The sequence below is a fragment of the Dromiciops gliroides genome, chromosome 3 (assembly GCF_019393635.1).
Source record: "Dromiciops gliroides isolate mDroGli1 chromosome 3, mDroGli1.pri, whole genome shotgun sequence".
NCBI classification, from domain to species: Eukaryota; Metazoa; Chordata; class Mammalia; order Microbiotheria; family Microbiotheriidae; genus Dromiciops; species Dromiciops gliroides.
This window is the reverse complement of record NC_057863.1, coordinates 659,876,280-659,948,368: the sequence shown is the minus strand read 5'-3', so window position 1 is coordinate 659,948,368 and position 72,089 is coordinate 659,876,280. Positions and strand designations below refer to the sequence as shown.

Sequence of the window (72,089 nt, the reverse complement as noted above, 5' to 3'; positions counted from 1 at the left end):
ATGTGGAGTAATTGGTTACACTGCTTTCTTAAGCATATATGTCATCAGTAGATGGAATTCACAGGTACAGAAAGTTACTTTACCTGTTCAAATCTTCATTTCCTATAAAAATCTCAGAGAGATTTCTAAATATGTAAATTGACTTGCCTAGGGTCTCATAGCCAGTATATGACAAGGCCTATGCTGCCTATCAAGGTCTTTTGCAGTGGTGATAAAAACAGAATCGTGTTTTCTAGGCTTTACAGATATTATGTTTTTAATATTTGCTTATTGATACACCGATTGATTTCTCTGTGGCTCCCTAGGTCACTCACTGGATGAAAGAGACTGAAAATGTCTAACTTGACTACTTCTGTGACTGAATTTCTCCTCATGGGATTTTCTGACACCCGAGAGCTACAGATCTTGTACTCTTTGCTTTTCTTTCTCATTTACTCAGCAGGCTTGATGGGGAATCTCCTCATTGTCATCATCACCACCTTTGACAAGAGACTCCACACTCCTATGTATTTTTTCCTTAGGAATCTGTCCATTGTGGATGCCTGCTACATATCAACTACCGTGCCCCAGGCATGTATTGACTCCCTGGTGAACAACAGAGCTGTCTCAGTCACTGGATGTGCAGCTCAGGTATTTCTGGTGATGTTCTTTTCATATTTTGAGTATTCTTTGCTCACTGTCATGGCCCGTGATCGCTATGTTGCCATATGTCACCCACTGCACTATCCAGTGATTATGAGTCCCCTGGTCTGTATGCAGATGACCCTAACCTGCTTGTTCACTGGCCTTCTGTATGCAGGTTTCCATACCGGTTACACATTTCAATTGTCTTTCTGCCAATCCAATGTGATTCACCAGTTCTTCTGTGATATCCCCTCTCTTCTCAAGATTTCTTGCTCAGAGACATTTGGCAATACATTATCCTTGCTTGCCTCTGCCCTGGTAGTTGGGGTTGGCTGCTTTGCCTTCATCACTGCATCTTACATTAGGATATTGTCTACTGTGCTCAAATGTCCTATGAAAGAAGACCAAAGAAAAGCCTTCTCTACTTGTGTCCCCCACATCATTGTGGTTTCTTTGTTCCTTATTTCAGGATCTTATGTGTACCTACAACCACCTTCAAATTCTGGATCCATTAAAGACATAATATTTTCAGTATTCTATTCTGTAATACCTCCTTTTCTGAACCCTATTATATATAGTCTACGAAATAAACAGATAAAAGAGGCTTTAAGAACAGTAATGAAGGGAAAGCTTTTGTTAAAGAGTAAAGGATAAACTCTAGTTTTTTTTTTCCCAATGTTGCTCAATCTAATTCATCCATAAGTAAAAATTCCATTAATATATCGATTTTTATGATTTTGTGAGCTTATTGTTTTCTATTTGTGTTTTAATGAGTACAGATGAATCTTTGGCCTAAATTGGTAAAAATCTTCTAGAATTGACTGTGATATTGTCAATATTAACTGCAACATTATCATTTTGAGACAAATTCAAGAATTCAAAATCATGTAATTGCCTGAGATCTTAGGTATTCTTTGGCAGCACTGCTTATGACATATATATATATATATCCAAGTATGATTGATAGAGTTACTTTTCCAACTCTAATTTGAACAGAAAATTCTGGTTGTTAGAGTATTGCTGAATTTATCTCAACCTAAGGATTCTAGGGGTACCCCCTGAAGGTCACTGGAGTGTCTTTTAAAAAATAATATGTAGGGGCAGCTAGGTGGTGCAGTGGATAAAGCACTAGACTTGGATTCAGGAGAACTTGAGTTCAAATCCGGCCTCAGACACTTGACACCTACTAGCTGTGTGACTCTGGGCAAGTCACTTAACCCTCATTGCCCTGCAAAAAAAATTAAATAAATAATATGCTTGGGGGCAACTAGGTGGTACAGTGGATAAAGTACCAGACCTCTAAGTTCAAATCCGGTCTCAGACACTTTACACTTATTAGCAGTGTGACCCTTGGCAGGTCACTTAATGCACATTGCACTACAAAAAAAAATATTCTGGATTTATCATTCTTTTTTAAAGCATGCTATATGGAATAGACCTTCACAGTTCATTCACCCTCTATGCTTTTCTTGTATATGAAAATGTTCTTTCTTTTAACATTCTCTCCATTCATTTGCCCAAATATTTATTTCACATTCTACTGAACACTCATGAATTATTCAATGTTATCCTACTTGTTTTTCAAGACTCAGGGATTACTTCCTCTAGAATCAATCCTCCAATTTTCACATGGTTGTCATACTGCTACATGTTAGGAACAGGCCTAAATATGTCACTGTCCTACTGAGAAAGCTCTAATAGCTCCCTGTTGTCTCTGTGATTAAATGCAAAGAATAATATGTAGACATTATTGTCATTCACTCTGTCTCCAACCTACCATTCTGGACTAGAGGTGAAATAACAAGTCAAAAATGAAAATTGTCAGAAGAGTAATAAAATAATTACAGAAATATGAACATATCTTAGAGTAAAAAATATCAGAATCAGAGAAAATAATATGGCAAACATTAGCATATTTAGCAAGTCCTTTAAAAAAAAGAATGATTTGGAACAAAAAAAGCAAAAGAGAAGAAATTATAACTAAATTAAAAGGAAAAAGATGTAAGAAAGAATGAGTGAAGGAAAAAAATATTTCCTGAGCACTTATAACAAACCAAACACTGAACCAAATCCTGTTGATAAAAATAGAAAAAAAGGAAATAGTTCGTTGTCTTGAAGAACTTATACTCTAGGTAGAAGTTATAAAGACAGTTCAGCTATTGGGTAGATGGTCGGGTCAGAATTCTTAAGTTTTCAGAGGGTTAGAGGGCAAAGCCATCCTTAGATGGCATCATTTGGTCAGATGACAGTGTCAGCAGTCTATAGGCTTCAATGGCAGCATAATAGAAAGGCCCGGTGGTCACATGTGTAACTTAAGGATGTAGAGCTAATGAGTTCAATGTCATCTAACCTATGTGAACATGTTGTTGTTGTTAGCCATTTTTCACACATACCCAACTTCTTGTGATCCCCTTTGGGGTTTCTAGGCGAGGATACTGTCATGATTTGACATTTCATTTTCCATGTCATTTTACAGATGAGGAAACTGAGGCAAACAGGGTTAAATTGTTGGAGAACCCAGGGGGCTCTCTGTTGCCCCTCTGACTGAGTTACCCTCCCCAGGCTTGGGCTACAGTCACCAAAGCAGCAAGTCTCCTAGGAGACTTTGTGGTCAAGGCCTGGATTCCAGAGACAATGCCTGGCCAATCTCCCAGGGTCCGAAGAATCAGCTGTGCCAACCCCGCTCTGTTAACGCCTAGAATAGGTTCTGACATATCAAGGCTGAAAGGTTAAAAAAATTACTCTTATTCTCTTAGAATTATTCTTGCATTGACTTTATTTGATTTTTTTGTGGTTTTTTGCTTTAAATACTGGGCTATCCCAAATAATAAAGTGCACACAGTAAATCACACATAATGTAGTGCTGATTATTGTCTCCGATCCTCAACCCCCATCAAGGGCATTGGTTGGCAACCCCAACATTAAGTGACTTGCCCAAGGTCACATCATTAGTGTGTGAGACCAGATTTTAATTCAGGAAGAGGAGTCTTCCTGATTCCAAGCCCCAAACTCTATTTACTACACCACCTAGCTCTCTCCATGTGAACACTAACCCAGCCCAAATGGAATTTAGGGTTCTTAGGCTGAGGAATGGGAGAAATATGAAGGCAAGCAGTAAAAGTCCTCCGGGTGGTCATAAGTTTTCTTTCTAAGACATAGCTATCCAAGATAGGTGCTGAAAAATTGTAGACCATGGTTGATTAAAGGTTGGAAGTAAGAGAGATGTGAATCCATTCAGGGGTGAACCTTCTCAGTTCATTTTGGCCATCCTGGACAGATGCTCAGTGTCTGGGATACTAAAGGTATCAAAAAAGAGGATAATGAAAGGAAAGTGTCCCCACTTACTAGAAGTTAAGGAAACTGAAATTAACTAGAGAATATAGAGAGGATGTCTACGGAGTATTTATCTTCCAGGGGGTAAATAATGAAATGAAAGTCTTTAATAAGATTTTTCAGAAAACACACAGTACATAAAAATATCATAATTATTGGAAAGATAGTGAAAACAAGAAAATATATGTGCTATATTGGGCACTACATGAAAGAAATTCCAAGTAAAAGAGAATAAAATATACTGGTCAAACTTTAGAACAATAATATAAAATGACAAATGTTTTGGGGCAATTCAGTGAAAGTCAATATTATATCAATATAAAGAAATCATCATACAAATCTTAGGACTGTTTGCTGCTGTTGGTTAGTGGTTTCAATCAGACCTGACCCTTCATGCCCACCCCTCCCCTTTTTTTTTTGGTAAAGATACTGGAGTGGTTTGTCATTTCCTTCTGTAGCTCATTTCCTTCTGTAGCTCATTTTACAGAAGAAACTGTGTTGTTCCAGTTGAAAGGAAAGAGGGAAAGAGACCTAGGCCATGTCCAAAACCAAGTAATTCATTGCTTACCACCCCCAACACTTAATTCTCCCTAATGGCTTTAGTAAAATGCCACACAATGCAAATTTGGGAACAAATCTTACAGTAAAGTTTGACATTCTGAAGTTTAATATTTTTTTACATAATCCTAAAGATGTGACCAAATTTTCTAATTATATCTGACCACTATTCTTTTTTTTTGAACATTAAAGCAAAATTATAAAATAAAATATCAGCAAAGAGATTACAGAAATATATCACAAGGATCACACACTATAACCAAGTAGGATTTATATCAGGAATGCATGGCTGTTTCAATTTTAGGAAAATGATTAGCATAATTGATCATATATATAAATACTGACCACTCTTCTTGTTCAATGTCATTCAAGTTCCAAGGACTTTTCACCTGTAGTTTAATGACCAGGCTTAATTGAATGACTTAAACTTAAACTTAGTATTGATATTACTTTATTGAAACAGTAATTTCATTAAAGTAGCAAAGGATCTTAACATTAACATTAGGTGTGGTGAGATCACAAATTATTTACAAATTCTTCTCTTAAACATAAATAAAGTCAATGTGGCTAGACTAAGATTAGTAACACATTACACCACAGGTAACATTGAACATTAAAAATCTACAGGGAGGGGCAGCTAGGTGGTGCAGCGGATAGAGCACTGGCCCTGGAGTCAGGAGTACCTGAGTTCAAATCTGGCCTCAGACATGTAACATTTACTAGCTGTGTGACCCTGGGCAAGTCACTTAACCCCAATTGCCTCACTAAAAAAACCAAAAAACCAAAAACCTACAGGGAATCAATGCAAATAGAAAGCAAAAGGTAAAATGTGTAGGCTACAAGCCACAATATGGGCAACGAAACTCTTGAGTGTCAGCCGAATCAAATTAAAATGCAATAAGGAAATATTTAACAGGAGAAATAAAAATTGAGATGAACATAGCTAATTTTGATATGGGGTCCTCTAATTAAATATGCAGCCAGCAGGAATCTTTATTCATAGTTTAGTGGTACCTATTTCAATTTTAGTTGGACACAGCTGATTTAAAAAGCCACCCCTACAATATATTAGTCAAATAAGCACCAAATTTGAGTGAGCAAAGGAATATTTAAAACCACATATTTTAGAAACCCAGCTTTCTCTATGGTGTCCCTACTAGCTTAGGTGTTATTAAAATTCCTAAAAAAGAGTATTAATCACTCTTCTAAATGAAAGCCTTTAAACACTTGAAGACAGTTATCATGTTCACTCTGAGTTTTCTTGTTACTAGGCTAAACAACTCATCTTCCTATAGTTTGGGATTAGCAATTCTTGTCATTTACTTTAGTATCTTCTTGATTTATTCCAACTTGTCCATATCCTTAGTATGTGGTGTTAAGGTAGTACTACTGATATAAACAATGGCCATGAAGACAGCTAAATCCAGCACAATGAAAGACTTAGGTCTGGGTCAGACACCAAAGAAGATGGCAAGGTTATCCACTGTATACTGGGCCATCTCCAGTCACCTTGACTTTTGTCTTGCCACTGGATTTCTATGACTCTGGAAAAGAGAATGAAGCTGATGACCTTGTGCAACTCTGCCTCCCTTAAATTTGATATACGTGCAAGTCAAGACAATACCCCATGATGAAGGACAAATGAAAGCTCAGAACATCATATGATTGATATATTCAATAACTAACTGGTTATTTGAAATCAGAAAACATGAGATGTATGTCATACCATTCATCAATAGTATGTCAAAAATTGTATAAAACACATTATATTAGGTACCCTATTATACTCTAAAAATTGGCAGAGTTATTTATGACAAGTATAGGCATTGGAATGGACCTGTTATTTTCCTGGCTAAAAAAATTACTGCATAAGTAAATTCCTAAGACTAATTCTCACCATTTCCTTCTCTACCAACTAAACCCTTTTTCAATCTTAAAAGTATTTTTTGGGGGGCAGAGCCAAGATGGCAAATGAAAGGCAGTAACTTCTCAGAGCTCCCTACACAATCACACCCAAAACCTTCAAATAATGACCTAAGACAATTCCTGGAGCAGAAGAACCCACAAAAGGACAGGGTGAGATTATTTTCCATCCAAAGACAGCTTAGAATGTATGAAGGAAAGATCTGTTGTACCAGGATGGGAGTGGAGGTCACCCCAGCAGCCTTAGCAATACAGATCTAGCCCCAGGCTAGCTGTGCCAGAGAAAGAGACATCTGGAGCCTCTGAATATGCTGCAAGTCTTCTGGAATTAAGCTCAAGGTCTGGTGAGAGGGATGAGTGACTGGTTGAAGGGTGATTACTGGGGTCACTGCTGGTGCTGAAGCAGAAGTCAGTTGTTTATCTCATACTAGGAATCAGGAAGCAGTCATGGGTGGGCCCAGTTTGGGGAGGGGTGCAGACTCACCTGAAGCTTGTAACCACAGTGCAACAAATTTTTTGTGTGCAAGTTAAAGAGAAAGGAGTCCTGGTGTCATTTACAGAGCAGAGCACAGGTCAGCAGAGTGTATAATATGCCTCTCCTTAAATCATACCACGTGGGACCCTCTTAATCTTGGAATAGTGCATCCTTGAAGCACTGCCCCACTTTAAATAGGAGTTAAAAATCAAGAAATAGGCTAGCAAAATTAACAGACATAAAAAAGAAGTGGAATATGGAAAGTTTCTTTCACAACAAGGAAGTTCAGAATACACTTTCAAAAGTATCTTACAAAGTCAAATCTCCTACATCCAAAGCTTCCAAGAAAAATATGAATTGGTCTCATACCACAGAAGTGCTCAAAAAAGACTTCAAAGATAAAGTAAGAGAGGTGGAGTGAAAAGTAAGAGAGGTAGAGGAAAATATGGAAAGAGAAATCAGAGTGATACAGGAAAATCATGAAATAAAGTCAACACCTTGAAAAGACAAATGGAAAAGCTCTCTGAAGAAAATAATTTCTTAAGCATTAGGATTGAACAAATGGAAGCTTAATGCCTTTATGAGAAATAAAGACACAATAAAGTAGATCCAAATGAATAAAAAAATAGAGGGCAATGTGAAATATCTCCTTGGAAAAACAGCTGACCTGGGAAATTGATTCAGGGGAGATAATTTGAAAATTATTGGAATATATGAATACAATGATCGAAAAAGAGCTTAGACATTATCTTCCAAGAGATTGTCAGGGAAAATTCCCCTAATATTCTAGAAGCAGAAGGTAAAATAGAAATTGAAAGAATCCACCAATCATGTCCTAAAAGAAATCCCAAAAGGAAAACTTCCAGGAATATTATAGCCAAATTCCAGAGATCCCAGGTCAAGGAGAAAATATTGCAGGCAACAAGGAAGAAAAAAATCAAATACTGTGGAGCCATGGTCAGGATAACACAAGATCTGGCAGCTTCTACATTAAAGGATCATGGGGCATAGAATATGATATTTCAGAGGGCAAAGAATTGGGATTACAATAAAAAATCTCTTACCCAGCAAAACTGAGAATAATCTTTCAGGGGGAAAAATGGGGATTCAATGAAAAAGAGGACTTTCAGGCATTTGTGATGAAAAGACCTGAACTGAATAGAAAATTTGACTTTCAAATACAAGACCCTGGAGAAGCATAAAAAGGTAAACAGGGAAAAGAAATCATGAAAGTTAAAGTGTTTACATTCCTACATGGGAAGATGATACTTCTAACTCATAAGAACTTTCTCAGTATGAGGGCAGCTGAAAGAAATAAATTTAGACAGATGGCACAGGTGTAAATTGATTATGAAGGGATGATACCTATAAAGCATTTATTTTTTTAATCTTTTTTTTTTCCTTGTGGGGCAGTCAGGGTGGGGTGGCATGCCCAGTGTTGAGCAGCCTGTGAGCATCTTGTGTCTGAGACCAGATTTGGGCTTGGGTCTTCCTGGGACCAGGGTAGGTGTTTTGTCTACTATGTCACCTAACTGCCCCATGATGAAATCTTTAAAATAAAATTAAGGGGTGAGAGCATTGTACTGGGAGAAAGGGAATGGGAAAGGTAGAATGGAATAAAGTATCTCACACAAAAGAAGCAACAAATAGCTTATGGAGTAGAGGGGAAGATTGGGTGAGCAGGGTAGTGAATGAGCCTTACTCTCATCAGAATTAGCTCAAAGAGAGAATAACATACACACTCCATGGAGAAGTGGGAGGGGAAGGGGATAAAGGAGGAGGGGTGACAGAGAAACATAAGATGATGATGATGATGGTGGTGGTGGTGGTGATGGTGGTGATGGTGGTGAGGATGATGATAATGATCATACTTACTTTGCTGGGCAATTGTGAAGAAAATTCTTTGTCATGTATAAGGTACTATGTAAATTTTAGCTATTATTATTGTCACAATTATCAACCTCATGGGTGTTCTGTAAGAAAATCTCCCTTAAAAATACTACATAAATTTTCTTTTTCATTAAAAAAAATAGAGAAATAGAGAGAAAGAGATAAACAGCTATCAGAATAAGCTGGGAAGGGGCAGCTAGGTTGTGCAGTGGATAAAGCACTGGGCTTGGATTCAGGAGGACCTAAGTTCAAATCCAGTCTCAGACACTTGACACTTACTAGCTGTGTGACCCTGGGGAAGTCACTTAACCCTCATGTCCCCCCCCCCAAAGCATTTAAAAGCAAAAAAAGAATAAGCTTAGAAGACTTACATGAGCTGACCCAAAGTGAAATGTACTATATACAAAATAACAGCAATATTGCAAGATGATTTGTTGTGAATCACTTAGTTATTTTCAGAAATGCAAAAAAGAAAAGAAGGAAATGAAATGATCCAAGACAACTCTGAAGGACTTATGAAAAATGCAATCTATCTACAGAGAAAGAACTGATACTTTCTGAATACAGATCGAAATATATTTTGTTTTTGTTGTTCCTTTTTCTAAAGTTTTTTTGTCTGCTACATTTTGCATGTCAGTACATGTATAACTTATATTGAATTGCTTGAGTTCCTAAGGGGGGAATAGGGAGGAAGAAAGAAAAGTTGGAACACAAAGCTTTAAAAATTGATGTTGCAATTTGTTTTTACATGTAAGATGGGGAAAATTCCAAATAAATAATTTTTTTTAAAAAAGCAATAGGTAGAATTTGAAGGGAGATAAATTTAGACTTTATGTAAACAAAAACTTCCTAACAATTACATCATGAAAAACTGAAAAAAAAAGTATTGTATTTTTTTCCAGTTACATGTAAAGATAGTTTTAAACTTTTGTTTCCATAAGATTTTTGTTTGTTTGTTTGTTTTGTGGTGCAATGAGGGTTAAGTGACTTGCCCAGGGTCACACAGGTAGTAAGTGTCAGGTTTCTGAGGTCAGATCTGAACTCAGGTCCTCCTGAATCCGGGGCCAGTGCTTTATCCACTGCACCACCTAGGTGCCCCCTCCATAAGATTTTTAGTTCTAAATTTTCTCCCTCCCTCCTTTCTATTCCCCTCCACAAGACAGAAAGCAATATGATACAGATTATATATGTGCAATCACATTAAACATATTTCTGCATTAATCATGTTTGAAAGGAGAATCAGAAAAAAGGGAAAACCATATAAAACAAACAAAGAAAAAAGAAAAAAGAAAACCAATATAGTTCAATCTGCATTCAGATTCCACAGTTCTTTTTCTGGATGTGGAGAGAATTTTCCATCATGAGTCCTTTGGAATTGACCTTAATCATTATATTGCTGAGTAGAGCTAATTCTATCACACTTGATAACCTCATAACATTGCTCTTACTATGTAAAATTTTCTCCTTTTTCTGCTCACTTCACTCAGCTTGAATGCACTTAAATATTTCCAGGATTTTCTGAAATCTTCCCTGTTCATCATTTTGTATAGCACAATAGTATTTCATTTACTACAACTTGTTCTGCCATTTCCCAATTGATGGGCATTCCCTCAATTTCCAATTCTCTGCCACCACAAAGAAAGCTGTTATAAATATTTTTGTACATGTGTGTCCTTTTCCCTTTTTATGATCTCTTTTGGATGCAGAACTAGTAGTGGTATTCCTGGGCCAAAGGATATGCATAGCCCCATAGACAATTGGGCATTGTTCCAAATTTCTCTCCCTCCAGAATAGTTGGATTAGTTCATAGCTCCGCTAACAATGCATTAGTGTCCAGATTTTTCCACAGCTTCTCCAACATTTATGATTTCCTTTTTTGATATATTAGCCAATCTGATAGGTGTGAGGTGGTACCTCAGAATTCTTTTAATTTGCATGTCTCTAATCAGTAGTGATTTAGACCATTTTTTAATATGGCAATAGATAGCTTTGATTTCTTCATCTGAAAACTGCCTGTTCATATCCTTTGACCATTTCCCAATCGGAGTATGACTTGTATTCTTATAAATTTGATTTAGTTCCCTATATATTTTAGAAATGAGGCCTTTATCAGAATCACTGGATGTACCAATTGTTTCCCAGTTTTCTGCTTCCATTCTAATTTTTGCTGCATTGCTTTTGTTTATAAAAACAAACAAAACCCTTTTTAATTTAATGGAATCAAAACCATCCATTTTGCATTTCATAATATTTTCTCCCTACTTTGGTCATAAACTTTTCTCCTTTCCATAGATCTGAGAGGTAAACTACTCCTTCCTCTCCTAATTTGCCCATGGTATCACCCTTTATTTCTAAATCATGTGCCCATTTTGAACTTATTTTGGTATAAGGTGTAAGATGTTGGTCTATGCCTAATTTCTGCCATACTATCTTCCAGTTTTCCCAGAAGATTTTGTCAAATAGTGAGTTCTTATCCCACAAGCTGGAGTCTTTGGGTTTATCAAAAAGTAGATAACTATAGTCCTTTACTTCTCTGTCTCCTGTGCCTAACCTATTTGATTGATACTCCACTCTATTTCTTAGCAGTACCAAATAGCTTAAATGACTGCTACTTTATAGTATAGCTTTAGATTTGGTATGGTCAGCCCACCTACCTGTGCATTTTTTAATTGGTTTCTCTGATATTCTTGACTTTTTCTTCTCCCAGATGAATTGTTATTATTTTTTCTATCTCTATAAAATAATTTTTAGGTAGTCTGATTGGTATGAAACTAAATAAGTACATTAATTTAGATAGAAGTGTCATTTTTATTACATTAGCTCAGCCTATCCATGAGTAATTAATATTTTTCCAATTATTTAGATCTTATTTTATTTTGGTGAAAACTTCTTTGATTATGTTCATAGAGTTCCTGTGTTTGTCCTGGCATATGGACTCTCAAATAATGTAAATTGTCTCAGTTATTTTATACCAATTCTACTCTTAAAGGGCTCCCTAGGGCATTGAGGGTTAAATGACTTACTGAGGCTCACACATTCCATATGGCATGAAGTTACTTAAGGTTGATAAAAATTGAAGAAAGGCAATATTGGAAATTCTGGGCATAGATATGTCATGGGGCGCAGAGCACCCCAGAATTTCTCTGGGGCACACCGAGGAATCTTCTCCTTGAGAAACTAAACCAGAGGACAGATAAGGCCTAGAGGAACCAAATCGGACTGAGCTAGCTTGGGATTCCTACCCTTCATTCCGGTCTCCCTTATCCTGGGGAGATAAGTTTGGGTGTGGCTTCGGCCTTTGTGTTCTGAAGAGGGATCCGTAGCCACCCCTCACCCAATTCCTCTAGTCACTACTAGTGGGGGATGGTCCTCCACTCCTCACCCAATTCCCCCAGCTACCACCAGTGGGGGATGGTCCACCTTCATTAAAGGAACTTTTCACGGGCAGATGGTCCACCCCCATCAGTCCTCTATAAAAGTACCTTCCGGTCTCCTGTTCGAAGAGATTTGGTACCTCTGAGCCATGTGCTTTATGCCAAATCTCCCCATGAAAAGTCTAAGGATTTCTTTCATGGTTTCCCTCCCCCCACCCTTCCCTTCCCTTGCTCCTAAATAAACTATCACCTTGCTCTAACTAAGTTTTGTGTGCAAGAGGGTGTAATTCTTTAAAGAGGAATTCCCAAGAACCCCAACCCCAACCCTTACCTATTTTCCCACTATATCAGATAGATAATTTTATCAACTTTTGGTATTGTTACAAATCTAACCAACCTTTTGGAAATCAATCCAGGTTTTGGAAGAAAATTCATTGAATTGTATGTGATTAAAATCACTTTTAATGCTGAGAGACATTAATAGGCAAATACCCCAAAGACATCAGTTACAGAAGGGAAGATAACAATTATATTTAAATATTGATAGCAACTCTTTTTGGCATAAGAAAAACTAAATGGGAGAACTATTATGCTAATGTAGAAAAAGTTTTTACTCTAAGATCAAATGACATGAGTAAAAGTAAATAAAAGTAAAAAAACTAGAAAAAACAAAGTAAACAAGTTGCAATGCATGACTTTCCTTTTGGTAAAAGGATGGGGATCTGTGGGGTTCAAATGTTTTAATATCTATGAGATGCCATTACTTTATTAACAGGTTTCCTTAACTAGTTTCCCTCTTGTAAGAAAAGGATAAAATATGATGATGAATTTTTTCGAACAGAATATAATGTAAAAAGTAAAATTCGTAAAAACATTTTATAAAAATATTTGTGAAGCTTTCTTGCCTCTGTCAGTCAAATCTTTTCTATAGCCACAATATATCTGTATCAAATGAGGTGATAATATGAATATATGGATCATCTGGATTTGATGGAAGTACCTTATTATCCAAAAGTATTTTTTATGGGTCCCAGGATTAATAGGAGCAGAATGCCCTTTGTTCAGAGTGAACCAGACCATCCCTATTTACTTTCCCCAAGAGAATAAATCAACTCAAATGACCCTTTGAAATTCCCATTCACTATCTTCTTTCCCCAGAGAGATCTCCTTGTCTCAGATAATACTTGTTCCGGTTCCCACCAATCTATTCATTAGCGTCTGCTTTAAGTTGAGCTGTTAAACTGATTTGTATTGTTTGACTGATTTACATTTGTAATGGGTTGATCTATATCATGCCAATGAAGTGATTCTGTAACCTGTGAGCAAAGTAACTTTAAAAACCCTTAGAAAGAAGAGTCTCTGAGCTTCTCTCTCCTAGAAGGGAAGTCTCCACATGATCATGTTGTGTATTGTATTTCTTCTTTGGACAAACAAAATATTAAATTGATATTATGTTTTTTCTGTCTGTCTGATCTGCTTTTGTCTTGTAGGAGATATTAAATTCTATGATCTGGTCCTTAACCATGGTTTCTGATCTGTTAGATTTTGCAGGAGAACAGGTATGGGAACAAATTGTAGAAGATATTATATTATAATTTCTTGGATCTGTTTATTAGTTTTGTAGGAGAGATTAAAGATTATTGTTTGTTTGGTTTTTTTTAGTGAGGCAATTGGGGTTAAGTGACTTGCCCAGGGTCACACAGCTAGTAAGTGTTAAGTGTCTGAGGCCGGATTTGAACTCAGGTACTCCTGACTCCAGGACCAATGCTTTATCCACTGCGCCACCTAGCTGCCCCTGGAGAGATTAAAGATTATTTCTATGATCTGTTTGTATGAGATAGGCAGATACAAAAACTATATTTTAATATTCAACAGAAATAAGCAGCCTAACAAATCCTCAAGACTCTTGAATCACTCCTTATCTGCATTTTGAATAATGTTTGAAGGGGGTTTATTTGCTTATTTTAAAGTAACAAGAAAAATAATGAATCTTACAGCCATAGTAAATATTTACACACATACACATTAATTAGTATTCCTTGAACTGCAACCCAGTGCTCCTGAGAGGACTTTAGTTGGCATCTTATCTTTTTCTATCCAGGCAAAATTACCTCAGTGTAATGTTCTCTGGCTCTCTGTATTTGGCTGGAGAGCAGAGACACTGTCCCCAAGGAAATGTAAGGAAATGGTTCTATTACAAACATGTTGTCTAATGTCAGCTACATATATAATAGTGATAATTGAGGGAAACTATGATTCCAAACAAGAGAGAATAGAATTATGATGGCTAGACAAAAATGGAAACTGTAATTTCTGCCTATCGAAGAAGAATTCTGAAAATCTTTTTCATGGCATGCGGATTCAGTAATATCATCTCTGAGCAACTCAAATTGGATAAAGTGATAGAAAAGAGGCTTGTTAACTTATTCAGGTAAGAGACAGTAAATTTGCATGGAATGATTTCCCCCCATTTCCCCTTTTATTTGTTTCCTTCCCTACCTCTACTTCCCTCCCTCCCTCCTTCTTTCCTTCCTTTCTCCCTTCCTGTCTTTCATTCTGTTTTTCTTTCTGTCTTTCTCTATCCTTCCAAATATCTCCTTTTTAAACATTCCAGAAGTTTCATTCCTTTCCTGATTATGGGAGCTCACAGTTTAGGAAAATTAACAGTACATGAGTAGTTAGAATTAAAATGGAAGTCTATAGAACCACTAAAAACACTCAAACATCTCAGAGGAGCAGTTCATATATGCATGGCTATATGGGTGTGTATTTTTGTATCATAGACATAGAACCGAAATGAAAAGTAGAAGCCATCCAATCAATTTCATTTTAGGAATGAGGAAAATGCAGGAAAAGTGACTTGTTCAAGATGACACAGATGGAAGTGGCTTAATTTGAATGTGAATCCACATCAGGTGTTTTTAAAGCCTCTGTCATTATTCATTTACTCAAGTATCATTGAACTAAAAATGCATTTTCCAGTGGTCTTTGATAGGCAAGACAGATGTCAGCAATATTAAGGATAAGTAATGAAAGAGAGTACAATATGTTTCTGTATCTGCCAATATATTCAAAGTTTGTTGCTTTAAATGAATGGAAATGTTGAGTAGGAAGATAATGAAACTTTTAGAAAGAGCTGAATACAAAATTTGAAATGCAAACATATAAGTTTGTCACCTGAGAGTGATGCCTTATACCTTCAATCCAAGAGGGGTTTTCAAATTATATGCTATTTCTATCCCTCAAAATTCTCCCTCTTTCCTAACCTGTTTAACTGGTAGCCAGGCTGCTGATATTGGGCCACTCCCAGATGATAATCCAGCCACAGATTTTAGCACAACCACATATTTTAGCACAACAAAAGGTTAGTGCATGTAAATATATTACACAAAATTCAGACTTTAGTGTTCATTCTTGGCAACATGGTTATACAAGAAGCATGATTCTGCATGATTTTTTTCATGATAGCTTCTTAGTACATTATCAACAATGATAGCCTCAGATATAGTGATTAATACCTCTTTTGCTGAATCCAAGGACCAAGGGTGTAAGAAATTCAGGTTGCGGTTCTCACATATGACAGTATTGAGAAAGTAGTTTTATCTTAGCCTAGTATGGATTTTTGTCTCTATTATTGTGATGATGATAGGCTATATTACCCCAGAAAACTTGTAGCTGAGTTCTCTCATGTAGCATTTCATGTTTCTTTGGGACCTTTCTTCTTTTTATGTCACATTGATTGATTGAAATTTCCTTCAATATCAACCCCAAGAGTGGTTACCTGTAATAAGAATTTTTTTAAAAAAGTATAGTCTCACTGTGGGAAAATAGAGGGATCACTATTGGAAATGCTAAAGTAGTCCAACCATTATGGACAATTGGAACAATGTCCAACAATTGAATTGTGAATAATACCCTTTGACACAGTGATACCATTTATTCCAAAGAGATTAAAGAAAGAGGGAAAAGGCTCATACCTATAAATATATTTATAGTAACTCTTTTTGAGATGACAAGGAATTGTTAACTGAGGGGATCAGCTTCAATTGGGGAATAGAAAAACTCATTTTGGCCTGCAAATGTGATGGAATACTATTGTACTTTAAGAACTGAAGGAGATAATTTCAGAAAAACTTGGGAAGAAGATCTATTTAAAATAATGCAAAGTAAAGTAAGAAGAAATGAGAGATTCATATATAATAAAATCAATATTGAAAGATAATCAACTTTTAAAGACTTAATGATGCTTTTTTTTTTTGGTGAGGCAATTGGGGTTAAGTGATATGCCCAAGGTCACACAGCTAGTAAGTGTTAAGTGTCTGAGGCCCTATTTGAACTCAAGTCCTCCTGACTCCAGGGCCAGTGCTCTATCCACTCTGCTACCTAGCTGCCCCTAGACTTAGTGATTCTAATCAATACAATGTCAAACCACAACTCCAAAGGACACATTATAAAACATGCTATCCACCTTCAGACAGAGAGATAGATGATGGACTCATTTTGCTGACTGAAGCATATTTTCTTTTCTTTTATTATTCCTTCCTTCCTTCCTTTCTTTCCTTCTAGATACCTAATTTGTTTTAAGTGATTATACATATGTAAAATAGGCTTCCTTGTTGTCACTTTCTCCATGCCTGTGGGAGGAAGAGGAATGGGGAAAAAATTCAGAACTGAAAATGAAAAAAAAATCAATATATACACATATGTGGCTACATGGGCATATAGATGCACACATATCAGGCCCTTCTGTCCTCAACTTTATCCCGAATAATGTGTTGGACATTTTAGGACCTGAGGAACCCATTCAAGTATATTACTTAATGTTAAAGTATAATTAGGTGTTAGCCCTGTCTAATCTGTAGGACAGACTATCTTCTACCTCTCAAAATTTTTAAATTTCTCTCCTACGTTTATCATGGCTATTAATAAAGATGAGATGAACATGGGAAAGGAATACAAAGAGAAGCTAAGACCATATCTCAGAAAACATTAAAAAAATAAAATACTCATTTTCATTGGTGGCTTCTGGCCTATGTCAGATTATCTGTATTTTTGTATCCACTCACAGACAAGAAATATAGAAAAAAGTTTAAACGCCCATGTCTTCAATAGATGGACTTCCCAGGAATTCCCACAAAAATCTCAGAGAGTTTTATAAAGAGGTAACTTGAATTGCCCATGATCACACAGCCAGTATGTGATAGGGGCCATGGTGCCTGTCATAGTCTTATGCAATAAAGTTTAAAAAATGGAATAATGTCTTCTAGGCCTTACAGATATTATGGGGGGTTTTTTGTTGTTTTTTTGTTTTTGTTTTTTTTTAGTGAGGCAATTGGGGTTAAGTGACTTGCCCAGGGTCACACAGCTAGTAAGTGTTAAGTGTCTGAGGCCGGATTTGAACTCAGGTACTCCTGACTCCAGGGCCAGTGCTCTATCCACTGCGCCACCTAGCCGCCCCGATATTATGTTTTTTTATATTTGCTGATTGATGGACTGATTGATTTCTTCTTGGCTCCCTAGGTCACTCACTGGATGAAAGAAACTGAAAATGTCTAACTTGACCACTGCTGTGACTGAATTTGTCCTCTTAGGGTTTTCTGACACCCGAGAGCTACAGATCTTATATTCTTTGCTTTTCTTTCTCATTTACTCAGCAGGCTTGATGGGGAATCTCCTCATTGTCATCATCACCACCTTTGACAGGAGACTCCACACCCCCATGTACTTCTTCCTTAGGAATCTGTCCATTGTGGATGCCTGCTTCATTTCAACAACTGTGCCCCAGGCATCAGTTAACTCCCTGGTGAACAACAGAGCTATCTCAGTTACTGGATGTGCAGCTCAGGTATTTCTGGTGATGTTCCTTGCACATTTTGAGTTTACTTTGCTCACTGTCATGGCCCATGATCGCTATGTTGCCATATGCCACCCACTGCACTATCCAGTGATCATGAGTCCCCGGGTCTGTATGCAGATGACCTTATCTTGTTTGTTCACTGGCCTTCTCAATGCAGGTTTCCATACTGGTTATACATTTCAATTGTCTTTCTGCCAATCCAATGTAATTCACCAGTTCTTCTGTGATATCCCCTCTCTGCTCAAGATTTCTTGCTCAGAGACATTTGGAAATATGTTATCCTTGCTTGTCTCTGCCCTGGTAGTTGGGGTTGGCTGCTTTGCCTTCATCACTGCATCTTACATTAGGATATTGTCCACTGTGCTCAAATTTCCTATGAAAGAAGACCAAAGAAAAGCCTTCTCTACTTGTGTCCCCCACATCATTGTGGTTTCTTTGTTCCTTATTTCTGGATGTTATGTGTACTTACAACCACCTTCAAGTTCTGGCTCCATTAAAGATATCATCTTTTCAGTATTCTATTCTGTAATACCTCCCTTTCTGAATCCCATTATATATAGTCTACGTAATAAACAGATACAGGATGCTATAAGAATATTAATGAGGAGAAAGCTTTTGTTAGGGAATAAAGCCTAAACTATAGTTCTTTCCCAATGTTGTTGAATCTAATTTATCCATAAATGAAAAATCCCATTAAGATATGTATGTATATTTTTTGCCTGTTTGTGACTTTTCTTTTGTTTTATGAGTTTGTATTTGTATATTGAAAGCTATAGATGAATCATTGGCATAAATTAGTTTAAAAAACAACCAAAAAAACTAGAATTGACTGATACTATCAACATAAGAAGCATCATTGTCATTTTGATGTTTACTCAAGAATTCAAAATTATATATAATTCCATTAGTTCTTAGGCGGTCTTTGGCAGCACTTCCTACTGAATATAAATAAAGAATTTATACTACATATGATTCAGAGGGTCCTTTTTCCAACTTTAATTATACAGATAATTCTGTTCCCTTAGAGGAAGCCTATATTCATCTCCACATAAGGACTCTAGGGGTACCCCTGAAAGTCAGTGGAGTATACATTTTAGGTAACTTGCTCTTCTACAGGAGACACTCATGCATGTTGTTACCCTGAGAGGGTGGGCTCAGGTAGGGGGAATATCTGTTGTTACTGGAAGTTAGAGGGTCTGGCACCCTACCTGTTGCCGTCCTGAGACACATGAAAGGTCCCTGCACTGCTGTCTACTCATTCACCCTGAAATATTTAGAGCTACGTTGTGGATGAGGGCACTGGTGTATGCCTTGCCTGCCCCCAGAGCTATGTTGAGGCACATGGGGGATCCTGGTGTTGGTGTTTGACTGCTCACCCAGTGTTGTACTGGGGCACAGACCCTCCCACTGGCTTGCTGAGTCAGTGCCTGCTGCTGACTTCCCAAGACACTTTCTGTCCTGAACTGTGCTTTCCTTTTACACAACTGACAGACCTTTCTTGTCAAGAAGATTGTTTCATCCTATTTTTTTTCTGTTTCTTCTCTTCACTAATTCATTTTTGGGATGCTATTTTATAGTTTTTTGGAGGTGAATTTAACAGATTCAGGTTATTTTCTCGCTTTTTCCTAGAATTCCCTCTAGAATTTTCCTAGAATTCCCTCTACCACTAATAATCTTAAAAAGTTTCCTAGAGTACAAGAATTGAAGTGGAATACCTAGTATCACACATGCCACATGAATCAGAAAGGATATGAAATCATTGAAGGTTGTTAAAAGATGACAAAAGTCAATAATGAAAAACCTGGGAGTAAACAGACATTTTATTCACATTTGGTGGGGTTACAAACATAACCAACCCTTTGGAAATCAATTTAGAATTTGCTAGAAAAATCACCTGAATATGCATAACTTTTTTTCTTTATAGTTTTGAGTTTCAATTTTTGTCCCTCCATCCCTTCCAACCCACCCCCCTCCCTGAGTCAGTAAACAATCAGATATGGGTTATACATGTATCATTAGGTAAAGCATTATCATATTTGTCATTTTGTACAAGAAAATTTGATTAAAAGAGAAAATGAAAATGAAAAATAGCATGCTTCAGTCTGTTCCATCAATATCAGTTCTTTCTTTGGAGGTAGATAGTATGTTTCATCAATAGCCTTTTGGGATTTCATTGGATCATTGTATTGTTTAGAATAATCAGGTCATTCACAGTTCTTCCTCAAACAATATTGCTGTCTCTGTGCACAATGTTCTCTTGGTTCTGCTCACTTCACTACACATGATTTCATACATGTCTTTCCAGGCCTTTCTGAAGTTATCCTGCTTGTTATTTCTTATAGCACAATCATATTCCATCACCATCCTATAGCACAGTTTGTTTGGTCATTCCCCAATTGATGGGCATTTCTTTGATTTCCAATTCCAATTAGCTACCACAAAAAAAGAGCTGCTGCAAATATATTTGTACAAATAGGTCTTTACCTCTTTTTGTGGATATCTTTGGTATATAAAACTACCAATGCTATTGCTCGATCAAAGGCTATGTATAGTTCTATAGGCCTTTGGGCATAGTTTCCCAGAATGGCTAGATCTTTTCACAACTTCACCAATGGTAAATTAGTGTCCCTGCTTTCCTACATCCCCTCCAACATCCAATATTTTTCTTTTATGTTATATTTGCCACTCTGATAGGTGTGAGATGATACCTCAGAGTTGTTTTAATTTGCATTTCTCTGATCAATATTGTTCTAGAACATTTTTTCTATATGACTATAGATAACTGATTTCTTTGTCTGAAAACTGCCTTTTCTTATCCTTTGAAAATTAATTGGGGAATGACTTATATTTTCATAAATTTGAGTCAGTTCTCTATATAAGTGAGAAATAAGGCCTTTATCAGAGATATTCATTTCAAAAAATATTTCCCAGTTTTCTACTTCCCTTATAATCTTGGTTATATTAGTTTTGTTTGTGAAAAAGCTTTTTAATTTTATATGATTGAAATATCCATTTTACATTTTATTTTACTCTCTATATATTCTTTGGTCCTAAGTACTTCCTCTGTCCAAAAATCTGATAGGTCAATGATTCCATACTCTCTTAATTTGCTTATGGTATCATCCTTCATGTGTAAATCATGTACACATTTTGACCCTATTTTAGTATATGGTGTGAAATGTTGGTCTATACCTAGTCTCCGCCATACTGTTTTTCATTTTTCCCAGCAGTTTTTGTCAAATAATGAATTTTTGTGCCAAAAGCTTGGATATTTGGGTTTATCATATATTAGATTACTATAGTCATTTACTATAGTGTAATTTCTATCTATTCTATTCTACTGATCTACATCTCTTTTTCTTAGCCAATACCAGATTGTCTTGATAATTACTGCTTCATTATACAGTTTTATATCTGTTACTGATAGACCACCTTCTTTTATATATTTTTTTCATTGATTCCCATGATATCCTCGAACTTTTGTTTTTCCAGATGAAATTTGTTATTATTTTTTCAGTCTTCAGAGTTCCTTCGTTTGCAATATGAATAAATTACATATAAAATCAAACAGCAATAAGTAACATGGTCATATAGGAAGCAGGAGTCTCCATAGTTTCCCCCCCAATCTCTTGTTATTACAATATCACCCATGATAGCTTCACCTATGATGGTGAAAACCTCCTTTGCCCAATCCAGATACCAAGAGTTTAAGAGATTAAAAAATTGGTTCTCACTTACGATAGGTATTTGGAAAGTAGTTTTGACTTGGCCTTGCCAGGCCCTTTGTCTCTCTGTTGTGCTGATAATACTATAACCTTGGAAAACTTGTACCTGAAGTTTCCCATGTATCCCTTTATGTTTAATTGGTGCTTTTCTTCCTTGTGATATTATATTCATTGATGAATATTTCCCTCAACATCACGACAATCAACATTCACTTGTAAAATATATATATATATATATATATATATATGTGTGTGTGTGTGTGTGTGTGTGTGTGTATATATATATATATATATATAAATAATGAGAACTACAAATTTACTGAGAACTGACTGATTCCCCATCCATCTCCCTACCCAGGCAAATAAATTTCCTGGGGTTAACTGTCTTTGTCATTTCCAGACTCTTGATGGACTTATGGACCTTCCCCACCTTACTCCTGGGACTTTATGTTATTATGTAAAAAGGGTCCACCTACATTAAGTAGTTTCTATTTAGAGTTAGTAGCTCCTATACTTAATTTAGGAGCAGTTCTATTATTTCTTTTGTTAAAGGTTCATTTACATTAAGTAGCTATATGTCACTCCTGAGCAGTCTTTTGGTTCCCTTTTTTGTTCTGTTACCCCATAAAAACCCTGTCCTCAGTTCCCATCTTTGGGTATTCCTAGCTTCTGAGCTTTGTGATACCACAAGCTATGGTTCTTCTGCCCTGATTAAAGACCTTATTTCTCCTATATTGATTGTTTCCTTAATTTCCAGGTTATATATATATATGGCAGAAGACAGAGAGAGCTAGCATTCTGGAAGAGCCTCTGCCTCCTCTCAGGAAGTGTTCAATCTTCCTCCCCCAAAAGGAGAGGTCCTTCAAAAACTGCCTATGGAGAGTTCTCCTTCTGACCTCAGTAGCATACATAACTTCAGGGTGGGCCAGGTGTAGCCCTCCCAAATGAGTCAGCTAAAATTCCAATAATTTTTACCACAAATAATTTTTACCACAATAGTAATTGTGAAAAAAATTTTGAAGCAGAGATTAGGATGGAATACTATTGTGCTGTAAGAAATGAGGAGCAAGGAGGACAGCTAGGTGGTGAACTCGATAAAGCACTGCCCTAGGATTCAGGAGGACCTGAGTTCAAATCCGGCCTCAGACACTTGACACTTACTAGCTGTGTGACCCTGGGCAAGTCACTTAACCCTCATTGCCATGCAAAAAAAAAAAAAAAGAAAAAAAAAAGAAAAGAAAAGAAAGAGAAAAAAATTAGAAATGAGGAACAGGATGCTATTAGAAGGACTTATGAAAAATGCAGTCCATCTACAGAGAAAGAACTGATGGTGTCCGAATACAGATTGAAGTATAATTTTTTTGTTATTTCCTTTTTCTAAAGTATTTTTGTCTGTTATATTTTACATGACAGTACATGTATAACTTATATTGAATTGCTTAAGTTCTTAAGGGGGGGTGGAAGAGAGGAAGAGAATTTGGAACACAAAGTTTTAAAAATCAATGTGAAAATTTGTTTTTACATGTTACTTGTGAAAATAAAAAAATAAAATAAAATAAAAATAATAAAATGGACTATAAAATTGTTTTTACATGTAATGGGGGAAAATAAAATTCTTTATTTAAAAAATCTATAAGAAGTCATCTCAAATATATGATATAAAGCAGAAGTGGGCCATAGTTCACAATACTCCTGAATGCCAACATAATCAGATTATAATGTAATTAGGAAATATTTAATGAATAAAATATATATTCAGAAGAACATAGGTAATTTTAATGTATAATTTTCTAATTCAATATGCTACCCATAGGCATTCTTAACTATAATTTAGTGGTACCCATTTCAATTTGAGTTTGACACCACTGATGTAAAAAAAAAAAATTCTCTCTCTCTCTCTCTCTCTATATATATATATGTGTGTGTGTGTGTGTGTTTGTGTATTATATATTATTATAATAATTTAAATAATCACCAAATTTGAAGGATTGAAGGAATATCTAAAGTCCTATATTTCAACCCAGGTGTTTCAATACTGTCCCTAAGGTATCTTTGAAATTAAAAAATGGTCTACTTAGTCTTTTACATAAAAGTCTTCAAATATTTGAAGCCAGCTATCATGTCCCATCTGAGTTTTCCCTTTACTAGTGTGAGATTTAAAATTGGATATATGAGCAGTAAAGTCCCCCTTTAACTTTTCCCTTGTATATCTCCCAGACCACTAAGAAAAAGAAGCCTCTGAGCTTTAATCAGTGAGGGATCAGCTTTTATTGTTTGGGAATTAATTGGACAACAAAGAGATGATACTGATTAGGGAAATAGGTAAGTAGAAATACAAATGAATAATCTTAGATCTAAGCTTAGTCTATATTCCATTATAAAATTCACCGAATCCCAAAACTGCCAGCCAGGCCAAGAACCAGAGCTGACCACCACTAAACACATGTGCCTCCATAGCTAAGCTGCAAAGCCAGAGAGAGAGAGAGAGAGAGCCCACTTCCATTCTACCCTCAGTTTTTAAACTGCTGTCCCGGAAGTTTGGACATGGTGTGCTTGGCCAGCTCTCTGGGCAGCAGCAGGTGCACGGCTGTTCATCGCGGTCTCCTCCCCAAAAGGGCGGTCCTTCAAAAACTGCTTCAGTAGCATGCACTCAACTCTCAAATGATTCAGCTAAAACTTCTGTTTTTTACCACACTAGGTTAAATAATTTATCTTAATATATCTTAGGATTAACACTTTTTAACATTCTCCACATTTATTCCAACTTGTCCGTGTCCTTAATATGAGGTACATGAAGTGTTAAGAAAGTACAAGGACTACTGGCATGATAGTTTGCTGAGCCCTTTTCAGGGCTGCTCCTCGACTTTTGGTGTTTACATGTTACCCAACTCTTGCCTGTGGCTCCAAAAGGTTGGAGCATGCATGGTGACCACACCCTGGTAAAACCATACCAACATATGGGCCAAACTAGGTTCATGATACCCAACAGGCCCTAAACCTGTTGGTTAGTTAGCAGAATGTCTACCCTAATCATGTGAAGACCTCCCTCAGCAGAACGGGTGAATAACAACCATTCATTCCAATGGTCATGAAGGTGGTTGAAACACGGACTATGAAACACTTAGAATTTGGTCAGACACTAAAGCTAGATGGCAAGGTCATTCACTGCATCCTGGGTCATCTCCAATCATCTTGACTTTTGTTTTGCCACTGTATTTCTATGACTCTAGATGAGAGAGTGAGGCTGATGACCTTGTGTAACTCTGCTGCACTTCAATTTAATACACATGCAAGTCAAGGCATCACTATGTCATAAAATGAAAACTCAGACGAGAACATCATAGTCCTGATCTGTTTCATTACTAACTTATTATTTTAAATCAGAATACATGAGATGTATTCCATACCACCAATTAATAACTGTCAAAAATGACACATGATCTAAGGTGTCATATGACACTCTAAAACTTGGCAGAGTTGTTTATGACAAGTCTAGGGATTGCAATTGACTTATCAGTTCATTGGTTAAAAAAACTCCAGCATGAAGAATCCCACCCATTACTGATATTCAGTTCCTTCTCCATTTTATTCTTTTTTGTAGGAGATGCATTTTTCCTTTCCTTTCCTTTTTCTTTTTTTTCTTTTTTTTTTTTTGCAGGGGGGCAATGAGGGTTAAGTGACTTGCTCAGGTTCACACAACTAGTACTTGTCAAAGGCTGGATTTAAATTCAAGTCCTTCTGAATCCAGGGCCAATGCTTTATCCACTGCACCATCTAGCTGATGCTATTTTTTTTTCTTAATATTTTGGTTTTTTCCAATTGCATGTCAGGATGGTTTTCAGCATTCATTTTTGTAAGATTTTGAGTTCTTAATTTTTCCCTCCCTCTCTCCCCCTTCTTCTCCCCAAGACAGCAAGCAATCTGTCATAATTTATATATGTAAAATCATGTTTGTGAGAATTGGTATGGCAACCCCTACTGGAAAGATACTGTAGGGAAGCTCCACCATGAGGAGAAGGCATGTGATTTGGAAGACATGTGACTTTAGCCGCCTTTTAGACTTGTCAATCAGAGCTACCAGCCAATTAGCTTGGAGCTGTGGGTGTGTGGATAGCCCTGTTTCTGGTGTCACAGCAGGTTTCAGGAAGAAGCTTGGGAGGAGGGCTCTCTCTTTTGCCTAGGACCCTGTTTGGAGTGGAACAGAGATGCTGGTTCCCTTAGATAGATAGGTGAAGGAATTTTAGCCTCTTTTTCACTGATCACTAGATTCTCATGCACTTTAATAAAATGTTTAAAAGTCTAGTCTTGCCAAAGCTTCTAGTTTAAGGAGACCACTCATTAGATTTTAGACATTCTAGCTAGAATTTTAGCCCCTTACAGATGGCAATATTACATGTTAAACATATTTCTATATTAGTCATGTTGTGAAAGAAGAATCAGATCAAAAGGAAAAGCAAACACACAGAAAACACCAAATAAAGTGAAAGCAGTATGCTTCTATCTCCACTCAGACTCCAAAGTTCTTTTTCTGGATGCGGATAGCATTTTCCATCATGAGACTTATGTAATTGTCTTGGATTATTGTATTGCAGAGAAGAGCTAAGTATCACAGTTGATCATCACGTAATATTGCAGTTACTGTGTACAATGTTATAAGTGATTTTTTTGACCTGAATATGATGTAAAAAGGAAAATATATTTTAAAATGTTTTACGCAAAATTTGTGATGTTCTCTTGCTTTTATGTCAGTCAAAGCCATAATCAAAGCCACATTATATCTATCAATTGAGCCAACAAACCAAACCAAACACTTCTCAGAATATTTGGATTTCCCCCCTTTCTGCCTTTTGAAGACTGGGTGAAGGGGGTTATTCAATTATTTTGAGGAAACCTGTGAGATAATGAATCCTACACTCATATTAAGTATGCACACACATGAAAATCAATTAATATTTCTTGAACCCCAACCCAGTGCTCCTGAGAGGACTTCACCTTGTATTTTTCTATCCAGAGACAATTACCTCTGTGCAATGATCTCCAACTCTCTATTTGGCTGGAGAGCAGGGACACTGTCTCCAAGGAAATTCAAGGACTATCTAGCAAAGATGAAATTGGTCTATTGGGGCCATGCTATCAAATAGGCTGTCCAACTTCAGCTACAGATATAATGGGAAAAACTGAGGGAAAACTTGGTTCCAGAAAGGGAGAATAGAATTATGATAGCCAGATGACAATGGAAAGTGTATTTTCTGCCAGTCCAGGAGGAATTCAGAAGGTCTTTTCCATGGCATTGAAATTCAGTAATATCACCTCTGAGAAACTGAGATTGGAGAAAATAACTGCAAGAACACTTGTTGCTTTATTCAGGTAAGAGAAAGTAAGTTTGAATGGAATGCTTTTTTCCTACTCCCCCTTTTATTTGTTTTCCCATTTTTTCCCTTCTTCCATCCATTATTCCTTCCCTCCTTCCTTTCTTCCTTCCTTTCTTTCTTTCCCTATCCTTCTATATATCCCCACTTTCAAACATTTCATGAGTTTCATTCCTTTCCTGATAGTGGGATGTCACAACTTACAAAAAATTTAAATGCAAACATGGTTAGAATTAAAAGCGAGTTAGTCTGCAGAATAGCAAAAAATAGTTAAACATTTCAGGTTGGAGTACAGAGGAACCATTCACATACACATGGCTATGCAGGTGTGTACATTTGTATCAAAGATGACAAACTGGAATGGATAGTAAAGGCCATTCAGTCCAATAATTTTATTTTAGGCATAGGAAAAATGCAAAGAGTGGAAAAGTGACTTGCTGAAGGTTGCAGTTGTAAGAGGCTTAACTCAAATGTGTATCCACATCTGCTTATTCCAAACCACTACCCATTTATAATCAAAACCCTTTCTTCATTGAATCAAGCATCATTCACCTAAAAATATGTGGTCCAGTGGCTGCTGGTAAACATGACTAATGCCATCAACATAAAGGAGAAGTAAACAAAAGGAAGATAATACAATTTTGTAGTTGCCAATATTTCAAAGTTTTCTACTTCAAATGCACGGAAGTGTTGAGCAGGGAGATGTGAAACCTTTAGAAAGATCTGGATACAATACAGGTGATGCAAAATCAGGAGTTAGGGAAAGCAAGAAAATTAAATCTTTTGTCACCTGAAAGTGATGTCTTATACTTTCAAACAAGAGAGCTTTCATCTCTCTAACCTACTTCAAATATTTGTGAATTTCATATTTTTTCCTATTTTTATCTCTAAAATTTCTCCCTCTTTCCTCACTTCTTTACCTGTCAGCCATGCCATTGATAGTGGACCACTCACTGATGCTCCTTAGCCACAGATCTTACCACATCCCTGTCTGGAACTAGAACAAATGTGTTAGCACATATTAAATTTTTCTTTTCTTTCTTTTTTTTTTTTGGCAATGGGGGTCAAGTGACTTGCCCAGGGTCACACAGCTAGTAAATGTCAAGTGTCTGAGGCCGGATTTGAACTCAGGTACTCCTGAATTCAGGGCCGGTGCTTTAACCACTGTGCCATCTAGCTGCCCCCATATTAAATTTTTAAATAAAACTCAGCCTTTAGTGTTGATTCGTGGAAACATATACATATAGGAGGTAGGAGTTCTCATAGTTTTTCCTAATAGCTTCTTAGAACATTATCCCAATAATGGACTCAGATATAGTTATGAATACCTCCTTTGCCCAATCCAGGTACCAAAGGTTTAAGAGATTTAATTTTTGGTTCTCATGTACGACAGATATTTGAGAAGCAGTTTTGTGTTAGCCTTGTAGGAACTTTTGTGTCTATATTGTAGCGATGATGCTATAACCCTGGAAAATTTGTAACTTAGGTTCCCAATGTATCATTTAATATTTAATTGGTACATTTATTCTTTTTATACTATATTAATTAATTAATATTTCCCTGTAAGAGCAGTCACTTGTAAAAAGATTTTTAAAATGTAGTCTTTCTGTGTGAAAACAGAGGGACCACTAATGGTGGTACTCTAAAGTGGTCCAACTGTTATGGAAAGCACTTTGGAATAATGCCCAAACAACAATTTAATTGTGAATAATGTTCCTTGATTCAGTGATAACATTTATTTCAAAGAGATTAAAAAAAGGAAAGGACATATATATGTATGTATATGTGTATATCCTTTCCTTTTTTAATATATATTATATATAATATATATTATTTATATTTATAGGAACACATTTTTTGTGATGACAAATAATTTTTAATCAGTTTCAATTGGGGAAGGAAAAACAAATTGTGGTCTGCAAATCTGATGGAATACTATTATACTTTAAGTACTGAAGGGGGTAATTTCAGAAAAACCTGGGAAGAGAAAGACCTATATAAACTGATACAAAGTGAAGTAGAAAGAAACAGGACAACATATAATAATAAGAACATAGCAAAGATAATCAACTTTGAGACTGAGCAATTCTTTTTTTTCACATTTATTTTTTAAAACTTCGCATTCCAAATTTTCTTCCTCCCTCCCTCCCTCCTCAAGCAATTCAATATGTCATACACGTGCAATCATGGAAAACATCTTCACATTAGTCAGGTTGTGAAAGAAAATAGGCAAAATAACTTTGGAAAGAGGAACTAACAAATACAATTATACTTCAATCTGTATTCAGATACCATCAGTTCGTTCTTTTTTGATGATTTGCTTTTTTTATAATTCTTTCTGATAGCATGTTGCTCATCCTTTCTTTCACAATTACTATTGCTAACTGTATTACCCTTTATCCTATACTGTCTCCTTGATATTTACCATATTTTCTATCTTCTTTCATTCTATCCCTCCTCAAAAGTGTTTTGCTTTTTACTGTCCCCTCCCCCAATCTGCCCTCCCTTCCTTTGCCTCTCCCCCCTTATCCCCTTCCCTTCCCACTTTCCCTCAGGGCAAAATATGTTACTATAACCACTTGAGTGTGTATGTTATTCCCTCTTTGAGCCAATTTTGATGAGAGTAAGGCTCACTCACTCCCTCACTCCTTCTGCATCTTCCTCTCCACTCCATAAGCTTCTTCTTGTTTCTTTTATGTGAGCTACATTACCACATTCCACCTCTCCCTTTCCCTTTCTTTCAGTGCATTCTTCTAACCCCTTAACTTTATTTTAAAGATCCCATCATGGATCAGCTAGGTGACACAATGGACAAAGCACTAGACCTGAAACCAGGTGGCACTGAGCCCAAATACAGCCCTAGATATTAGCCACCCCACCCTGCCTACCTCACAAAAAACAAGGAAAAACAAAAAATAAATGCTTTGCAAATATCATCCATTCATATCCAATTAATACTTGTGTCCTCTAAGTAATTTCCTTTCAGCTGCCATAATACTGAGAAAGTTCCCTTTTTTTAAAGGTATATTAATTCTATTTTTATTTTAAGTTTTGAGTTCCAAATTCTATCCCTCTCTCATTCCCTCCATCCCTACCCTTGCCCTTCCCCAAGGTTGCAAGCAATCGGTATAGGTTATACATGTGTATTTATGTAAAACATTACCATATTAGTCATTTTACATAAAAGGCTCAAGTAAAAAAAAAAAAGAGAAAGCACAAAATAGCATGCTTCAGTCTGTGTTCAATCAATATCACTTCTTTCTCTGGAGGTGGATAATATGCTTCATCACTAGTCCTTTGGGATTGTCTTGGATCATTGAATTGCTGAGAGTTGTTAAGTCATTCACAATTAGAGCTATAACGCTATCATTGTGCACAGTGTTTTCCTGGTTCTACTTACTTCACCATACATCAGTTCATATGAATCTTTACACGTTTTTCTGAAATCATCCTGCTTGTCATTTCTTATAGCACAATAATATTCCATTACAATCATGTACCACATCTTGTTCAGCCATTCCCCAAATTCCCTCGATTTCCAATTTTAAGACACCACAAAGAGTGGCTATAAATATTTTTGTACATTTTTTTCTTTTATCTTTTTCACAATTACTACTATTTCCTTCCATCCTATTCCCTTCCCCATGATACTCTATTATGTATCTTCTTTCACTCTATCCCTCCTCAAAAGGGATTTGCTTCTGACTGCCCCTCCCCCAATCTGCACTCCTTCCTTTTACCCCTCCTTCTTTATCCCCTATCCTTCCTGTTTTCCTTCAAGGTTAGATAGATTACTCCATCCAACTGAGGGTATATGTTATTCCCTACTTGAGCCAACTCTGATGAGATTAAGGTCTTTGATCCTATTCTGATGAGTGTAAAGTTCATTTACTGTCCCGTTCCTCCCCCATCTCTCCCCCTACTCCATAATCCCTTTCCTGTTTCATGTGGGATTTCACCCCATTCTACCTCTCCCCTTCTCCCTCTCCAAGTGCTTTCCACTCACCCTTCAATTTTATCTTAAGGAAGTCATCATGGGGTAGTGAGGTGACACAGTGGACAAAGCATCCATCCTAGATCCAGAAGGAGATGAGCCCAAATCCAGCCTTAGACACAGCATTCACCTACAGCATGACCCCGGTCATGTCACCCAACTCCAACTACCCCACAAAAAAAGATAAACAAAAAATAAATACTTTACAGATGTCATCCCTTCATAATCAATTCCCACCTGTGCCCTCTGTCTAAATTTATTTCTATCATCTGCCCTTATACTGAGAAAGTTCTTATGAATTAGAAGTATTATGTTCCCATGTAGGAATGTAAACAGTTTAACCTTTTAATGTCCATCATGATTTGTTTTTCTTGTTGACCTTTTAATGCTTCTCTAGTGTCTTGTATTTGAAAGTCAAATTTACTATTCAGTTCAGGTCTTTTCATCACAAATGCCTGAAAGTCCTGTTTTTTATTGAAGTCCCATTTTCCCACCTGAAAGATTATTCTCAGTTTTGCTGGGTAGATGATTTTAGGTTTTAATCCCAGTTCCTTTGCCCTCTAGAATATCATATTGCATGCACTCTGATCCTTTAATGTAGAAGCTGCTATAACTTGTGTTATCCTTACTTTAGCTCCACGGTATTTGAATTCCTTTTTTCTAGCTGCTTGCAATATTTTTTCCTTAACCTTGGATCTCTGGAATTTGGCTATACTATTCCTGGAAGTTATCCTTTTCAGATCTATTTTTGGAGGTGATGGGTGGATTCTTTCAATTTCTGTTTTACCTTCTGTTTCTAGAATATCAGAGCAATTTTCCCTGATAATTTCTTGGAAGATGATGTCTAAGCTATTATTATGATCATGGCTTTCAGGTAGTCCAATGATATTCAAATGATCTCTCCTAGATCTATTGTCCAGGTTAGCTGTCTTTCCAAGGAGATAGTTCATATTGTCCTCTGTTTTTTTTTTATTCATTTTGATTTGCTTTATTGTGTTTTGATTTCCCATAAAATCATTAGCTTCTATTTGCTCTATACTAATTCTTAAGCAATGATTTTCTTCAGAGAATTTTGCTTCTCCAGGAATTGTATTATGGCATTTTTTTAGAGGTAAGTGGATGGATTTGTTGAGAGTATGGTGATTCACAGCCTTTCCCCTTCCATTTGGCTTAGCCCCCTGAGACTCAATAGGGACTTCGAAGATAAAGCAAGAGAGGTAGAGGGAAAAGTAAGAGAAGTAGATGAAAAGATGGAAAGATAAATGAGAGTGATGCAGGAGGGTCATTAAAAAAAAGTCATCAGCTTGAAAAGCCATATTGGCCAAATGGAAAAAGAGGTACATAAACTCTCTAATTAATACAATGTCAAGTCACAATTCCAAAGGACTCATGATGAAACATATTATCCACCTTTAGATAGAGAGGCAAAAAACTCAAGGTGCAGATTAATGCATGTTTCTTTCCTCCCTCCCTCCCTCCCTCCCTTCCTTCCTTCCTTCCTTCCTTCCTTCCTTCCTTCCTTCCTTCCTTCCTTCCTTCCTTCCTCCCTCCCTCCCTCCCTCCCTCCCTTCCTTCCTTCCTCCCTTCCTTCCTCCCTTCCTTCCTTCCTCCCTCTGTTCCTTCCTCCCTCCCTCCCTTCCTTCCTTCCTTCCTCCTTTAGTTTATTTCCTTCTGAAATAGCCAATGTGGTCATTTGTTTTAAATGACAATACATATGATTAATAGGTTTGTTTTTGTTACCTTCTCAATGGGAAGGGGAGCAAGAGGAATTGGGAAAGAATTCTGAACTAAAAATGAATGTATAGGTATGATCATATATTTGTGTATGTTTGTATGTATGTACTACTTATATATGTATTTATGAATTCCACTTTACCAAAATGTAAGTCCTATACTAGGACCTGATTGCTCCTCCTCTCAAAAGTTATCATGCATAATTTAAGCCCCAAAGTGGCTTCCTACCAATCAACCCAAAAGTCCTGGATCTTTAACCTTGAAAGATTTTGTTAGGAAAATATTGGGCAAAAGTAAAAAGGTGATGGAGTTTCAAGGAAAGATGGTCCCTTGGAATCCATATCATATGAGATAAGGGTACAACTAGGGTGGATTGACCCTTCACTTTGCTCACCTGATTCCTCTCAATGTAAGAAAATAGAAGTGATAAGCTCAGAAGAAACAGTGACCAGCTATGGTGAAAATTAGATGAAGTAAGATTATTCAAAGGAGCAGAGAGAATATTAGGCCAAGTCAGCATACTTCACCATCCTCCTGTCCTTGGATTCGGCATAATACTGTTCTATACAAGTCCACTATTTTTTTTTATTTTATTTTTTTTTTTAGTGAGGCAATTGGGGTTAAGTGACTTGCCCAAGGTCACACAGCTAGTAAGTGTTAAGTGTCTGAGGCCGGATTTGAACTCAGGTACTCCTGACTCCAGGGCCGGTGCTCTATCCACTGTGCCATCTAGCTGCCCCTAAATTATATGGAGTTTTTTGTTTTGGTTTGGTTTTGGTGAGGCAATTGGGGTTAAGTGACTTGCCCAGGGTCATACAGCTAGTAAGTGTTAAGTGTCTGAGGCCGGATTTGAACTCAGGTCCTCCTGACTCCAGGGCCAGTGCTCTATCCACTGTGCCACCAAGCTGCCCCTTATACAAGTCCACTATTAATTTGCAATGTCTTCTTTCCTTCAGTGGGAGAATGTGTCAGGGACAGTGCTAGGAAGAAACATTATGGTCCCTGGCTCCACTGCTCTCAAAAGCAACAGGTATGTTAATAACTATGTCTTTTTAAAAATTTTCTGACTTTTATGGCTATTGATAGAGATGAGATGGCCATGGGAAAAGAATACAATTAGAAGCTAAGACCATACCTCAGAGAACCTTGAAGAAATAATGATTGTCATTTTCATTGGTGGCTTTTGACCTAGGTCATATTGTCATTACTGATGCATTCACTCAGAGATAAGCAATACATTATAGAAAAAAAAGGAAATCAATGTGGGCTCACTGGTAGCATTAGCTTGCTTGCTTAAGGATCCATGTCTTCAATAGTTGGAATTCCCAGTTGTAGGTCTTTCTCTCCCATAAAAATCTTGAGAATTTCCTTGAGAGGTAACCTGAATTGCCCAGGGTCACAGAGGCAGTACAAAACAGTAGCCATGTTCCCTGTAAAAGCCTTATGCAATAGTGATAAAAACAGAATAAAGTCTTCTAGACTTTACAGATATTATGTATTTAATACTTGCTGATTGATGGATGAAATGATTGATTAATCCTTCATTTTCTAGGTCATTTATTAGATGAAATAATCTGAAAATGTCTAACTTGACCATTGCTGTGACTGAATTTCTCCTCATGGGGTTTTCTGACATCAGAGAGCTGCAGATCTTGTATTCTTTTCTTTTCTTTCTCATTTACTCAGCAGGCTTGATGGGGAATCTCCTTATTGTCATCATCACCACCTTTGATAGGAGACTCCACACCCCTATGTACTTTTTTCTTAGGAATCTGTCCATTGTAGATGCCTGCTTCATATCAACAACCTTGCCCCAGGCATCTGTTAACTCCCTCATGAACAACAGAGCTGTCTCAATCATTGGATGTGCAGCTCAGATATTTCTGGTGGTTTTCCTTGGATATTTTGAGTTTACTTTGCTCACTGTCATGGCCCATGATCGCTATGTTGCCATATGCCACCCACTGCACTATCCAGTGATCATGAGTCCCCGGGTCTGTATGCAGATGACCCTAACCTGCTTGTTCACTGGCCTTCTGTATGCAGGTTTCCACACTGGTTACACATTTCAATTGTCTTTCTGCCAATCCAATGTGCTCCACCAGTTCTTCTGTGATATCCCCTCTCTTCTCAAGATTTCTTGCTCAGAGACATTTGGCAATACATTATCCTTGCTTGCCTCTGCCCTGGTAGTTGGGGTTGGCTGCTTTGTCTGCATCACTGCATCTTACATTAGGATATTGTCCACTGTGCTGAAATTTCCTGTGAAAGAAGACCAAAGAAAAGCCTTCTCTACTTGTGTCCCCCACATCATTGTGGTTTCTTTGTTCCTTATTTCAGTCCTTTACGTGTACCTACAACCACCTTCAAGTTCTGGCTCCATTAAAGATGTATTTTTTTCATTATTCTATTCCATGATAACTCCCTTTCTGAACCCTATTATATACAGTCTACGTAATAAACAGATAAAAGAGGCTCTAAAAATAGTAATGAAGAGAAAACATTCCTTAAAGAGTAAAGGATGAATTCTAGTTTTTCCCAATGTTGCTCTACCTAATTAACCCATAAATTAAAAAAAATCTCATTAACAGATTTATTTTTAGGATTTTGTGAATTTATTGATTTCTATTTGTGTGTTGATGGGAACAGATGAATCATTGGTCTAAATTAGTAAAAAGCCCCTAGAATTGACTTTGATATTTTCAATGTTAACAGCAATATTATAATTTTAATACATATTCAAGAATTCAAAATTATATAATTCCCTTACATCTTAGATAGCCATTGGCAATACTGCTCATTAAATATAAAGACAATGTATACTACACAGGAGTGATAGAGTTCTTTTTTTTCTGACTCTCGTTTGCACAGACAATTCTGGTCCCTTAGAGCAACACTGAGTTCATCTGAACCTAAAGATTCTAGGGGTGCCCCTAATGGTCAGTAGGTGTCTTTTTTCATATAACCTGATGGATTGAGAATTTTTTTTAAAAGCTACTTGGCATAGTGATCCACAGTTTCTATACCCTCTAGGATTTTCTCATACGTGAAGATAATTTTTAAACCTCTCCATTCATATGACTACATATGTCATTCATGCTCTATTGAAGACTTTTCGATGATTCAATTTATATTCTAATAAAATGTATAATTTCTATTATCTTATTTGATTCATTCTATATTGGATTCTTCCCCTAATTGTTTTCAAGGTGCAGGGATTTCTTCTTCTAGAATCAATCCTCTAATCTTCACAGAGTTGGCAAACTACTATACAAAAGGAACATGCCAACGCATGTTACTCTCCTACTCTGAGAGCTCTGATTACCCCCCATCATCCTTGTGGTTAAATGCAAAGTATAATATGTACAAAGCATTGTCTTTGTTAGTGGGACTCTAACCTAATATTCAGGACTAGATGTGAAACAAATGGAAGAAGATCCAAATGTGCAGAAAAGTAATACAATAGTTTTAAATTTAAAAACAAATAAGATTATATCTTTTTTGTTGATTTTGTTGTTGTTTTTTGCAGGGCAATGGGGATTCAATGACTTGCCCAGGGTCACACAGCTAGTAAGTGTCAAGTGTCTGAGTCCTGATTTGAACTCAGGTCCTCCTGAATCCAGGGCCAGTGCTTTATCCACTGCACCACCCAGCTGCCCCAGATTATATCGTACAATAATAATAGAAGGGATGAGAGAAAAATAACAGAGCAAAAATAATGTATGTAGCACAATAGTTAACAAGTTATTTGAAAAAATGAATGATTGATTTGGAACAAAAGAAACAAATAGAGAAGAAAAATATATCAATAAAATAAAAGGGAATTTGATGTAGGAAAGAAGCAATGAGCAAAAATTATTTCCTAAGCACTTACAATAAGTCAAAGACTAAAGCAAGCCTTGGAGATAGAAATAGACAAAAGGAAACAGTTAATTGTCTTATATTAAAGAACTTATACTCTAGATGGAGGAAATACAATACAAAGAAAATTCACATATAGGGTAGATGGAAGGGTCAGAAGCCCTAAGTTTTTAGTGGATTATATGACAAGACCATCCTTAAATTACATCATTTGGTCAGATCACAGTGTTAGTTCTCTATTGGATGCAATGAAAGCATAATATATAACAAGACTAAGAACATTACTAATACATTGCAACTGGGGCAGCTAGGTAGCCCAGTGGATAAAGCACTGGCTCTTGAGGCAAGAGGACCTGAGTTCAAATTTGGTTTCAGACACTTGACACTTATTAGCTGTGTGACCCTGGGCAAGTCACTTAACCCTCATTGCCCTGCAAAAAAATAAATCAAACAAACAAAAATACCCCCAAAAGTCATACATTGTACAATGGATAAAAGTTGGACATCAAACAACTATAGAGAACTAATGTAAATACATTATTGAAAGCAAAATTGTAAAATCTGTGTGGTACAGGCTAGATTATGCTCAACAACACTCTTGAGTGTCAACCGAATCAGATTAAAATGCAATAGGGAAATACTTTAAAAAAATGATGATGAATATGGCTAATTTTAATATGGGGTCTTCTAATTAATTATGCAGAACACAGGCATCCTTATCCATAGTTTAGCGGTACCTATTTCAAGTTGGAGTTGGACACTACTGATGTAAAAAGCCATCCCCACAGTATATTAATCAAATAATCACCACATTTGAATGAGTGAAGGAATATCTAAAACAATACATTTCAGAAACCCAGGTGTCTCTATGGTGTCCTTACTGGGTTAGAGGTTATTAACATCCCTAAAAGGCAGACTAATTGCTCTTCTACAGGAAAGCCTTCAAACCCTTGAAGACAGCCATCATGTCCATCCTGAGTTTTCTAGTTACTAGGCTAAACATCCTATCTTCATATGACTTGAGACTAACAGTTCTTATCATTCTCTTTACTATGTTCTGGAGTTATTCCAGCTTGTCCATGGGGGGTTAAGGTCGTACTACTAGTATGAGGACTTGCTGAGCCCTTTTCAGGGTTGCTCTACTTTTGGTGCCGACATGGCACCCAATTCTCACCTGTGGCTACAAAAACCTAGAGCCTGCATAGTGGCCACACTCTGGGAAAACCATCTCAGTATATGGGCCAGCCTAGGTGTGATAACCAAAAATCCTTAAATTTGCTGGTGAGTTAGGATAATGTCTACCCTAAGCATGTGAAGACTTCCCTAAGCAGAATTGGCAAATAAGGACTATTCCTTTCAATGTCCATGAAGGCAGCTGAAATGGGCACTATGAAAACACTTGGAGCTTAAGTAGAAACCAAAGAAGATGGCAAGGTCATCAAAGGCATCTTGGGCAATCTCCAATCATTTTGACTTTTGTCTTTCCATTGGATTTCTATGACTCTGGAGGAGAGAGTAAGGGTGATGACCTTGTGCACCTCTGCCTTATTTAAATTATATACACATGCCAAGTCATCACCCTGTGATGAAGGACAAATGAGAACTTGGAAGAGAACATAATATTCCTGATATGTTTAATGACTAACTAGTTATTTGAAATCAGAGAACATGAAATGTCCATTATGCCAACAATCAATAGCTATGTAAAAAATTCTATAAAACTCATAATAATAAATATCATATCACACTTTAAAAATTGGCAGAGTTATTTGTGACAAGTATAAACATTTGAATTAAGCTGTGATTTTATGGCTAAAAAAATACCATCATAAGGAAAGTCCCAATACCACTCCTAACCATTTCCTTATCTAACAATTAAACTGTGTGTGTGTGTGTGTGGCAATTGGGGTTAAGTGACTTGCCCAAGGTCACACAACTAGTAGGTGTTAAGTGTCTGAGGCTGGATTTGAACTCAGGTCCTCCTGACTTTAGGGCTGGTACTCTATCCACTGTGCTACTAGCTGCCCCTAACAATTATACTCTTAAAGAGCTTCCTAGGGCACTGAGAGTTAAATGACTTACTGAGGGTCACACATTCCATATGGATTATAGACAGGGCATGAAATCAATTGAGGTTGATAAAAATTGGCAAAAGTCAATATTGGAAAAGTCAATATTAACTACCCCCAAATGGGGTAGTTAAGACATTTTTTTTTACTGAGGCAATAGGGGTTAAGTGACTTGCCCAGGGTCACACAGCTAGTAAGTGTTAAGTGTCTGAGGCCGGAGTTGAACTCAGATACTCCTGACTCCAGGGCCGGTGCTCCATCCACTGCACCACCTAGCTGCCCCAGTTAAGACATTTTTATCTATATTTGGTTGGGTTAAAAATCTAATTATCCTTTAGAAATCAAGTTAGAATTTGTTAGAAAAATCACTATATTGTATGTAATTAAAATTACTTTTAATACTGAGAGGCATTGATGGGCACATACCCAAGGAAATCACTTATAGAAGTGAAGGTACCACATCTGTGAGAATATTCATAGAAACCATTTTTTTTTGTTTTTTTTTTTGGCATAAGAAAAAGCAAAACGGGATAAGAACATATTAACATAAGAAAACATGTTTTACTCTAAGATCAAATGTCATGAGTAAAAGAAAAGTATATAGAACAGAGAAAACAAAGTAAACAAGGTGCAACACACCACTTTTCTGTTAGTAGAAGGATGGGGACCTATGGGTTTAAATGTTTTAAAATCTATTAGATGACATTACTTTGTTGGTAGGTTTCCTTAAATAGTTTCCCTCTTGTAAGGAAAGGCAAAATTATTATGATAGATTCTTTGGAACTAAATATGATGCAAAAAGTCAGATATATGTAAAAACACTTTAATACAAAATTTGTAAAGCTTTCTTGTCTATGTGTCAGTCAAAGCCATGACCATAGCCACCATATATCTGCATCAACTGAGCTAACAAGCCAAACAAATCCTAAGGACACTTGGAAATCTCCTATTTTGTCTTTTGAAAAATTTTGAAAGGGGCTTTTTAAAATTATGTTGAAGGAAACTGGTATATAATGAATCCTACAGCCCTAGTACATATTCACACATGTACATTAATTATTATGTCTTAAACTCCAACCCAGTTCTTCTGAGAGGACTTTACTTGGCACCTTGTCTTTTCTTATCCAGAGACAATCACCTCAGTGCAATGATCTCTGACTGTCTATATTTGGCTGGAGATCAGGGACACTGTCCCCATGGAAATTCAAGGACTATCCAGCAAAGGTGAAATGGTCCTATTGGGGCCATCCTATCAAACATGTTGTCCAACTTCAGCTACAAATATAATAGTAGAAATTGAGGGGAAACATGCTTCCCAAACAAGGAGAATAGAATTATGATGGCCAGACAAAAATGGAAACTTTATAATTCTCTGGCAATACAAGAGGATTTCTGAAAATCTTTTCCATGGTATGGAAATTCAGTAATATCATCTCTGAGCAACTCAGATTGGATAATATAACAGTAAGGAGGCTTGTTGGCTTATTCAGGTAAGGGATAGTTAGTTTGATTGATATGCATTTCCCCCATTTCCCATTTTATTTGTTTTCCCCTTCCTTTCCTTCCTTCCTTCCTTCCTCTAACCTACCATATATATGCATATATGTATACATATACATACACATATATGTGTGTGTGTATATAAATATATATGTAAATTTCATATTTTATTTTGTTTCCTTTCTCTAAATTTTCTTCCTCTTCCTTCTTTACCTGGCAGCCATGTTGCTGATATTGAATCACACATTTTTTTTCCCCGACACACATCTATCCATGTCCCTCTCTTTAACTAGAACAAATGGGTTAGTACATATAAAATTTCTACACAAACACAGTCCTTTTTAGCAACACGGTCTTACAGGAAATAGAATTCCCCATAGTTCTTTTTTTTGTTTGTTTCCTTATACATTATCACTAATGATAATCTCAGATATCATGATGAAGGTGTCCTTTGCCCAGTCTAGGTACAAAGAGTTTAAGAGATTCAGTTTTTGGTTCTCACATATGAGAGGTATCTGGAAAGTAATTTTGAATTGGCCTTGCAGGGGCTTTTGGCTCTATGTTGTGGTGATGATGCTATATTCCTGGAAAACCTGCCCCAGAAGTCTCTCATGTATCTTACTTTTTAGATCACATTTATTGAAAAATATTTCCATAAAGGGCTGCTGTATTTGTCCTTCACTCTTGAAGTGGGCCATGGCATCATGGTGATGTTATGATTGAAGTGAATGCAAAGTCAACAACCTCACTCTCTCCTTCAAAGACTTTAGGGTACAGTAGCAAGATACATATTAGGTTGACTAAAGATGACCGAAGATTTTTTTTTTTTTTAGTGAGGCATTTGGGGTTAAGTAACTTGCCCAGGGTTACACAACTAGTGTTAAGTGTCTGAGGTCGGATTTGAACTCAGGTACTCCTGACTCCAGGGCCGGTGCTCTATCGACTGTTCCATCTAGCTGCCCCTGACCCAAGATTTTTAAGATTATTGGGGTTATGTTTGCCCAGGGTCAAACAGTAAGTTTCTGAGGTGAGATTTAAACTCAGCTCCTCCCAATTTCAAGGTTAGTGCTTTACCCACTTTGCCACCTAGATTCCCTCTACCACTAAGAGCATTTGCTTGTAAAAATATATTTTTTAAATACAATCTCTGTAGTAAAACAGAGATATTATTATTTTCTGTGCTCTAAGGTGATCCAACCATTATGAAAAGCAATTTGGAAAATTGCCCAATAAGAAATTGAATTGTGAATAACACCCTTTGACCCAGTGGTACCATTTATTCCAAAGAGGTTAATGAAAGAGGGAAAGGACACACACACACACACACACACACACACACACACACACACACACACACACATATATTTATAGCAACTCTTTTTGAGATGACAGAGTATTGTTTAATGAGGGGATTGGCTTTTCTAAAGATATTAATGTGGACAATTAATGGGCAAGAAATGGCTTCCTACTAATTGTTACAAAGTCCTGGATCTTTAACCTTAAAAGACCTCTATAGGGAAGTAGTGGGCATAAGAAAAAGGGGGCTGAAGTATGAAGACAGAGTGATCGCTTGTATGCCATTCCTTATGTGACAAGGGTAGAGTTGGGCATAATAGGCCACTCATTTAGCTTGAATGATTCCTCTGAATGGAAGAAAATCAAAAAAATAAGATCAGGATAAACAGATATGGTGAACATTAGATGAAATGAAACTTTCCAGAGGAACAGAGAGAATAGCAGGCTAAATCAGCTTACTTCACCATCCTGCTGTCCTTGGATTGAGGGAAAAGCCTGTTGTATACATCTCCACCATTCATTGGCAATTTTCTTCTTCAGAGAGCTTTTGTACCTCCTTTTCCATTTGACTTTTCAAGCTGTTGACTTTTTTCTCACATCTTTCCTGCATCACCCTCATTTTTCTTGCCATTTTTTCCTCTACCTCTCTAATTTTATCTTCAAAGTCCTTTTTGAGCACCTCTATGGCCTGAGACCAATTCGTATTTTTCTTGGAAGCTTTAGATATAGGGGCCCTGATGTTGACATCTTCCTCTGAGGGTACCCCTTGGTTTTCCTTGTTACTGAAGAAACTTTCTATGGTCCTCACTTTTCTCTGTCAGCTCATCTTGCCTTTCTTTTACTAGACTTTTAGCTCCTTAAAGTGGGGCACTGTTTCCAGGCTGCAGTATCCCAAGCTTAAGAAGTCCCAGGTGGTATGATTTAAGGAGAATCAGGTTCTTCCCTCGCCCAGCCTGTTTCCTGGTCCTAAATGACCCCAGACCAACTTGCCAATCAACCAGCTTTGTGTGTTGTGGCTGTTAGCTCCGACGAGCCTGTGCCCCTCCCCCACCTGGGCCACTTCTACTCAAACCTACCACCTGGTTCTCAGTAGGGGCATAAAATCCACGTTCTGCCTTAGCACCAGCAAAGATCCCTGTAGTCTCTCCCCTGCCCAGGGCTCAGCCCACTCACCAGACTGTGAGCTTAGTTCCAGACAACACTGGTGCTTCATCTGATTCAGAGGCTCTGGGGGTCTCCTTCTCTGGTGAGGCCTTCCTGGGACTGGATCTGTGTCAGGGTGACTGTGGGGTTGGGCCTGACTCCTGTATCAGCACAGCAGCTCCCTCCTTCTAACCTTCCAAGCCATTCTTGGTTAGCAGATGATTTCAGCACATTCTTCTGTGAGTTTTGCTGCTCTGGGCATTTTCCTATGACCTTATTTGGATGTTTTTTGGAGTGATCGTGTCATGAGTTTGGGAGCTCACTGCCTTTCCTCTGCCATCTTGGCAATTTTCTTATTATAGTCAGGGGGAGAGTGTATGAAAAAATGTTGAGCCGAAAGATTTCAGTCTCCTCTGCCAGCAAAAACAACAGGTATGTGAGAAACTCTGTACTTTTAAAATCTCAACTTTCTCTTCTATGTTTCTCCTGCCAGTTAATAAGGATGAGATGGCCATGGGTGGGAATATACAGAGAGGCTAAGACCATATCTCAGAGGACTTGAAAAATAAAAGATAGTCAATTTCATTGGGGGCTTCTGGCCCAGGTCAGATTGTCTGTACATTTGTATTCACTCAGAGATAACAATATATTATAGAAAAAAGGAAGTCAATGTGGAGTCATTGGTAACATTGCTTTCTTAAGCATATATGACTTTAATAGATGGAAGTCACAGGTACAGGAAATTACTTTACTGTTTTTCATCTCCCATAAAAATCTCAGCGAGTTCTTGTTAAATGTAAATTGACTTGCTCAGGGTCACACAGCCAGTATGTGACAGGGGCCATGCTGTTTGTCAAGGTCTTTTGCAGTAGTGATAAAAAGAGAATAATGTCTTCTAGGCTTTACAGATACTGTGTTTTTAATACTTGCTGATTGATGGACTGATTGATTTCTTCTTGGCTCCCTAGGTCACTCACTGGATGAAAGAAACTGAAAATGTCTAACTTGACCACTGTTGTGACTGAATTTCTCCTCATGGGGTTTTCTGACACCCGAGAGCTACAGATCTTGTACTCTTTGCTTTTCTTTCTCATTTACTCAGCAGGCTTGATGGGGAATCTCCTCATTGTCATCATCACCACCTTTGACAGGAGACTCCACACCCCCATGTACTTCTTCCTTAGGAATCTGTCTATTGTGGATGCCTGCTTCATATCAACAACCTTGCCCCAGGCATCAGTTAACTCCCTGGTGAACAACAGAGCTATCTCAGTTACTGGATGTGAAGCTCAGGTATTTCTGGTGGTTTTCCTTGCATATTTTGAGTTTACTCACTGTCATGGCCCGTGATCGCTATGTTGCCATATGCCACCCACTGCACTATCTAGTGATCATGAGTCCCCGGGTCTGTATGCAGATGACCTTATCTTGTTTGTTCACTGGCCTTCTGTATGCAGGTTTCCATACTGGTTACACATTTCAATTGTCTTTCTGCCAATCCAATGTGATCCACCAGTTCTTCTGTGATATCCCCTCTCTTCTCAAGATTTCTTGCTCAGAGACATTTGGCAATACATTATCCTTGCTTGCCTCTGCTCTAGTAGTTGGGGTTGGCTGCTTTGCCTTCATCACTGCATCTTACATTAGGATATTGTCCACTGTGCTCAAATTTCCAGTGAAAGAAGACCAAAGAAAAGCCTTCTCTACTTGTGTCCCCCACATCATTGTGGTTTCTTTGTTCCTTATTTCAGGATCTTATGTGTACCTACAACCACCTTCAAGTTCTGGCTCCATTAAAAATATGATCTTTTCAATATTCTATTCTGTAATACCTCCCTTTCTGAACCCTATTATATATAGTCTACGTAATAAACAGATAAAAGAGTCATTAGGAATAGTCGTGAAGAGAAATATTTTGTTAAAGAATAAAGGATGAACTATAGTTCTTTTCCAGTGTTGCTCAACTTAATTCACCAATAAATAAAAATCCTCTTAATATATTTATTTTTATGATTTTGTGAGTTTATTGATTTCTGTTTGTGTTTTGATGAGAACAGATGAATCTTTGGTATAAATTAGTAAATAACCCCTAAAACTGACTTTGATATTTTCAATATTAATAGCAACATTATTATTTTGAGACATATACAAGAATTCAAAATCATATAATTCCCTTAAATCTCAGGTGGTCTTTGGCAGCACTGCTTATCACATATAAATAAGGAATATATACCAAATATGATTGATAGTTATTTTTCCAACTCTAAATCACACAGAAAATTCTGATCCTTTAGAGCATTCCTAAATTCACCACAACCTAAGTATTCTAGGGGTACCCCTGAAGGTCACTGGAGTGTCTTTTAAAAATAATATGCTGAATTTATCATTCTTTTTTTTCCTCTTTTTTTTTTGGTGGGGCAACGAGGGTTAAGTGACTTGCCCAGGGTCACGCAACTAGTAAGTGTCAAGTGTCTGAAGCTGGATTTGAACTCTGGTCCTCCTGAATCCAGGGCCAGTGCTTTATCCACTATGCTACCTAGCTGCCCCCATATCATTCTTTTTTAAAGCATGCTACATGGAATAGAGATTCATGGTTCATATACCCTCTATGTTTTTCTTATATATGAAAATGTTCTTTCCTTAAACCTTCTTTCCAGTCATTTGGCCACATATTTATTTCACATTCTACTGAACACTGGTGAATTATTCAATCTTCTCCTGCTTGTTTTTCAAGACTCGGGGATTCCTTCCTCTAGAATCAATCCTCTAATTTTCACATAGTTGTCATACTAATATGTGTTAGGAACAGTCCTAAATATGTCACTGTCCTACTGAAAAAGCTCTAACAGCTACCTGTTTTCTTTGTGATTAAATGCAAACAAATATATGTAGAAGTTACTGTCATTCTCAGTGTAACTCCAACCTAAACCATTCTGGATTAGATGTGAAACATTAAGTTAAAGATAAAAATGGTCAGAAAATAATTACATAAATAAGAACATATCTTAGAATAATAAGTAGCAGAATCAGAGAAAAATAATAGGGCAAAATTAGCATATGTAGCACAAATGTTATCAAGTTCTCTGGAAAAAAATAAATGATTTGGAACAAAAGAAGCAAAAGAGAAGAAATATATATCACTAAAGTAAAAGGGAATAAGATGTAAGAAGTAATGAGTGGGGGCGGCTAGGTGGTGCAGTGGATAAAGCACCGGCCCTGGATTCAGGAGTTCCTGAGTTCAAATCCGGCCATAGACACTTGACACTTACTGGCTGTGTGACCCTGGGCAAGTCACTTAACCCCATTGCCCCGTAAAAAAAAAAAAAAAGAATAAAGAAAAAAAAAAGAAGTAAAGAGTGAAGAAAGAAAATATTTCCTAACATTGAACTATATCCTGGTGATAAAAATAGGAAAAAAAGGAAACATTTCATTGTCTTGAAGAAATTATATTCTAGGTGGAAGGAATAAAACATAAAGACAGTTCAGCTATAGGCTAGATAGTAGGGTGAGAAGTCTGAAGTTTTCAGTGAGTTAGAGGGCAAAGACCATCCTTAGATTACATCATTTGGTCAGATGACAGTGTCAGCAGTCTACAGGCTTCAATGGCAGAATAACAGATAGCAAAGCCTTGTGGTCATATATGTAACTTAAGGATGTAGAGCTGATGAGTTCTATGTTGTCTAAACTATGTAATCATGTTATAGTTGTTGTTAACCATTCAACTCATCATGACCCCCTTTCAGGTTTCTAGGCAAGGATACTGTCATGATTTGCCATTTCATTTTCCATGTCATTTTACAGATGAGAAAACTGAGGCAAACAGGGTTAAGTGACTTGCCCAAGGTCACATCATTAGTGTGTGAGACTAGATTTTGATTCAGGAAGAGGAGTCTTTCTGATTCTAGGCCCAACATTCTGTTTACTACACTAACCAGCTCTCTCCATGTGAACAGTAACCTAGCCCAAATGGGATTTAAGTTTCTTAGAGTAAGAAAAAGGAGAAATGTGAAGGCAAGCAGTAAAGGTATTCTGGGTGGTCACAAGTCTTTCTTTCTACAACATGGCTATTCCAGATGAGTCTTGGGAAATTTAAGACCATGGTAAGGTAAGAGATATGTGTGTCCATTCAGGGGTGAACCTTGTTAGTTCATTTTGACCATCCAGGACAGATTCTCAGTGTCCCTGAGCTAGTGAAGGTATCAATAAAGAAGACAATGAAAGGAAAGTATCCCCACTCACAAGAAGTTAAAGAAGCTGAATTTGACAAGAGAATATAGAGTGTATGTCTAGGGATTATTTATCTTCCAGGGGAAAAATAATGAAATAAAAGTTTTTCATAAGGTTTTTCAGAAAATACATAGTACATAAAAAATTGCCTCAACTATTCAAAAGACAGGGAAAACAAGAAAAATATGTGCTATATTGGGAACCACATGATAGAAATTCCAAGTAAAACAGCATAAAATATAGTGGCAAACTTTAGAACAATAATATAAAATGACATATGTTTAGGGGCAGTTCAGTGAAAGTCTGTATTATATCTTTTCATTTACTTATTTATTCATTCATTCATTTATTTATTTGCTTGCTTGTTTGTTTATTTATTTGTTCATTTGTTTGTTTGTTTATTTATTTTTGTGGGGCAATGAGGGTTAAGTGACTTGCCCAGGGTCACACAGCTAGTCTCAAGTGTCTGAGGCCAGATTTTAACTCAGGTCCTCCTGAATCCAGGACCAGTGCTTTATCTACTGTGCCACCTAGCTGCCCTTATATTATATCAATGTAAATAAATCATCATACAAATATTACAATTGTTTGCTGCTGTTGGTTAGTGGTTTAAATCAGACCTGACCCTTCATGACCCATTTTTTTTTTTTTTTGGTAAAGATACTGGAGTGGTTTGGCATCAGAGGATCTGTTCTCTGATCTCATCATAACTGTTCTGAACTGCCCTCAAATCCAGTGAACCAATAGATTTGAGTGATGCTAGCCAATGGGCTTAGAACAATGTATACGGGCGGGCTCTGCTCCTGCCTTCAGCAAGCTTGCACAGACACTTGCTCTCTTTTTCCTGGGAACTTGGGGAGAGCAAATGCAGGACATTAGGGTTCCTCATTTTCTTTCTTCTCTCTCTTCTATTTCTTAGCTAGGATTTCCTATCTTTCAAAGCCATGTAAGAACTATTTACTAATATTTAATATACTTTAATAAATGCTTAATATATAAAAAGTGATATAAGATATAAGATCTTGGTCTATGCCTAATTTCTGCCATACTATCTTTGAGTTTTCCTGGCAGATTTTGGGAAAACAGTAGATTACTTTAGGCATTTACTAGTTTGTCTCCCATGCTTAACCTATTCTATTGATCCAACACTCTATTTCTTAGCATTACCAAATAGTTTCAGTGATTGCTACTTTATAGTATAGCATTAGATTTGATATGGCTAGCCCACCTTCCTGTGTATTTTTCTTTTCATTAATTCCCTTGATATTCTTGACTTTTTGTTCTTCCAGATGAATTTTATTATTTTTTTCTATCTCTATAAAATAAATTTTAGTTAGTCTGATTGGCATGACAGTAAATAAGTAAATTAATTTAGGTAGAATTATCATTTCTATTAGCAGCCTATCCATGAGTAATTAATACTTTTCTAATTATTTAGATCTCATTTTATTTTTGTGAAAACTCTTTTTTACTTGTGTTCAGAGTCCTTGCATTTTTCTTGGCAAATGGACTCCCAGATAATTTAAACAGTCTTCAGTTATTTTATACCAACTCTACTCTTACAGAGCTTCTTAGGGCATTGAGGGTTAAAGGAATTACTGAGAGTCACACATTCTATATGGATTATAGACAGGGCACGGCATCAGTTAAGGTTGATAAAAATTGATGAAAATCAATATTGGAAAGACTGGGGGGTAGATAAATTTATTGGCTTTTCGTAGGGTTACAGATCTAACCAACCTTTTGGAAATCAATTCAGAATTTGAAAGAAAAACCACTGAATTGTATGTGATTAAAATTAAATGTGATTAAAATCACTTTTTTCTTTCTTTCTTTTTGTGAAGCAATTGGGGTTAAGTGACTTGCCCAGGGTCACATAGTTAGTAAGTGTCAAGTGTCTAAGGCCGGATTTGAACTCAGGTCCTCCTGAATCCAGGGACGGTGCTCTATCCACTGTGCCACCTAGCTGCCCCCTGATTAAAATCACTTTTAATCCTCAGAGGTGTTAATGGGCAAATACCCCAAAGACATCAGTTACAGGAGGGAAGGTAACAATTGTATGAGAATATTCATAGCAAATATTTTTGGCATAAGGAAAACTAAATTTGAAAACTATTATGTTAATGAAAGAAAATGTTTTTGTTTTTTACTTTAAGATCAAATGACATGAGTAAAAGGAGATAAGAATAAAAAGACCAGAAAAAAATCTAACTAAACAAGTTGTAACACATTACTCTCCTCTTGGTAAAAGGATGGGAATCTGTGGAGTTCAAATGCTATAAAACCTGTCAGATGCCATTACTTTTTGGTAGATTTCCTTAATTAGTTTCCTTTCTGCAAGAAAAGGCTAAAATATGATGATGGATTTTTTGGAACAGAATGTGATATAAAAAGTAAAATTTGTGAAAACATTTTATACAAAATTTGTGAAACTCTTGTGCCTATATGTCAGTCACATCCATATCCATAGCCACAATATATCTGTACCAACTGAGGTAAGAAGCCAAACAAACCCTCAGGACACTTGAATCCCTCCTTATCCGTCTTTTTGTGTGTGTGTGTGTGTGTGAGGCAATTGGTGTTAAGTGACTTGTCCAGGGTCACACAACTAGTAAGTGTCAAGTGTCTGAGACTGGATTTGAACTCAGGTCCTCCTGAATCCAGGGCTGGTGCTCTATCCACTGTGCCATCTAGCTGCCCCTCCTTAAATGTCTTTTGAAGAATGCTTGAAAGGGCCTTATTTGCTTTTGTTAAGGGAACGTGAAAAATAATGAATCTTACATCCTTGGTACATATTTATACACATACAAATTAATTAGTATTTCTTGAACTGCAACCTAGTGCTCCTGAGAGGACATCATTTGGCATTCTGTGTTTTTCTACCCAGAGACAATTACCTCACTGCAATGATCTCTAACTCTCTGTATTTGGCTGGAGAGCAGGGACACTGTCCCCAATGAAATGCAAGGACTATTTATCAAAGGTGAAATGGTCCTATTAGTGCCATCCTATTAAACATGCTGTCCAACTTCAGCTACAAATATAATAGTGGTAACTGAGAGAAAACATGCTTCCTATCAAGGGAGAATAGAATTATGATGACCAGACAAAAAATGCGAACTCCAACTTCTGCCTATTCAAGAAGAATTCTGAAAATCTTTTTCATGCCATGGAAATTCAATAATATCTCTGAGAAACTCAGATTGGATAAAGTAATAGAAAGGAGGATCGTTGAGTTATTCAGGTAAGAGAAAGAAAGTGAGAATGGAATTATTTCCCACCATTTCCCCTTTTATTAGTTTTTTTCTTCCATCCCTCCTTCTCTTCCTTCCTTCTTTTCTCCCTCCTTCCTTCCTTCCTTCCTTCCTTCCTTCCTTCCTTCCTTCCTTCCTTCCTTCCTTCCTTCCTTCCTTCCTTCCTTCCTTCCTTCCTTCCTTCCTTGCTTCCTTCCTGCCATCCTTCCTGCCTTCCTCCCTCTCTATTTCTTTCTTTCTTTTTCTTTCTTTCTTTCTTTCTTTCTTTCTTTCTTTCTTTCTTTCTTTCTTTCTTTCTTTCTTTCTTTCTTTCTTTCTTTCTTTCTTTCTTTCTTTCTTTCTTTCTTTCTCTTTCTTTCTCTCTCTCTCTCTTTCTTTCTTTTCTTTCTTTCTTTCTCTCTCTTTCTTTCTTTCTTTCTTTCTTTCTTTCTTTCTTTCTTTCTTTCTTTCTTTCTTTCTTTCTTTCCTTCCTTCCTTCTTCCTTTCTTTATCCTTCCAAATATCCCCCTTTTCAATATTTCTGAAGTTTCATTCCTTTCCTGATGATGGGAAGTCACACCTTAGGAAAATTAACAATACAAGCATGGTTAAAATTAAAATGACAATCTGTAGAACAGGGAAACACAGTCAAACATCTCAGAGGAGCAGACAAGCAGTTCATATATGTGTGGCTGTGTGGGTGTGTATGTTTGTATCATACATGTAGAACTTAAATGGAGAGTAGAAGCCATCCAATCAAACAATTACATTTAGGGATGAGGAGAGAATGCAGAGAGAGAAAAATAACTTGTTCAAGATGACACAGGTGGAAGTGGCTTAATTCAAATGTGAATCCACATCACCTATTTTTAAAGGCTCTGTTATTACTTATCTATAGTCAAAAACCCTCCTTCATTAAATCAAGTATCATTGAATTAAAATGTTTTCCAGTGGGCTATGATATACAAGATAGATGCCAGCAACATTAAGGATAAGTAACAAAAAAGAAAATAATACATTTCTGTATCTGCCAACATTTTCAAAGTTTGCTACTTTAAATGAATGGAAATGTTGAGTAGGGAGATAAGAAACTTTTAGAAGGAGCTGAATAAAAACTTGAATTGCAAACACATTAGTTAAGAGAAATGAAGAAAATTTGGCTCGATGTCACCTGAAAGTAATATCTTACACGTTCAAACCAAGATAGCTTTCATGGGTCTAACCTACTTTATATATTTGTGAATTTAAAATTATATTCTATTTCTATCCCTCAAAATTCTCCCTCTTTTCCACTTGTTTAACTGGCAGCCAGGCTGCTGATATTGGGCCACTCCAAGATGATATCCAATTAGAGATTTTAGCACATACCTGTCTGCAACTAGAAAAAAAAATGGGTTAGTGCATGTAAAAACAATTAAACAAAACTCAGCCTTTAGTGTTCATTCTTGGCAACATGGTCATATAGGAAGCAGGATCCCGCATATTTTTTTTTCCTGATAGCTTCTTAGTACATTATCAACAATGATAGCCTCAGATATATTGATTAATACCTCCTTTGCCCAATCCAAGTACCAAGGGTTTAAGAGATTCTGTTTGTGGTTCTCACATATGACATTATTGGGAAAAGAGTTTTATCTTAGCCTTGTAGGGGCTTTTGTCTCTATGTTATGATGATGATAGGTTATATTACCCCAGAAATCTTGTAGCTGAGGTCTCTCATATAGCATTTCATGTTTCATTGGGACCTTTCTTCTTTTTACATCACGTTGATTGTTTGGCATTTCCTTCAATATCACCCCCCAGGAGTGGTTACCTGTAATAAGTATCTAAAAATTTTTTTTTTTGCAATGTAATGAGGGTTAAGTGACTTGTCCAGGGTCACACAGCTAGTAAATGTCAAATCTGACCTCAGACACTTTACACTAGCTGTGTGACCCTGGGCAAGTCACTCAACCCTCATTGCCCCACAAAAAAGTATAGTCTCAAAAACAAAAGTATAGTCTCTGTGGCAAAACAGAGGGATCACTATTGGAAGTGCTTTACAGTAATCCAAGCATTGTGGGCAATTGGAAAAATGCTCAACAACAATTGAATTGTGAATAACACCCTTGTACACAGTGATACCATTTATTCCAAAGAGATTAAAAGAAGAGGGAAGGGGTCCATATCTATAAATACATAAATAGAAACTCCTTTTGAGATGACAAAGAATTGGTAACTGAGGGGATCAGCTTTAACCATGGAGTGGAAAAACAATTTTGGTCTGCATATGTGATGGAATACTATTGTACTTTAAGAACTGAAAGGAATAATTTCAGAAAAACCTATGGAAAATAATGCAAAGTAAAGTAAGCAGAAACAGGAGAATACTATATAATAAAAACCAATATTGAAAGATAATCAACTTTGAGAGACTTAGTGATTCTAATCAATATAATGCCAAACCACAACTCCAAAGGACATATTATGAAACATGATATCTACCTTCAGATAGAAAGTTGATGGACTCATTGTGCAGACTGAAACATATTTTCTTTTCTTTCATTATTCCTTCCTTCCTTCCTTGCTTTCTTTTATTCCTTCTAAGATAGTTAATTAGTTTTAAGTCATTATACATATGTAACATAGGATTCGTTTTTGTCACTTTCTCAATGCCTGTGGGAGGAAGAGGAATGGGGAAAAAGTTCAGAACTGAAAATGAAAAAATTATATATATATATATGTATATACACACATATGTGGCTACATATGCACATAGATACACACATACCAGGCACTTCTGTTCCCCCCTTTATACCCAGTAATGTGTTGGACACTATTGGACCTGAGGAACCCATTCAAATATATTACTTAATGTGAAAGGCATAATTGTTAGGCCTGTCTAATGTGTAGAACAGGAATGTCTTCTATTTGTCAAAATTTTTTGGAGTTTCTCTTCTATGTTTTTCATGGCTATTAATAAAGATGAGATGACCATGGAAAAGGAAAACAAAGAGAGGCTAAGACCACATCTCAGAGAGAAGATTAAAAAAATAAAAGATTGTCATTTTCATTGGTGGCTTCTGGCCTAGATCAGATTATCTGTTCTTTTGTATTCACCCACAGACAAGAAATATAGCAAAAAAGAAGTCAATGTAGGATAATTGTTAACAATCCTTTGCTTCCTTAAGCATCCATATCTTCAGGAGATGAAATTCCCATGTGCAGGTCTTCATCTCCCATAACAATCTCAGAGAGTTTTCTAGAGAGGTAACTTGACATGCCCCGCTGGTGATAAAAACAGAATAATGTCTTCTAGGCTATATAGATCTTATGTTTTTAATACTTGCTGATTGATGAACTGATGGATTTCTCCTTGGCTCCCTAGGTTACTCACTGGATGAAAGAAACTGAAAATGTTTAATTTGACTATTGCTGTGACCGAATTTCTCCTCATGGGGTTTTCTGACACCCGAGAGCTACAGATCTTATATTCTTTGCTTTTCTTTCTCATTTACTCAGCAGGCCTGATGGGGAATCTCCTCATTGTCATCATCACTACTCTTGACAGGAGACTCCACACCCCCATGTACTTCTTCCTTAGGAATCTGTCCATTGTGGATGCCTGCTTCATATCAACAACTGTGCCCCAGGCATCTATTAACTCCCTGGTGAACAACAGAGCTGTCTCAGTCACTGGATGTGCAGCTCAGGTATTTCTGGTGGTTTTCCTTGGATATTTTGAGTTTACTTTGCTCACTGTCATGGCCCATGATCGCTATGTTGCCATATGCCACCCACTGCACTATCCAGTGATCATGAGTCCCCGGGTCTGTATGCAGATGACCCTAACCTGCTTGTTCACTGGCCTTCTGTATGCAGGTTTCCATACCGGTTACACATTTCAATTGTCTTTCTGCCAATCCAATACGATTCACCAGTTCTTCTGTGATATCCCCTCTCTGCTCAAGATTTCTTGCTCAGAGACATTTGGCAATACATTATCCTTGCTTGCCTCTGCCCTGGTAGTTGGGGTTGGCTGCTTTGCCTTCATCACTGCATCTTACATTAGGATATTGTCTACTGTGCTCAAATTTCCTATGAAAGAAGACCAAAGAAAAGCCTTCTCTACTTGTGTCCCCCACATTATTGTGGTTTCTTTGTTCCTTATTTCAGGATCTTATGTGTACCTACAACCACCTTCAAGTTCTGGATCCATTAATGATATGATCTTTTCAGTATTCTATTCTGTAATACCTCCCTTTCTGAACCCTATTATATACAGTCTACGTAATAAACAGATAAAAGAGGCTCTAAGAATAGTAATGAAGAGAAAGCTTTTGTTAGGGAATAAAGCCTAAACTATAGCTCTTTCCCAATGTTGTTGAATCTAATTCATCCATAAATGAAATATCTCATTAAGATATATATATATATATATATATATATATATATATATATATATATGGCTATTTATTTGTGTCTGATTCTTTTTTGGTTATATGATTTGCTATTTGTATGTTGATAGGTATAGATGAATCACTGGTATAAATTAATAAAACAAACAAAATAGAATTGACTTTGATATTATCAATATCAGCAGCATCATTTTCATTTTGATGTTTACTGAAGAATTCAAAATTATATATAATTCCATTAGTTCTTAGGTGGTCTTTGGCAGCACTGCTTATTACATATAAATAAAGAATTATTCCAACTCTAATTACACAGATATTTCTGTTCCCTTAGAAGAAGCCAAAATTCAACTCAACATAAGGACTCAAGGGGTACCCCTGAAAGTCAGTGGGGTATCTTTTTAAAGTAACATTCTGACCTATAGGAGAACCTCATGCCTGTTTTTACACTGAAGTGGTGGGGTGGGGTGGGTGGAGTAGCTGGTGTTGCTGGAAGTTACAGGGTCTGACACCTTACCTAGTACTGTCCTAAGACCCATGAAAGTTCCCTGCACTGGAGTCTACCCATTCACCCTGAACTGGGCAGAAACACTTGCTGAGTATAGGCACTGGACTCTTCCTTGCTTGCATTTGGTGCTATGTTGAGTTACATGGGGGGGGTCCTTTTGTAGGTGTTTGCTTACCTGGTGTTGTACTAGGGCACAGGGACTCCCACTTACTTGTTGAGCCAGGATCTGGCACTGACTTCTCAAGAAATTTACTTTCCTAAACTGTGCTCCCGTTTTGCACAAGTGATGGATGTTCCTTGTCCACCCTTCAAGTTTCTTGGGCTAGAATATTGTTTCACTCCATCTTTTTGCTGATTCTACCCCTTCAGAATTAATTTTGAGGTGCTGTTTTATAGTTGTTTGGAGGTGAATATGACAGATTCAGGTGATTACCTGCCTTACTTCATGATCACGGCTCTTGGAATTACTGCTACTACTTATAATGTTAAAAAAAAAAAAAGTTTTCTAGGGTACAGAGAATTGAAGTGGCATACCTAGTATCATATATACCATATTAATCATAGACAGGTTATGAAATCATTGAAGGTTGATAAGAATTGGAAAAAGTCAATATTGAAACAGCTGGGAGTAAGCAGACATTTTATTCACCTTTGCTGGGGCTACAAACATAACCAGTTCTTTGGAAATCAATTTTGAATTTGCATGAAAAATTACCAGGTTATGTGTAACTTTTAATGCTGAAAGACATTAATGGGCATGTACAGCAAAGGCATCGATTACAGAAGTGAAGGAACTATAGATATGCAATTATTCATAGCAAATTTTGTCTTTAAAAAATGAAGAACAACTGTTGTATTAAAAAATCAAAGAAGATAAGAAGACCAGAGAACACAAATGAAACCTGGTGGAACACACTACTTTCCTCTTGGTAGGACGGGGAGGTATCGGGTTCAAATATTTTATATGTCAGATGTCATTACCTTATTAGTAGGTTTCCTTAACTTGTTTCTCCTCTTTTAAGGAAAGGCAAAATTATGATGATGGATAAAATTACTGTATGTCAATAAGACTATAACCATATCCAGAGCAGATGTGTATTAAAAAGCCAAAAATTCCTCAAGACACCTTAATATCTCCTTTTCTATCTTTTGAAGAATAGGTGAAGGGGCCTGACTCAACTTTTCTGAGGGTATGAGAGATAATGAATCCTACAGCTTTAGTAGGTATTCAAACTCATACTCAATAATTAATGTTTCTTCAATTCCAATGCAGTTCTCCTAAGAGGACTTTATTTGGCATCTAAGAAAGTATATCCAGAGGAAATTACTTCAGGGCCATGATATCTCCTTCTTTGCTTTTGGCTGGAGAGCAGGGACACTGTCCACTAGGAAATGCATTGACTATCTAGCAAAGGTGAAATTGACCTATTGGGGTCATCCTATGAAATATGCTGTCCAACTTCAACAATAAATAAAATGGGGAAAATTGGGGAAAGTATGCTTCCCAATCATGGAGAATTATGATAGTGAGATGAAAGTATATATGATTTTCTGCCAATCCTTCCTTAGCTTGAGGAATTCTGGAGGTCTTTTCCATGCCATATAAATTAAGTAATATCATCTTTGAGTATCTTAGATTGGAATGCTTACCCCCAATTTTCCCCTTTTATTTGTTTTCCCCATCTTTCTTAACTTCTTTCCTTTTATCCTACCCTTTTTCTTTTTCTCTCCCTGTCCTTCCTTCCTTCTTTTTTCCTTCCTTCCTACCTTTCTCCCTCTCCTTCTTTCTCAATTGCTCTATGTCCCTCCTTATCAAACATTTCCCTATTTTCATTCTTTCCTTGTAATAAAAATCAAAGTGTTAGGAAAATGAAATATAAGTAGGAGCTTGGCTAAATTTAAATGTGATTCTGTAGAGCAGGAAAAACCAGTGAAACATCTCAGTTCAGTGGAGACACAAATGGACAGTTCATTTACATGTGACTGTGTGGGTATGCAGTTTTGAATAATAGATGTAGAACTATAATCAATAATAGAGGCCATCCAGTCCAATGATTTGAATTTAGAGATGAGCAAAAATGCACAGGGAGGAAAAGTGACCGTTCAAGATTACACAGTTGGGGAATGGCTAAACAAATTGTGATACATTATGGTGATGGAATATTATTGTGCTATAAGAAATGACAGGCAGGATGACTTCAGAAAGGTCTGGGAAGACATATATGAAATGATGTATAGTGAAGGGAGCAGAACCAAGGGAACATTGTGTTCAGAGACAGCAATATTGTTTGATGAAGAACAGTGAATGGCTTGACTATTCTCAACAATACAATGATTCAAGAAAACCCCAAATGACTATAGATGAAACATGCTATCCACATCCAAATAAAGAACTGATACTGAAGGATTCTTTTAATCAAGTGTTTTTGTACAAAATGAGAAATACACTAATGTTTCACATAATCATACATGTATAACCCATATCTGATTGCTTGCCACCATGGGGGGAGGGAGGACAGAAGGAGGGAAAAAAATTGGAACTCAAACTATAAATAAGAATGTTTATTACATTAAAAAAGATTACACAGTTGGAAATGACTGAACTCAAATATAAACTTACATCTGCTAATTCCAAAGTCATTGCCATTCCCCATCCATAATAAGAGAAAGAGAGAGAGAGAGAGAGAGAGAGAGAGAGAGAGAGAGAGAGAGAGAGAGAGAGAGAGAGAGAGGATTCCATCATTGAACTTAGTACACTACGGCAAAAATATTTAGTGCAGTCACCACTGGTAGATATTAATGATGCCAGAAATTCTAAGGATCAGTAAGTGAATGGAAGAAGAAAACACTTTTCTGTAGTTGCCAAAAATTTCAAAGGTACCAACTTCAAGTGCAAGAAAATGTTGAGTAAAGAGATGTCAAACTTTTAGAAAGAGTTGAATCCAAAACTTGAAATGCAAATACAGGAGTTAACAGAGACCCAGAATATTTGGTCCTTTGTCACCTGAAATGGATGTCTTATACCTTCAACCCAGAGAGCTTAATCTCTCTAACCTACTTTAAATATGTGTGAATTTCATTTTAATCCTATTTCTATCTGTAAAACCACCTCCTCTTTCTCACTCATTTACCTGGGTGACAGATTGCTGATATTTGACTACTCCCTGATGCTGCCCAGTCACAGATAGCACCATGTCCCTGACTGGAACTAGAATAAATGTATTAGCATATATAATTTTTTAAAATGAAACTCAGTCTTTAGAGTTCCTTCTTCTGCAATATTAATAGATTACATATAAAATCAAACAGCAATTGGCAACATGGTTATATAGGAAGCAGGAGTCCCCATAGTTTTCCCCCAATCACTTTTTATTACAATATTACCCATGATACTTTTAGCTATGGTGCTGAAAACTTCCTTTGCCCAATCCAGGTGCCAAGAGTTTAAGAGATTCAAATTTTGGTTCTCACATATGACAGGTATTTGGAAAGTAATTTTGTGTTGGCCTTGCTAGAACTTTTGTTTCTCTTTTGTGCTGATGATAATTTAACCCTGGAAAATTTGTACCTAAATCTCCCATGTATCACTTTATGTTTAATTGGTGCTTTTTTCCTAGTAACGTAATATTCATTGATGAATATTTCCACAAATATCAAATGCATCAGCATTTACTTGTTTAAAAAAATTAAAATAGAGTCTGTGTGGGAAAACAGAGGACCATCACTGGATGAGCTATGGACTTTTCCAATCACTATGGAAAGTAATTTTGAACAATGTGCAAGAAAGAATTGGATAGTAAATATTATCCCTGACCCAATAAGACCACTTGTTCCAAAGAGAATAAAAAAGAAGAAAAGGGCCTATATGTATAAATATATTTATAAGCAACCCTTTTTGTGGTGGCAAAGAATTGGGGACCAAGAGGATGATCTTCAATTGGGGAATGACTAAACATGTAATGTTCAGCAAATATGATAGCACACAGTTATACTTTAAGAACTGAGAAGGATTAATTTCTGAAAAACCTGGAAACACCTGTGTAAAATGAAGCAAACTAAAGTAAGCAGAAACAAGAGAATAAGAAGAACATTTTAAACATAAGCAGCTTTAGAATTAACAGTAATTCTAATCAATATAATGAGCAACCACAGCCCCAAAGGATTCATGATAAAACATGCTATTTACCTCCAGGTAGAGAGGTAGACTCAGCATATTTTCTTTTCTTTCCTCCATCCCTTCCTTCTTTTATTCCTTCCTTTTTCCTTCCTCCTTTTCTCCTTATCTCCTTCCTTCCTTCCCTCCCTCCCTCCTTTTGCCTTCCTTCCTTTTTTCCCACCTTATCTTCCTTTTCTTCTTTTTTCTTACTTACTTACTCCTTCTCCCTTCCTTCCTTCCTTTCTTTCCTCTTTCTTCCATTTTTCTTTTTTCTCTCCTTTCCTCTCTCCATTGACCCTTTACTCATTCCCACTTTCTTTCTTCCTGCCTTTCTTCCTTTTTTCTCCTTTTTATCTTTTAGAGATAGCTAAAATGCTGAGAGAAATTACTATTTCTATCTTATATTAATAACTATTTCCTACTGTGCAGATCCAGAATTGTTTCCCTTCCTATTTCCTTATTCTCCAACACTCTCTTCAGTTTTATTCAGACCCTACCCAACTGGGAAAGTTTAGATCTGATCAAAATGTCAAGAAATTCTAATTCAGGTGAATGGGCATGGATAAGCCTCTTTGACCAACACTGCTGAGTGATCAGAATCAGATTTTCCAGATACTTACTCATTAGAATAATCCCACATGATCTAAATAATAATCGATTAGAGAAGTGCAAATTAAAAGAACATTGACACCAAAAAAAAAAAAGAAAAGAAAAGAACATTTAGATATCATTTTGCTTCTACTAGATTAGCTAAAGTGATAGATGGGAAAAGTGACAAATGTTGAAGGGGATGTGGAAAAATTGATCCAAATATTTTGAAGAGCAATCTGGAATTGTGTCCAAAGAGGTTTAAATTACCTATACCCTTCTACCCAGCAATACCATTACTTGGTCTATTTACAAAGATAACTGGGGAAAAAGGAAAAGAACATATATGTTTTAAAATTTTAATAACAACTTCTGGGGCAGCTAGGTGGTGCAGCTAGGAAAAAGCACTGGCCCTGGATTCAGGAGGACATGAATTCAAATCCAGGCTCAAACACTTGACACTTTCTGGCAAGTGTGACCCTGGTAAAGTTATTTAACCTTCATTGCCCTGAAAAAAGAAAAAAAACCTTTTCATGTGGCAAAGTAAGCACTGGAAATTGCAAGGATGCCCATCAACTTGGGAATGACAGAACAAGCTGTGGTATATAATTGTGATGGAATACTACTGTGCTACAAGAAATGATGAACTCTTCTGGGGGCAGAGTCAAGATGTCAGAGGAAGGACATTAAACACACAGGGCTCCTAACACAATTACCCCCCAAACAGTAATAAAACAACCCTTGAAGCAGCAAAACCCACAAAAAGATGGGCTGAGATTATTTTCCAGCCAAAGACATTAGAGAGATGTGCTGGGCTGTTAGAAGAGTCAACCCCTCAATCATGTTGACACAGGCCCCAGGCACACAACACCAGAGGAACTTACACCACAGCCTGAAAATCAGCTGCAGCACCAGCATCTTCTGGAAGAAATGATGAGTTCAATGATGTTATGAAGAAAAAAATGAAAGACATATGAAATAATGAAGAGTGAAATGAACAGATGTTAGAAAATAGTGTATGCAGTAACTAATATTGTTTTAAGGATGACTTTGAATGAATAAGTTATTTGACTATTATAAATGCCTAAATAAAGTATAAAGGACATATTAAAAAAGATACTAGTGGGGGCATCTAGGTAGCACAGTGGATAAAGCAATGGCCCTAGATTCAGGAGGACCTGAGTTCAAATCCGGCCTCAGACATTTGACACATAGCTGTGTGACCTTGGGCAAGTCATTTGACCCTCATTGCCCTGCAAAAAACAAAACAAAAAACAAAACAAAAAGATACTACCTGCATCCAAAGAATTTATAAATAGAAGTGTGTGTATATATATATATATATTTTTTTACACAGTAATATGTCTATATGTGTGTGCATATACACACACATCCCTAATTAGATCTAATTGTATTCATCTCAGGAGGTTGAAGAGGGAAGAAAACATTCCATCCTACTTTTCTTGTATATTTGAAAGGAATAGCAAATTGTACATCGATTTGTAGTTTCATGCAGTCTTTTTTATTGTACCAAATTAGGGAAATACTTGCTTTACCACAAATTAAAAATAAAGCAAAATAAAATTGACCTCTTAAAGATGAAAAAAATGAAGTTCACCTATTATTATATCATTCATTCTCTCTTTAGTTGTCAACTAATCACAGCTGATTTCTACCCTCAGGAACACGTCTTCCAAGGACATATAAGCAATGAGTGGACTCCATGGTGGGTCCATTTATGAAAGATGTCCAAATGACTATCCTTTTCTTTATTACTTACTAGCCATAACAAATAAAATAAGCAATTAGCCAGAAATTATGTCACTGGAACTTTTTATGCATCACAGTGGTTATTGGTTTAAGTGACTATACATACATATAAGAGATTTTATTTTTGTTACCTCGTCAATGGGTGAGGAAAGAAGAAAAAAGTGGGAAAGAATTCCAAACTGAAAATTTAAAAAATGATGCAAACATATATGTGCTTTCATATTCATGCATGCATGTATTTATGATAACCAAAATATAACTTTCATGTCAGGAGCTGCTTGCTACTCTTCTAAATATATTATCATGGAGAATTAATAGTAAAGAATTAGCTGCTTCCCAATTGTCCCAAAGTCCTGGAATTTTAACCTTGAAAGACTTCTTTAGAGAAGTAGTGGGCACAAGAGAAAGGGGGGTGGAGTATCAGGAAATAGTGCTCCCTTGTGTGCCATTCCTTATCAGACAAAAGTAGAATGTGTGTGTGGGGGGTGATAGATCAGTAATTGTGCTTGACTGATTGCTCTGAATGGAAGAAAATTGAAGTGATAATATTAGGAGGGCCCATGATCAGCTATGGTGAAAATTAGATAAAGTGAAACTATTCACAGAAGCAAAGAGAATATCAAGCCAAGTCATCAGACCATCATTCTGTCCCTGGATAGAGGAATTATATTATATAACTATTCATTCACTTTAAGCTTTCCTCTTTCAATAAGTGGAAGAGTATAGGAGAGAGTAGTAGGACGAAAGATTTTGATCCTTGTCTCTACTGCCAGCAAAATCAACCAGTATGTTATGAACTGTGTCTTTTTTTTAGGGCAATGAAGGTTAAGTGACTTGCCCAGGGTCACACAGCTAGTAAATGCCCAGTGTCTGAAGTCGGATTGGAACTCAGGTCCTTCTGAATCTAGGGCCGGTGCTTTAGCCACTGAACCACCTATAGCTATCCCAACTGTGTCTTTTTAAATATCTGATTTATCTTCTATGAGTATTAATAAAGATGATATGGTCACAGGAAAGGAATACAAAGAGAGGCTAAAACTACATTTCAGAGGATAAAAAAAAATAAGATTGTTATTTTCATTGGTGGCTTCTGGCCTTGGTCAGATCATCTGTACTGATGTATTTACTAAAAGGCAATTAATATATTAGTGGAAAAAAGAAAGTCAATGTGAAGTTATTAATAACATTATTTTGGTTTATTATTCATATAACTCTTTGATAGATGGAATTCTCAGATGAAGAAGCTTCCTTGACCTGAGCAGGTCTGCATCTCCAATAAAGGACTTAGAGAGTTTCCTTAAAAGGTAATTTGTGGGGCAGCTAGGTGGTACAGTGGATAAAGCATCGGCCCTGGATTCAGGAGGACCTGAGTTCAAATCCAGACTCAGACACTTGACACTTAACTAGTTGTATGACTCTAAGCAATTCACTTAACCCTCATTGCCTCACAAAAAAAAGGTAATTTGACTTGTCTGATGTCACTTAGTTATTAAATGACGGGGGTTATGATTCCCGTCAAAGTTTTATGCAGTATGAATAAAATGGAATAATTTCTTCTAGGCATTACAGATATGTTTTTAATTCTTGCTGATTGATGAACTGATTGATTTCTCCCTGGGTCCCTTGATCACTCACTGGATGAAAGAGTGTGAAAATGTCTACCTTGACTACTGCTATGACTGAATTTCTCCTCATGGGGTTTTCTGAACCCAAGAGCTACAGATCTTACATTCTTTGCTTTTTTCTCCTCATTTACTCAGCAGGAATGATGGGGAATCTCCTCATTTTCATCATCACAATTTTTGACAGGAGACTCCACACACCTATGCACTTTTTCCTTAGAAATCAGTCCATCCTGGATGCCTGTTACATATCAATAACTGTGCCCCATGCATCTGTCAACTCCCTGGTGGGCATCAAAGAGACACTGCAGAGAAACCATATAAGTGCAATGAATATGGGAAAGACTTCAACCAGAAGGGGAAACACATTTTACATCAGAAAAGTCACACTGGAGAGGAACTTTATAAGCATAATCAAGGTGGGAAAGTCTATAGAACCAGGGAACATCTTATTCATGAAAGAAAATGACAAAAATGTGACAATATATACAAATTTATGGATATTGGCAAAGCAGTAAGATTGACATTCAGATAGTATCATTGTGGTATATGTAAATCTAGATATATACATATAAAGATAAAGAAATAGATAAATATATAGATGCTAGACCAGAGACATACTTTCTGAATAGATAGATGGATTGATAATATAGATATATAAATATAGATATCAAATAAAGGACTTCATGGGTCTATAAGGGGCTAAAATTCTAGTCAGTCTGTTTAAAATATCTAATGAGTGGTTGCCAATAAATTATAAGCTTTAGCAAGAGTTAGACTTCTAAGCATTTATTAAGGAGAATAAGAATTTGATGGAGAGAGAGATAAAGGCCTAGATTCAGCTATCTATCTCAGGGAGCCAATGTCTCCAGCTTCTCTCCCCCCTGAGGTCCTCCAGAAAAAAGAGCAAGAGAGCAAGCCTCACCTCTTTTATAGACAGTACCCATGAGCAAACGTCACTTCCCGATGCCAAGGAAAACCACATGGCTTGCCCTCAGATGCCTTCTCCTCATAGCGGGGCTTCCCTACAGTAGCTCTCCAGCAGGTGGCATCATTCCAATCGTTACAGGTTTATTACAAAGCCACTCACAAAAAGGTTCTCCATTTTTAGTTACCTTTAAACATTGTTCAAAGTCTCTTTCATGTTTACCAAATTTGTAGAACTTTTCTCCCCTGTAGAAATGGTGAAATAAAACCAGGATTGACTTCAGATTCTCAAAACTATCACATCCATTACTATGCATGTCATCAGCAGTTTTTCCATGGGTGATTGTCATTTTCCTGGATTTTTTCTCATCCTGTCTCCCTACTATGGTATCATATTTTCAAGCTCCTATAAAAAATGAATCCCAGAAACTATATTTTGTGAGTGTATATTTGTCCAACTTTGTCAAACGATTACTAGGCTTTGGAGCTGCATCCTTGATTTCTCACCTATTCTCCTAGCAAAAGAGACTTTGAGAAAGGCTTCTTGGAATTTCTTTCCCCAGAATCATGCATCAAGCTACTATATCTAGATCAGATATTACTTCTGGTTTGGAAACTTATAATCCTAGAGAGAACAAGTCCTTTTAGTTCTCCATCATCATATCCCTATACAGGTCCCTGTGAACAGTGTCCAGGTGCTCCCATTACTCCCAGGTAAAGTCTATGACTATATTTAAGTTCTATAAGCTTTTTCCCAGTCTGGGGTTAGCCAGCAATCTCAGGGCTCCTCTTGGAAAAGCTCTTAGGGTCACTTCCACCTTGCACTCATCCTGACCCTGGCCACGTACCTGCCCCTAGTCTTACCAAGTAATATTTACTGAAGCTACAATTATGTGTTACCAAGTTATATTTATTGAAAATATATAGCAAGACGGGCAGCTAGGTGGCACAGTGGATAAAGCACCAGCCCTGGATTCAGGAGGACCTGAGTTCAAATCCGGCCTCAGACACTTGACACTTACTAGCTGTGTGACCCTGGGCAAGTCACTTAACCCTCAAAACAAAACAAAAAATATATAGCAAGAACAGAAGTACAAACTTCTTTTCCCAGTCCCAGGGGGACACTCCTCTATACCACCTTGGTCCAAAGAAAGAGAGGGATTCAATATAAAGCAGGTATTACAAAGCATTCACCCACACCAAGTTAGTTCCCATTTATCAACTAGATATTGACTGAGTTTTTCCTACCTCTCTGCCCTCAATCCAATGATATTGTGGGTTCAGTTGACCAGTGACTTTGCTCTTTATCAAGCATGGCTGCCTGGAAATATTTTCATAGACTCCCATCACTGGACCAATGGCAACTTACTTTTCTGACTTTGCAGAAGGCACAAAGTCACACCCCCTTTATTCCATCTCCCATACTCTTTCACCTAAACAAGGAAGAATAGAAATAAGAGGTACAGAAGGAACAGCAGGTCCTTATGTGAATAGCTCTATGTGGACCCTGCTCAACAGAATAAACTACCAGCAGTAGATCAATTTTCTCATTTGAAGGCTTACAACACTCTTTACCTCCTCAGTTGAATTCTTCTAGGAAGGAAAACAAACAAACAAAAATCACCTTGTTTAGGCCAGTCAGTATTTTTCTTCCTCATGCAATAAGCAGATAGGAAACAGTGATAAGGATAACTATCCAAGGTCTCTAGTAAAGGAGAGGTGCCCCTACCAAATACCAGGCACTTTTTAAAATGATCATCATGTCTTTCCACATGTTTTTTCAGGAATCAGAATATCCTCCAAATGGTTCTCTCATTGGCCAATGTTCCATTGCCAAAACAAAAACAAAAACAAAAACATAAACAAAAAACCCACTCTAACATGTTGTAGAATGATAAGATCAAAGACAAAAGGATAGGATGTTTAGAGCTGGATTTGATGGTCATCTCATCCACCCTCTTCATTGCTAATGAAACCCTAAAACTTAAGAAAGTGATAAGACTGCTGCTTGTCACACACACATAGTGAGTAATAGAGCCAGAAATTGAAACCAGTTTATGACTTATTACCTTTTTCTCTCTCAACCCCATATTGTTTTGATATTTGCAAGTTTATTATTAGAAAATAGCATTTTGAAATAGAGAAGGAAGTTGACAAGAGGAGAATGGAGGTGCCAACCTAATAACAAACATTATTTTATTGCAGCATTAAAAAGAACATGAAACCTTTTACAAATGTTTTTACATGCAATTGGGAAAAATAAAATATTAAAATAAATGTATTACTAAATCCATGAGTTCATATATGAGATAACAATTTATTAATAATAAATGTTCACTTAGCTTAGAACATTAATGTTTTCATTATAATGTAAATTGAATTTTATTTTGTAATTTATTTTGCTATTGTAATCTTTTTTTTTTTTTGCGGGGCAATGGGGGTTAAGTGACTTTGCCCAGGGTCACACAGCTAGTAAGTGTCAAGTGTCTGAGGCCAGATTTGAACTCAGGTACTCCTGACTCCAGGGCTGGTGCTCTATCCACTGCACCACCTAGCCACCCTGCACCACCTAGCCACCCCTATTGTAATCTAAAGAACTGAAATCTACAAAGTCAAAATAACTGAGTTTGGATTGCTATTGCAAGCCACTTGTGTAACACTATGGATGGCTAAAGAGTAAATCTCTTCCATTCCCACACAACTCATCCTTTTCACATAATGCAGGAAAATTGTTGATATCCATGGTGGCTCGCTTGACTCTTATACAACACAAACTCCCTCAACATACCATCAATTGCAGAGCTTTATCTTCCAAAGAGTGTTTTCAGTACCATAACATAGCTGATACCCAAAAGTTAAAATATATTGAACAGCCTAATATCACGCTTACATAATACATTTTCCATGAAAACCTGAAAATGTTGCCTTTCTGTGAAAAAAAACATGTATAAAAGAATGAAACACAGTGATCACATACATTGTCATAAATCATAACTCTGATTGAGTACATGTTGAATGTAAAAACACCCTTCATAAAAGCCTGTGATAATGACATTCATTTTCAAGAAATACATATTTTAAAAGCAATGTTTATTCCTTTTTACACACAATTTTAAATTTGTTATATTTCAATTTTATTTGTTGTGATGGCAGTACAAATGAACCAGAGAATAGAAAGTCAATCTTCTCCATACTTTTCACAGTCGTCTGTTTTCATAACCACAAATACAATAACTGTTACCCTTTTCAAAATTAAAAAAATCACTTAGCATTAGATATAAAAATATTTAAGAATTATATGATTTAATACAATGAAAGTAAGTGGATTGCACTGTTACTTTTATATGAATACACTTATCAAAATATAATAATTTAATTAAATAATTTATGATATACATTAATTTAATATATCATGATATCTTTGTATATTAATACACATTTTAGTATTAAAATTAAAAGTATACCATGGAATCCAATGAATATAAGGCAATTTTGTAATTAGGTATCTAGCACTTTACTAAACCAATGGGTTGTTTTTTTCAAACTAATGACCTATATACCATTCCAGTAAGTGGTCATCAGATCTATGCCTCCCCCACCAAAAAAAACTTTGAGGAACACTCTATTTTCCCTGGCAGCCCAGCCCACTGTTGGCCACTTCTAATTATGAGATTTTTTTTAGATATTGAGCTTAAATTACCCTCTTTGCAATTTTCACCTACTTTTTTCTTCTGTTCCCCATAGGAGCCATGTGTGTTGTTTAAAATCTAAATTGTGGGTTCTAATCTGCCCTCCCCCCACCCCAGTCTTGCAGGGAAGCTGGCTAAAATCACTGATAAACTAAGCAAGAGTTTAGGCTTTTAAAGACATTAGATTCCTTATAGCATGGAAATCCTAGCTCAGATCTAATTAGATATAGCCAGAGAAAAAGAAAGCAATTTCCTTTCCTAGCAGCCCATGTGAAATCTCTCAGCACCAAGCTGGTGTCTGAACAACTAAGAGGGCCCCCTCCATTCACCCCCCCCCCTGTTCTCCATCTGCCCACCATGCTCGTTCCTCCTCACCAAAAAGAGAGTTCTTCTATGAGCAAGCATCCACTTCCTAGTTCCTCTCTCACTTCCCCAAAGGGGAGTTCCTTCAAGCTGGTTGGTTGAGAGTGGTCTCTTGCTGACATCAGTAGTACACCAACACATCAGTCAGGGCCAGCAAGGTGTGGCCTCCATCCAATCATCCTTAAATAGGTACTTAGTCAGTTTCTCATTCTCACCCAATTCAAATAATACTAAATCAATCAGGTGGGGCCCCTGAGGTCTGCCAAATTATATTATTTTATCACACATGCAAATGGCCTCTAACCCATTTTCCACTTTGTCATTTTTTGTTTGTTTATTGAATTATTTAATTTTCCCCACTTTATGTGTAAAAACAAATTGTAACATCAATTTTTGAAATTTTGTGTTCCAAATTTTCTTCTTCCCTCCTTACCCCCTAAGAACATAAACTATTCTCTGTTATACATGTGTGGTCATGCAAAACATATCAGACAAAAAAAATAGAAAAAGAAACTAACAACAACAACAAAATATACTTCCATCTGTATTCAGCTACCATCAGTTCTTTCTCTGTAAATGGATTGCATTCTTTATAAGTCCTTCAGAGTTGTCTTGGATCATTGCATTACTGAAAATAACTGTCATTCTAGTGGATCATCTTACAATATTGTTGTTATTTTGTATATAGTACAATGCATTTTGCATCAATTCATGTAAGCCCGTTCATCTTCTTTTTTAGTAAACAACATATAGATAGATATAGATATAGATATAGAGATAGAGATAGAGATAGAGATAGAGATAGAGATAGAGATAGAGATAGAGATAGAGATAGAGATAGAGATAGAGATAGAGATAGAGATAGAGATATAGATATAGATATAGATATAGATATAGATATAGATATAGATATAGATATAGATATAGATATAGATATAGATATAGATATAGATATAGATATAGATATAGATATAGATATAGATATAGATATAGATATAGATATAGATATAGATATAGATATAGATATAGTACTTTAAAGGGAGATTTTCTTACAAAACATCCATCATTGCAACAACAATAATAGCTAACATTTATATAGTACCTTATACCTGATAAAGAATTGTCTTCACAGCAAAGAAAGTACCATAATCATCATCATGATCATTATCCTCATCTTACATTGCTCTTGCCTCTTCTTCAAATTTCCCCCCAGTTACTATTGCTGTGTTTCTCTCCATCCCATTTGGCCCCCTGGTATTCATTCCATTTTCTATTTTCTTTTATCCTATCCCTCCTTACATGTGTTTTGCTTCTGACTGCCCCTCCCCCAATCTGCCCTCCTTTCTTTCAACACCCTCCCCTAGCCTTATCCCCTTCACCTCCTACTTTCCTGCAGGGCAAGATATGTTACTATTCACACTTGAGTGTGTATGTCATTCCCTCTTTGAGCTAATTCTGATGAGCGTAAGGCTCATTCACTCCCCCACTCTTCCCCCATCTTTTGCTCTACTCCATAAGCTTTTTCTTGCTTTGTTTATGTGAGATACTTTACCCCATTTCAGCTATTGCTTTCCCTTTCTCCCAGTGCAATCCTCTCACCCCTTAATTTTATTTTAAAGATGTTATTATGGGGCAGGTATGTGACACAGTGCACAAAGCATCCACCCTGGACCAAGGAGGACCTGAGCCCAAATCTGGCCACTTTGTCACTTTTTTCAAGTAGATGATGGAGGTTTCTGTGGCATGGAAGAGAAAGTTTGAAACTTCAGGAGGGCAGCCTGGAATATAAGGAAACCTCATTCAGGAAAGGTATCCCCACTCCAATATATCTAAAGGGTGAACTATCCTTGGGTGACTCATTGGAAAAGACACTGATATTGTAAAATATTGAAGTCAAGAGGAAAAGGGGGACAGCAGAGGATGAGATGAACAGTGTCATGGAAACAATGAACATGAATTTGGTAAAAAAAAAAAAAAACTTTGAGAGATAGTTTATGATAGAAAAGACTGGTCTAAGGGATAAAAAAGAGTTGTACACCACTGAATGAATGAACAATAATAACAGTCTTGGGTTAAAGATTTTCAAGGAGGGAAAAAATAAAACAATCAACACTGGATGAACCTCTAGCCCCCCCTTTTTTGACAGATCAAGCAATTTAGAAGTTCTTCTAGACATCTAGCCTAAATTTGAACCTTAACCAAATCTATACATTGCTCTCAGTTCCCAGTCTAAGAATCCATCTCCAACACAACAGTCGTGCATATATTTGAAGCTGGTGTTCATGGACCAGGCTCCCATTTCTGAGTCCTCACCACTCTGCACTAAACACACCTGGGCCCTTCAACTGATTTGATTTGATGAACTCAAGGCCCTTCACCCTCCTGGTTGCCCTCTTCTGAATGTTCTCGAGTTTACTATTCTTCTCATTAAAACATGGTGTCCAGGGGCAGCTAGGTGGCGCAGTGGATAGAGCACCGGCCCTAGAGTCAGGAGTACCTGGGTTCAAATCCGGCCTCAGACGCTTGACACTTACTAGCTGTGTGACCCTGGGCAAGTCACTTAACCCCAATTGCCTCACCAAAAAAAAAAAAAAAAACCAACAAAAAACAAAAAACACAGTGTCCAAATTTGAGCACAACACTACAGATAAAGTCTGATGATGGCTTTCTACAAGAAGACCCTAGCCTATGCCTATGTAGCCCTGGAAGCTATGTTATTCCTGATGCAACTACTTTGGCTGCTACATCACACTTGATATATTGAGCTAGCAGTTAACGAAAATTTTCAGGGCTTCTCTAAAATAACTGCTACCTATACATACCTCCCATATTTGGTTTAGTTTTTACATCCACATACAAGGCTTTCCATTTGTCTGTATTAGATTTCATCAGATTGGGTCCAACACAAAGTTATAGCCAAATCATATCAACAAGCATTTATTAAGTATTGACTATATGTCACGTACTGTGCCAGATACTTCTTGTTGTCTGTTTGTCATTTCTTGAAGAGTACCAATGACATCATGGGTGATGTCTTGATCTGTACACGAATTGGATAAAAGTGAGGCAGAGTTGCACAAAGTCATCACCCTCATGCTCTCCTCCAAAATCATCAAAAAAAAGCCAATATATGATGGTGGATTACACTGGTGTCTTTGATGTCTGATCAGGTTCTAAGCACTCCACAGTGTCTGTTTCAGCTGTCTTTATGTTCCATTGGAATAAATTATTCTCATCTGCCTATTTCCCAGGAGGAAGTCTTCAATTGCTCGGGGTAGACACCCCTCCTAAATCACTTACCTTCAACCTGATTTTCTCTATCTGCCTAGGGGGTTTACTGGGGTGTGGCTGTTGTGCATGCTACATCTTCTTAGAGCTACAGGTAAGAGTTGAAGAGTGGGTAGACACCAAAGATAAATGTACATCCCCAAAAAGGGCTCAGCAGCCCTCACACCAGAGGTGCTAGTCCCCCTTGAATACCACATACACTCCCTCAGATACTTAATGCTAAGCACTAAGAGGGGAAAGTGAATAGGAATTATATGAATTCTGTTTCCTTTCCACTTTACTATACTGTGTTTCACAAAAATCATAACTTTTTTTTTTTAGTGAGGCAATTGGGGTTAAGTGACTTGCCCAGGGTCACATAGCTAGTAAGTGTTAAGTGTCTGAGGCTGGATTTGAACTCAGGTACTCCTGATTCCAGGGCTGGTGTTATATCCACTGTGCCACCTAGCTGCCCCTAAAAATCATAAGTTTTGATCTTCACAACAACCCTGAGAGTTAGGTACTATTTTTTCCCAATTTTGTAGCTGAGGAAACTAAAGCAAAATCAGAATAAGTGACTTGTCCAGGATCATTCAGTTGGTAGGTATTTGAGTTCAAAT

The 72,089-nt window shown here is 36.8% G+C and overlaps 5 protein-coding genes across 5 annotated transcripts; all 5 read left to right on the top strand.

Annotated features, from left to right (window-relative positions):
- Positions 1-333: 333 nt before the first annotated feature.
- LOC122748386 (olfactory receptor 14C36-like) lies at positions 334-1,278 on the top strand. The gene has a single exon (XM_043994030.1). The coding sequence runs from the start codon at positions 334-336 to the stop codon at positions 1,276-1,278; it is 945 nt and encodes a 314-aa protein (XP_043849965.1).
- Positions 1,279-17,725: 16,447 nt separating this feature from the next.
- On the top strand, positions 17,726-18,670 carry LOC122751122 (olfactory receptor 14C36-like). The gene has a single exon (XM_043998063.1). The coding sequence runs from the start codon at positions 17,726-17,728 to the stop codon at positions 18,668-18,670; it is 945 nt and encodes a 314-aa protein (XP_043853998.1).
- A 15,763-nt stretch (positions 18,671-34,433) lies between these two features.
- Positions 34,434-35,381, top strand: LOC122748385 (olfactory receptor 14C36-like). The gene has a single exon (XM_043994029.1). It carries the CDS (start codon positions 34,437-34,439, stop codon positions 35,379-35,381), a length of 945 nt encoding a protein of 314 aa, XP_043849964.1. The 5' UTR covers positions 34,434-34,436.
- An 8,340-nt stretch (positions 35,382-43,721) lies between these two features.
- Positions 43,722-44,661, top strand: LOC122748384 (olfactory receptor 14C36-like). The gene is given in 2 exon segments (XM_043994028.1): positions 43,722-44,050; positions 44,052-44,661. Coding segments are annotated over 2 exon segments (939 nt in total).
- An 8,919-nt stretch (positions 44,662-53,580) lies between these two features.
- LOC122751123 (olfactory receptor 14C36-like) lies at positions 53,581-54,525 on the top strand. Its single transcript, XM_043998064.1, has one exon. It carries the CDS (start codon positions 53,581-53,583, stop codon positions 54,523-54,525), a length of 945 nt encoding a protein of 314 aa, XP_043853999.1.
- The last annotated feature ends 17,564 nt before the right edge of the window (positions 54,526-72,089 follow it).

Bases quoted from the DNA above. Each gene is read 5' to 3' on its own strand.
- LOC122748386 (XM_043994030.1), top strand. From the start codon at position 334: ATGTCTAACTTGACTACTTCTGTGACTGAATTTCTCCTCATGGGATTT.
- LOC122748385 (XM_043994029.1), top strand. From the start codon at position 34,437: ATGTCTAACTTGACCATTGCTGTGACTGAATTTCTCCTCATGGGGTTT.
- LOC122751122 (XM_043998063.1), top strand. From the start codon at position 17,726: ATGTCTAACTTGACCACTGCTGTGACTGAATTTGTCCTCTTAGGGTTT.
- LOC122751123 (XM_043998064.1), top strand. From the start codon at position 53,581: ATGTTTAATTTGACTATTGCTGTGACCGAATTTCTCCTCATGGGGTTT.